Here is a 72,089-nt window from a genome sequence, read left to right as displayed (position 1 = left end):
AGTATTTTTCTGTCTGTTTTCTGACTTATCCGTGCAATATAAAAATACCCCGAAAATAAAAGTTCTCCAAATGCCCTGAAAATGAATATGAATTTTTTCTGGAATATTTGAGAATATCTGGCACTGAGAACACAGCAGGAGGGGCAAGCACCTAGCCACGAGGGTGGAGGGCGCGCCCTACCCTACAGGGCGCGCCCCCCTGCCTCGTGGGCCCATGGTGGCTCCCCTCCACTTATTCCTGCACCCAGACACTTCTTCTTCCTCCCAAAAAAATCACCATCCAGCTCAAGCACGAGTTCTAGCTCATTTTGATGCGATTTTCGATCTCCTTGCTCAAAGCACCTCTCACAAAACTGCTTGGGGAGATTGTTCCTTGGTATGTGACTCCTCCATTGGTCCAATTAGTTTTTGTTCTAGTGCTTTATTCATTGCAAATTTGTGCTGCCTAGGTGACCATGTTCTTGAGCTTTCATGTCAAATTTATATGGTTCCAAGTAGTTCTAATGCATGATATAGGCTCTAGGCACTTGTAGGAGTAGTTGCTATTAATTTTGTTGAGCTTGGTTCACTTTTATTTGAAGTTACTAAAAATTTCAGAAATTTTCAGAAAATAATGAAGTGATTTTTGAGGGGCTCATCGAGCCGAAGCTCGAAGGAAAAGCAAAATGAAGAAGCACAGAGGCCCAAATATAATTTGCCTCGCACTGCGGAGGTCCGGCCGTGTGAATGGCCTTCCAATGATTTCTTGAGAGAAGCCAGGATTTATGATGATTTTTATGAATTGGCTGAGAATGCAGGCCTCACCGACTTCCTCCGCGACCAACGCAATCAGTATCTCTTACTCACCAATACTTTTGTGCAAAACTTCTACTATTATCCTAAGGAATCACCTCCTTCGGTAGAGTTTCATTTATATGATGTTGTTAAGAAGATGCCACTAGATGAATTTTGCAAGGTTTGCAAAATACCTTTTGAGGGTAGTTTAGAGGAACCACATCGTAAAGATGTGGATGGGTTTATTGACACTATTACTGTGGGGGAATCTAGAGACATAGCGCAAGCTACCATAGGGAGCATTCATTTTCCTGCTATACATTATTTTGCTCTCTTCATAGGTAGGTGCATAAATGGTAAAGATGAAGCATGTCATATGTGTGTCCCTGACCTCAGTATTCTTAGGAGTGCTGTGTTAGGAGAAAAATCTTATAATTTGGGAGCCATTGTTGCACGTAGGTTGCATCATAATAGATTTAATGGAGATTTCTTTGGAGGAATTTATGCAACCCGCTTAGCTAATTTTCTTGGTGTGGACATACGTGAGGATGATATTGAGTTGCCACCTACTTATTTAGACTTTAATGCTATGGTTCACCACCAGTTTGTCTAGAGGAATGAATCACCTCTCCGGTATCGCTTAATCTTTGACAGACGTCGTGCTGTCCGAATTACTCTCCCTGCTCCTGCCTTCTTTGATTATCAGGCAAAAGGGAGACATTTCATTACCAGAGAGGAGGCAGATGAGTACGAGAGGAGGGCGGAGGCAGCTCGCCGCCACGCTGCAGCTCAGGAGGCAATAACTGCCGCAGCTCAGTACGACCCCGGCTACAACTATGGATATCCGCCAGGCCATCCGTGGCAATAAACCAACTTAGGCCAAAAGCCTAAGCTTGGGGGAGTACGTATTTCCCACCGACATTACATTTATGTTCACACACTCATTTCTAGACGTCGGTGCTCATACTTTTTCACTGTAATATCCATGCTAGTTTATTTTATTTTTCTTGCTTTCTTCTTGTGTGTTTGTTAAACCTTAAGAAAAACCAAAAAAATTAGTGTAGCTTTCAGTTAGTTTACTTTTCTTGCTGTAGTAGTAGTAATTAAAAGGAAAACCCAAAAAGATTTCCCGTTCTTCTTTTGCTTGTTGGGAGCTCTCCCGTGTAAATAGCTTTATTTCTTTTCTTTTCTTTGGGGGTCGATAGGAGAAGACCATAATTAAAATTGTTGAAGTGGCTCTTATATGCATTATTGTTGATTTAACCAAGAGCCCATATTGCCCTGTCTTCTCCTGTTTATTGAATGCTCGCAGATTCCAGCTTAGTCCAATGCACGTGCACTCTTATTATTTTTACATCATTCGGTCGTGCACGTGAAAGGCAATTATGACGATATAGGATGGACTGACTGAGATGAGAGAAGCTGGTATGAAATCGACCTCTCTTGTTTTTGTAAATATGATTAGTTCATCGTTCCTGATTCAGCCTATTATGAATAAACATGTTTGCAATGACAATTAGAGATCATAGTTGCTCGTGCCATGCTTGATTAGCTATGAGTTATAATGGTTTACCTTGCGTGCCAACATGCTATTAAAATGGTTGTGATGTGGTATAGTGGGGTGGTATCCTCCTTTGAATGATTTAAGTGACTCGACTTGGCACATGTTCACACATGTAGTTGAAACAAATCAACATAGCCTTCACAATATTTATGTTCATGGTGGATTATATCCTACTCATGCTTGTACTCAATGTTTATTAATTTTAATGCATGTTCATGACTGTTGTCGCTCTCTAGTTGGTCGCTTCCCAGTCTTTTGCTAGCCTTCACTTGTACTAAGCGGGAATACTGCTTGTGCATCCAATCCCTTAAACCCCAAAGTTATTCCATATGAGTCCACTATACCTTCCTATATGCGGTATCTACTTGCCGTTCCAAGTAAATTTGTATGTGCCAAACTCTAAACCTTCAAATGAAATTCTATTTTGTATGGTCGAATAGCTCATGTATCAACTAGGGCTGTCCGTATCTTCCATGCTAGGCGGGTTATTCTCAAGAGGAGTGGACTCCGCTCCTCACTCATGAGAAAATGGCTGGTCACCGGGATGCCCAGTCCCATGCTTTATGCAAACTAAATCAAAATAATTGCAAACAAAACTCCCCCTGGGACTGTTGCTAGTTGGAGGCAGTCGTTGTTTCGAGCAAGCCATGGATTGATGCTTGTTGGTGGAGGGGGAGTATAAACTTTACCATTCTGTTTGGGAACCGCCTATAATGTGTGTAGCATGGAAGATATCGCCATCTCTTGGTTGTTATGTTGACAATGAAAGTATGCCGCTCAAAATATTATTTATCTCTGCTTTAAAAACCGAGCTCTGGCACCTCTACAAATCCCTGCTTCCCTCTGCGAAGGGCCTATCTATTTACTTTTATGTTGAGTCATCACCCTCTTATTAAAAAGCACTAGATGGAGAGCGCAGCTGTCATTTGCATCCATTACTATTAATTTATATTGGGTATGACTATGACTGGATCGCTTTTACCATGAATTACAATGTCTAGTCAGTCCTTGATTTTTAAAGGTGCTCTACGTTTATGTTTTGCGGTCTCAGAAAGGGCTAGTGAGATACCATCTTGTTATATCATTCATGATTGTTTTGAGAAAGTGTTGTCATCCGAGATTTATTATTATGGCTCGCTAGTTGATTATGCCATTGATATGAGTAAACATGAGACCTAAGAGTTATTTTGAATGTGGTTAGTCATAATCTTTTTTGAAAACTTGAATGCTGGCTTTACATATTTACAACAACAAGAGCAAACAAAGTTTGTAAAAGTTTTTCTTTATCACTTTCAGTTTATCAACTGAATTGCTTGAGGACAAGCAAAGGTTTAAGCTTGGGGGAGTTGATACGTCTCCGTCGTATCTACTTTTCCCAACACTTTTGCCCTTGTTTTGGACTCTAACTTGCATGATTTGAATGGAACTAACCCGGACTGATGCTGTTTTCAGCAGACTTTCCATGGTGTTATTTATGTGCAGAAACAAAAGTTCTCGGAATGACCTGAAACTCCACGAAACATCTATTTGGAAAACAAGAAAAATACCAGAAGAAAAATCCACGTCAGGGGGCCCACACCCTGTCCACGAGGGTGGGGGGGCGCGCCCCTACCTCGTGGGCCCCCTGACGCTCCACCGACCTCAACTCCAACTCCATATATTCACTTTCGGGGAGAAAAAAACCAGAGAGAAGAATTCATCGCGTTTTACGATACGGAGCCGCTGCCAAGCCCTAAAACCCTCTCGGGAGGGCTGATCTGGAGCCCGTTCGGGGCTCCGGAGTGGGGAATCCGTCGCCATCGTCATCATCAACCATCCTCCATCACCAATTTCATGATGCTCACCGCCGTGCGTGAGTAATTCCATCGTAGGCTTGCTGGACGGTGATGGGTTGGATGAGATCTATCATGTAATCGAGATAGTTTTGTTAGGGTTTGATCCCTAGTATCCACTATGTTCTGAGATTGATGTTGCTATGACTTTGCTATGCTTAATGCTTGTCACTAGGGCCCGAGTGCCATGATTTCAGATCTGAACCTATTATGTTTTCATGAATATATGTGAGTTCTTGATCCTATCTTGCAAGTCTATAGTCACCTACTATGTGTTATGATCCGGCAACCCCGAAGTGACAATAGTCGGGACCACTCCCGGTGATGACCATAGTTTGAGGAGTTCATGTATTCACTATGTGCTAATGCTTTGTTCCAGTACTCTATTAAAAGGAGGCCTTAATATCCCTTAGTTTCCGCTAGGACCCCGCTGCCATGGGAGGGTAGGACAAATGATGTCATGCAAGTTCTTTTCCATAAGCACGTATGACTATATTCGGAATACGTGCCTACATTACATTGATGAATTGGAGCTAGTTCTGTGTCACCCTATGTTATGATTGTTACATGATGAACCGCATTCGGCATAATTCTCCATCACCGATCCAATGCCTACGAGCTTTTCACATATTGTTCTTCGCTTATTTACTTTTCCGTTGCTACTGTTACAATCACTACAAAATACCAAAAATATTACTTTTGTTACCATTACCACTACTATCATATTACTTTGCTACTAAATACTTTGCTGCAGATACTAAGTTATCCAGGTGTGGTTGAATTGACAACTCAACTGCTAATACTTGAGAATATTCTTTGGTTCCCCTTGTGTCGAATCAATAAATTTGGGTTGAATACTCTACCCTCGAAAACTGTTGCGATCCCCTATACTTGTGGGTTATCAGGTTCCATGGGGTCATCCCTGGGAAGAAAGCCGATTCACTCAGCCAGATCACTCTAGACGTGGTTTTTGGTGATTCGATGAACTACCGTAAGGAAAACTTGACATTTGAAGTTGTGGATTTTCACAGTGCCTATCATGCTATCTTGGGCAGACCCGCGTATGCCCGTTTCGTGGCTCGACCATGTTACGTGTACCTTAAATTGAAGATGACTGGCCCCAGGGGCGTTATCACAGTCACTGGTAATCGGCAGAGAGCAGAAGAGTGCCTCTAGAAGGGCTCAAAAATTGCCGATGAACAGATGGCAACGGTGGAAATGCAAGAATACGAGAAAAATGCAGATCCGAGTGATTTGTTGCGTTCTAAGAAGCCTGCTTTAGACTCTGCATTTCAGTCGTCCGGTGAAACGAAGCCAGTTCACATTCACCCGACGGACCCCAATGCTGCTCCGACTCATATTTCAACAACACTCGACGGCATATAGGAAGAAGCGCTCGTCCAGTTCCTCCGTGAGAACTGGGACATCTTCGCATGGAAACCTTCTGACATGCCAGGTGTACCCAGGGAATTGGCTGAGCACCGTTTGTGAGTCGACTCGAAAGCAAAACCTGTCAAAGAGCATCTCCGACGGTCCGCCGTGGAGAAAAGAAAGGAAATTGGCGAGGAGGTGGCTCGGCTTCTGGCAGCTGAGTTCATCCGAGAGATTTACCACTCCGAGTGGCTCGCCAACGTTGTCATGGTTCCGAAGAATGATGACTCACTCCGTATGTGTATTGACTTCAAGCATATCAGTCGGGCCTGCCCGAAAGATCACTTCTGTCTTCCCCGCATCGACCAGATTGTTGACTCAACTGTGGGATGTGAACGACTGTCCTTTCTGGATGCATATTCCGGGTACCATCAGATCCGACTGTATGGATCCGATGAAATAAAAACAGCTTTCAGCACCCCATTCGGGTGCTTTTGCTATGTTACTATGCCCTTTGGTCTCAAGAATGCTGGTGCCACATTCATGCGCATGATACAGAAGTGCCTACTCACTCAAATCAGTTGGAATGTGGAAGCATACATGGATGACATCGTGGTTAAGTCGCACAAAGGTTCCGACCTGCTGACTGACCTCGCTGAAACCTTTGCCAAATTGAGGAGATATGATATCAAACTTAATCCGTCAAAGTGTACATTCGGAGTTCCAGGTGGAAAGTTACTCGGTTTCTTCATTTCCGAACGTGGAATCGATGCAAACCTAGAGAAAGTTGGTGCAATCCTCCGAATGAAACGCCTGTGCGTGTACACGATGTCAGAAGCTTACTGGTTGTTTGGCCGCTTTGAGTCGATTCATCTCTCGCCTCGGTGAAAAGGCATTGCCTCTTTACCGACTGATGAAGAAATCTGACAAGTTCGAGTGGACTTCTGAAGCTGACGCAGCGTTTGCAGAGCTCAAAGCCCTGCTTTCCACCCAGCCGGTGCTCGCTGCCCCAATCAGCAAAGAGCCTTTACTGCTTTATATTGCAGCCACTAGACAAGTTGTCAGTACAGTACTCACGGTCGAGCGAGAAGAAGAAGGTAAAGCCTGCAAGGTTCAGCGCCCAGTGTACTATATTTCAGAAGTCTTGACTCCATCCAAGTAGAGATATCCACATTATCAGAAGCTTGTTTATGGAATTTACTTGACCACGAAGAAGGTTGCACATTACTTCTCAGATCATTCGATTACAATCGTCAGCGACGCTCCATTATCAGAAATTCTGAACAACAGAGATGCAACTGGTCGAGTGGCAAAATGGGCGATTGAACTCCTTCCGTTGGATATCAAGTTTGAGGCAAAGAAAGCAATCAAGTCCCAAGCAATAGCTGATTTCCTCGCCGAGTGGATTGAGCAGCAACAACCGACTCAGATTCACTCGGAACATTGGACTATGTTCTTTGATGGATCCAAGATGTTGAATGGCTCTGGTGCTGGGGTAGTCCTAGTATCCCCGTGAGGCGACAAACTAAGTTACGTTCTCCAGATTCACTTTGATTCCTCCAACAATGAAGCTGAATATGAGGCACTTCTATATGGGTTGCGTATGGCCATTTCACTCGTCGTCCGTCGCCTAATGGTTTACGGCGACTCGGATTTAGTGGTCAATCAAGTGATGAAGGAGTGGGACATCAGGAGCCCAACTATGATTGGTTATTGTAATGCAGTAAGAAAGTTGGAAAAGAAGTTTGAAGGGTTAGAGCTCCACCATATACCCCGACTAAAGAACCAAGCAGCTGACGACTTGGCAAAGATAGGTTCCAAGCGGGAGCCCATTCCCAGCAATGTGTTCTTGGAGCATCTTCACACACCATTAGTTCAAGAGGATCCTTTCATAGAAGAGCCCCCGCAACCGAAAAGTTCTACCGATCCGACTGAAGTCGTGATCCCAGCCGTGGTCGACCTGATCATGGAGGTTCTGGTCGTCATCCCCGACTGGACGGTGCCATATATTGCGTATCTGCTCAGGAAAGAACTTCCAGAAGATGAAGACGAGGCCCGTAAGATTGTTCGTCGATCCAAAGCCTTCATCGTGATAGGTGGACATCTTTACAGAGAGAGTGTTACTCGAGTCGCTCAGCGATGCATCACGCCAGAAGAAGGTCGAATGGTTCTCAATGACATCCACTCGGGGACCTGTGGTCACCATGCGTCCTCTCGGACCATTGTTGCCAAAGCATACTGAGCGGGATTCTATTGGCCGCGAGCGAATGAAATGGCAAAAGATATAGTCGACAAGTGCGAAGGCTGTCAGTTCTACTCCAACATGTCTCACAAGCCTGCATCAGCCTTAAGGACCATTCCACTCATCTGGCCGTTTGCTGTTTGGGGATTGGATATGGTAGGACCTCTGAGGACCGGCAGGAGCGGCTTCACCCATCTGCTTGTTGCAGTCGACAAGTTCACTAAATGGATTGAAGCCAAACCCATCAAAAACCTCGACGCGAGTACCGTCGTCAGCTTCATCAGGGAACTAACATTCAGATATGGGGTCCCGCACAACATCATCACGGACAACAGTTCAAACTTTGATTCAGATGAGTTCAGGACTTTTTATGCTTCCCAATGCACTCGGGTCGACTATGCTTCAGTCGTTCACCCGCAGTTGAATGGACAAGCAGAAAGAGCAAATGGTTTGATCCTCCAAGGGTTGAAACCCATGTTGATGCGTGACCTCAAGCATGTGGCAGGCGCCTGGGTAGATGAGTTACCATCAGTACTTTGGGGTTTGAGAACAACACCGAATCGGTCGACAGGTCGGACTCCCTTCTTCATGGTCTATGGGGCTGAAGCTGTGCTGCCGAGTGATTTACTTCACAATGCCCCTCGAGTAGAACTTTTTTCAGAAGCCGAAGCAGAGCAAGCCCATCAAGATGTTGTTGATCTTCTGGAAGAGGAAAGAGAGATGGCTCTGATCAGGTCGACCATTTATCAGCAAGACCTCCGTCGATTCCATGCCAGAAACGTGCGAGGTCGAGCATTTCAAGGAGACCTTGTGCTCCGAGTGGATCAGCAACGGCCTCACAAGCTTGCTCCCGCTTGGGAATGCCCCTTCATCATCACCAAGGTGCTCCACAATGGAGCGTATCACCTGTATGATGTGGAACACAAGAAAGACGAGCCATGCGCTTGGAATGCGGAGCTGCTCCACCATTTTCATACTTAAAACATTCAAACTATTGAGATGTAATAAGAAGTACCTTTCAGTTTGTTTATCAAAGAAGCAGGTTTACAGTCTCCTAATTGATTGTTGTTACATATGCATGTGTTCAAAAACCCCCAGTGGGTGGCTTAGCTGCAGTCCCGTACTCGCCTAAGTTTGAAAAAATCCTACCAAGTGAAGAGCAGCCCTCTCACTCGGGGGCTTAGCTGCAGTCCCGTACTCGCCTAAGCTTGAAAAATCCTACCGAGTGGAGAGCAACCCTCTCACTCGGGGGCTTAGCTGCAGTCCCGCACTCGCCTAAGTTTGAAAAATCCTACAGAGTGGAGAGCAGCCCTCTCACTCGGGGGCTTAGCTGCAGTCCCGTAATCGCCTAAGTTTGAAAAAATCCTACTAGTGAAGAGCAGCCCTCTCACTCGGGGGCTTAGTTGCAGTCTCATACTCGCCTAAGTTTTAAAAATCCAACCGAGTGAAGAACAACCCTCTCACTCGGAGACTTGGCCGTATGCTCCATCTCGATCCGCAAGGACAACGAGGTGCAGGTCGCCAGCGACCCTCTCCTCAGAGCTGCACCACAAATACAATGTACGCTCCATATCGATCCACAAGGACGATGAGGTGCAGGTCGTCTGCGACCCTCTCGTCGGAGCTGCGCCACAAATACAACGTATGCTCCATCTCGATCCGCAAGGATGACGAGGTGCAGGTCGTCTGCGACCCTCTCCTCGGAGATGTGCCACAAATACAATGTACGCTCCATCTCGATCCGCAAGGACGACGAGGTGCAGGTCGTCTGCGACCTTCTCCTCAGAGTTGCATCACAAGTACAAAAGTTTGTTCCGAGTGAGGAAACAAGTTCCACTCAGAGATAAAGACAAGCATATTCAAGGAAAAACCAAGTTTATATAAATCTCACGAGGTTCAGAACCACAGACAATAGTGCTCGGGCGTCAGGCCCGAAAGAGTTTAACGATTACAAAATCACTCGGCATTCCGAGGCAAATTTAAGCACGCATAAAGTTTGTTTACTCCGCAGGGGGAGGGCTGGCAGGCTCGACGAACTCATCCAGGTCGATTCCGTCTGCAATGCGAGTGGCTGCTTCGAGGAAGGTCTCCATGAAGGAATCGAAGTGAAGCTTCTCAGTTTTGGCAACTTTGAGCGCTGCTAGCTTCTCCTCCTTGGCCTCTTTGCAGTGGACACGGACCAGGGATAGAGCCACATCAGCACCACTTCGGGCAGATGACTTCTTCCATTCCTACACTCGACCGGTAATCTCATTGAGTCGAGTCATCAAAGACTCGAGATCATTTTGGAACGTCTCCCTTGGCTAGAGCGCTGTGTCAATCCGCGACACCGCCACCTTCAATTGTGCGAGATAGTCCATGGCACTGGCAAGGTGAGATTCCATTCGGAGCACGTTCATGGCAGCTTCGTCCTTCATAGGGGAGTTGATAGGGTCCAAGCTCGTTTCAATCCTCCCGGTCTCTTCCTCAAAGTTTTGACAGAATTCTGCACACACAGAGAAATGATGAATCGACAGTTATACAAAGAGTTGATAGTGGCAAATCAGTCGGACGAGAGGAAATACCTTCAAGCATAAGGAACAGTTTCTTGGCGACTCCTCCTAGATAAACTTCCAGCTCGTTCCACTTCCGAGTGAGATCTTCAACCTTGTTAGTCAAAGCCCCCTTGTACTTCTTCAGTCGAGTCATCTCTTTGTTGGCCTCGTCAAGAGCAGTCTTTAGCTTGGTATTTTCTTCTTCTAACTTTCCGACTGAAGCCAGCTTCTGGTCGGCGAGTGCTGTTTTCTCTTCTGCCGTTTTCTGCGCGGCCGCAAGATCAAGATCCTTCTTCTCCAAGGCCTGCCTCATTTTTTCTGAAAAGAATAACACTCGGGTCACAAAAAGGAGGAAAAATATGGCAAGAGTATCAGTAGACAAGAGTTTTCCCATACCAGCAGTTTCATCCTTAGCCTTCTGCAAGTTTTCCTTGGCCAACTCCAGATCAAGATTGAGCTGGATCTGTTCAGCAAACCAGGCTCCAAGTTCACAAGATTTCTGTGGTCAGGGGACAGTCAGTCGACAGAAACAAAGGTTGGTTGCTTTCGAGCAATAAAGTTCAAGTTCAAAGAGTTCTAAGACTACTGCCGAATCAAACATTCAACAGTAGTCTCGGGGACTGCACCCAGTGGGTGCACTTAGCGTGCCCCACTGGTTCGATTTTCCAATCAACTTGGTCCGTCCAGTAAAAAAAGAGAAAGAGAGAAGCAACAGTTATTCTCAGACCACAACCGACTGCCCGCAGTCGACTGCGGTCTCGGGGACTACACCCAGTGGGTGCACTCAGCGTGCCCCCACTGGTCAAGATTTCACTCGACCAGACTTGTCTAGACCGAGTGAAGAACTGAAAAGAGACATTTTTATCAAGACCCCCACCGAATTACACATTTGACGGCAGCCTCGGGGACTACACCCAGTGGGTGCACTCTGCGTGCCCCCACTAGTTCAAAGATACAATCGATGCAACCTAGTCGACTCAAAGGGGAAAAACTACTCAGCAAAAATTGAAACACCCAGTGGGTGCATAGATGCAAGGTGCAGACTGACAATAGATGCACGTTAAAAGTTTTCAGATAGCATATCCTAACAGAACAAGCGTCGAGCTAGAAGATCGGTCGGAAATCAGCTAACCTGGACATTGGTTTGGAGTGCTGAGCTGGCGTCATAGGCAGCCTGACTAGCCTCGCGCACCACTTTCATCTGCTCCATCATAGGCCTGCCTGGCGCATGGCTTCCTTGGCAGCGCTCACTTGGTCCTCTGGGACATGATGAGTGGCGAAGAGTGGAGAAGGTGGAACAACCGCAGCAGCTTGAGGATCCGAGGTGTGGAGTTGCACGGACGAAGCAGGGACTTGGACAGTCGACGACGAAGGACGCTCAGTCGACACATGATCAACAAAGGTAACAGAAGCTCGACTGAGGTCCCCGGTCTGCTGGATCACTGGTTCTGACACTGGTGTCGACTGAGGTGCCTTGTTGACTGACACCCCCCTGCCTGAGGTCCTACCCCTCCTCCCCGTAGGCCTCTGGGGCATATCTTCATCGTCGTCTGGAAGTTCAATAACATTCGGCGACGCTGCAAAAGACTCGACCGCAAAGGTTTAGTTGACCGATTAATCAATTAACAAAGTGAAGACAAGATGGCAGGAGTCTTACCTGCTTTGGAAGTGACCGCATCTTCAATCCCCTCATCACCTTCATCCTTGTAAATGGAAGTCCCAGAAGTAGCAGCACTGCAAGTTTCAGGATGCACTCGGTCAAGATGGAGAATGAGTCGACCGTAGTACCGAAGTTTCCAAATAGCACAAGAACAAAGAAACAAAGTAAAATACTTACGCAGAGGCAACGGGAACATCCACCTTGATTTTGGCAGGGCCTTTCGAGGCTTTGCAGGCGCAGTTGGGCTGCTTTGGAGCCTTCTCAGCATCGTCAGGAGTGGATGTCCGAGTGCGCTTCAAGGCTTGCGTACTTGATGCAACTGCTTTGCCCCGCCCACCTGCTGGGTCGTGTGTCTGCTTGGAACGCCTTTTGGAGTGGGGTAGCGACTCGACTTCTTCACTACTGCTTGAGCCGTCGCTCTCCCCGTCGTTCGAGTCTCTTGATTGCCACTGAGTGCTTTCATCCGCGCTCGCCTCGCCTTCCTGGGCCAGATCCCCGTTTGGCATTGAGTACATTTCTATATATATCTACAAGATAAAGAGTCAATCAAATTCGAAGATGATTGCGAGTCAGAATTGTAAGACACTCGGTAATAAATATCAGACCTTATCCGGTTCGTGTTCAGAGTCGAATGGCGCCACTCTTCTAGACCCCCTGGGGTTGTCCTTGTTTCCGGTGAGGCTCTGCAACCACTGCGCCACTATCTTCTTGTCAACCTCCTGAGGATGGATCCGAGCGGTGTCGTTCGCACCCGAGTACATCCACATCGGATGGTCGCGTGCCTGGAGAGGCTGGATGCGTCGACTGAGGAACACCTCCAACAAATCCATACCAGTCACGCCGTCACGGACCAACTGAACTACCCGGTTAACTAGCATCAACACCTCAGCCTTCTCTTCTGGGGTCTCGAGCAACGAAGGGGGTTGGTGGACTCGATCCATGGTGAAGGGAGGAAGACCGGTCGACTGACCGGGAGTCAGAATATCCTTACAGTAAAACCAACTCGACTGCCATCCCCTAACCAAGTCAGGAAGGGTCACTGCAGGGAAAGCACTCCTACCCCTCGTCTGGATCCCTAACCCCCCACACATCTGGATCACTTGGGTCTTATCATTAGTCGGACTGGCCTTCTTCATAGACTGAGAGCGGCATGTAAAAATGTGCTTGAAAAGACCCCAATGGGGTCGACAGCCCAAGAAGTTTTCGCACAAAGATACATACACGGCAAGATACGTGATTGTGTTGGGAGAAAAATGATGAAGTTGGGCTCCGAAAAAGTTCAAGAAACCTCGAAAAAAGGATGGGGAGGCAAAGAGAAGCCGCGGGTGACATGAGTGGCAAGGAGGACGCACTCACCCTCCTGCGGCTGCGGCTCGAGTTCATTCCCCGACAGCCTCCCAGATCCAGGGGAAATCAAGCCCCCCGCTTCCAGATCATCCAGATCTTCTTGCCGGATTGCAGACCGGATCCAGTCCCCCTGAATCCAGCCGGGCGGCAATCCGGACCTTGATGACGACCCCCGACTCGTCTTCTCGCCCTTCGACTTTGTCGTCGCCATCGCCTTCTTGGCGCGCTCCAGGGCCGCCGTCTTGTCCTTCCCCATCATCGAGGATTGCTCGCGGGCGGAGCGGCAGCGTCGAGAGCGGAGAGGGGAACGGTGGAGAAGCACAGGAAGAAGAAGGGGAATAAGGAACACTGTGCAATCGCATCGGCCTCAACGCCTTTTATGGGCTCGCTTCCGAGTGGCTGACGTGTGGGCCCTGGCGATCCTGTCAAATCCCGCAACAGTCATGCGCTCAGTACATGGCGAAAAAGGCGGTGCGAGGATCGAGGCATCCCTGCCTAATCCCCCTGTTTACTGCGGTGCCCTCCGTCACACGCGCTTGTCCAAATTTTGAATCCCGTGAGATCCGGGAACGGCAGCGCAACCAATCGCGCCAAAGATTTCATACCGCTCCAACACTCGAAGCACGTGTGCATAAGTTCACTCGACAAACTCTGAATGGATCAAGGCGACTGAAAATGGAGTCAAAAGTTTTAACATGGTTCACCGACCCTGGTAAAAATGCCCCTGAAGCATAAAAATTTGGGTCGGAATCAACTTCAACACCTTCTCCACTCGGACCCGGATCCATTCGGGGGCTAATGACGATGACATGTACCTAGGGTAGGGTAATGGGCCTGACCTAGACACCCTTCCCAAGGAAACTACCCTACAGTCAAAGACATTCTAAGTACAACATCATCTACTGACTGTAATCACCTCAGAGTGCAACCCACTCGACCAGAAGCATTCCACTCGGATAACCCAATTCCATTCGACCAGGATGTACTCACTCGACCACAACAGAAATCACTCGGAATTAAGAAGATCTAAAGTCACTCAGAATGGCAACCGGTCAAGCGTTCACTCTGTAGTCTTAATGATCATTTATATGCCTTTATTGCTAGCGTTACCAGTAATGTCCTACCTTTATGTACATTGAACCCCTTGTAACGTGGGCTGGCTGGGGTCCTAGCGCACTCTATATAAGCCACCCCCTCCTCTGGTACAAGGGTTCGCACCCCCTGTATCTTCACGCATAATCCAATCGACCAAGCCTTCGGGCACCGAGACGTAGGGCTGTTACTTCCTCTGAGAAGGGCCTGAACTCGTAAACCTTGCGTGCACAATCTCACCGTAGCTAGGATCTTGCCTCCTCCTATGTACCCCCCTATTCTACTGTCAGACTTAGAACCACGACAGCTACTACGGGCTTCTAGCAAGAACCGTTCTTACCTATGCATCAAAACCACAACGATCTTTTGTTAAGTGTGCTGTTTTAACCTTCAACAAGGACCGGCCGTAGTCAAACTCGATTCAACTAAAGTTGGAGAAACTGACACCCGCTAGCCACCTGTGTGCGAAGCACGTCGGTAGAACCAGTCTCATGAACGCGGTCATGTAATGTCGGTCGGGGCCGCTTCATCCAACAATACCGCCGAATCAGAGTAAGACGTTGGTGGTAAGAAGTATGACTATTATCGCCCACAACTCTTTGTGTTCTATTCATGGATATAACATCTACGCATAGACCTAGCTCGGATGCCACTGTTGGGGAACGTAGTATTTCAAAAAAATTCCTACGGTCACGCAAGATCTATCTAGGAGAAGCATAGCAACGAGCGGGGAGAGTGTGTCCACGTACCCTCGTAGACCGAAAGAGGAAGCATTTAGTAACGCGGTTGATGTAGTCAAATGTCTTCACGATCCAACTGATCCAAGTGCCGAACGTACGACACCTCCGTGTTCAGCACACGTTTAGCTCGATGACATCCCTCCAACTCTTGATCCAGTTGAGGACGAGGGAGAGTTCCATCAGCACGACGTCGTAGCGACGGTGATGATGAAGTTACCGGCGCAGGGCTTCGCCTAAGCACTACAACGATATGACCGAGGTGTGTAACCGTGGAGGGGGGCACCGCACATGGCTAAGATAAGGCTTGATGTGTCTTTGGGGTGCCCCCTCCCACGTATATAAAGGGGGGAGGAGAGGTGTCCGGCCCAAGGGGCGCGTGCCATAGGGGAGTCCAACTAGGATTCCCAATCCTAGTTGGAGTCCCCTTCCTTTCCAAGAGAGGGAGAGAGGGAAGGAGGAAGAGAGGGAGAAGGAAAGAGGGGGGGGGTGCTGCCCCCTCCCTAGTCCAATTCGGACTTGCCATGGGGGGGGGGGCGCTGCCTCCCCTTGTGGCCCTTCTCTCCTTTCCACTAAAGTCCATTAAGGCCCAATACTTCCCCGGGGGGTTCCGGTAACCTCCCGATACTCCGAAACTTATCCGATACTTCCCGAAACCATTCCGGTGTCCGAATATAACCTTCCAATATATGAATCTTTACCTCTCGACCATATCGAGACTCCTTGTTATGTCCGTGATCTCATCTGGGACTCCGAACAAAACTTTGGTCATCAAATCACATAACTCATAACACAAATCGTCATCGAACGTTAAGCGTGCGGACCCTACGGGTTCGAGAACTATGTAGACATGACCGAGACACATCTCCGGTCAACAACCAATAGCGGAACCTGGATGCTCATATGGTCTCCTACATATTCTACGCAGATCTTTATCGGTCAAACCGCATAACAACATACGTTGTTCCCTTTGTCATTGGGATGTTACTTGCCCGAGATTCGATCGTCGGTATCCTCATACCTAGTTCAATCTCGTTTCCGGCAAGTCTCTTTACTCGTTTCGTAATGCGTCATCCCGTAATTAACTCATTAGTCACATTGCTTGCAAGGCTTATAGTGATGTGCATCACCGAGAGGGCCCAAAGATACCTCTCCGATACTCGGAGTGACAAATCCTAATCTCGATCTATGCCAACTCAACAAACACCATCGGAGACACATGTAGAGGATCTTTATAATCACCCAGTTACGTTGTGACGTTTGATAGCACACTAAGTGTTCCTCCAGTATTCGGGAGTTGCATAATCTCATAGTCAGAGGAACATGTATAAGTCATGAAGAAAGCAATAGCAACAAACTAAACAATCATAATGCTAAGCTAACGGATGGGTCTTGTCCATCACATCATTCTCTAATGATGTGATCCTGTTCATCAAATGACAACACATGTCTATGGCTAGGAAACTTAACCATCTTTGACTAACGAGCTAGTCAAGTAGAGGCATACTAGGGACACTCTGTTTGTATATGTATTCACACATGCACTAAGTTTCCGGTTAATACAATTCTAGCATGAATAATAAACATTTATCATGATATAAGGAAATATAAATAACAACTTTATTATTGTCTCTAGGGCATATTTCCTTCACTCCCCAGAAGCAACAACATCTTCACCGGTGTTCTGCCATGGATCATCTCGCTAATCTCACACCTGCGCCCCCGCCGTGGTCGATGAAGCACTTGTCGCCTCATATGTGTGATGCCGCATCACGGCGCGGCAGTCTCCCCCTGACCGCCACATAGCCTCCGAACGGTCCTCCTACGCCTCGCTAACCTCATACAAGCCAGTACGCGACAGAGATGATGCACCTGATCTGCTGCCCACATCGCGACGATCGCCTCCTTGCACTGGTCTGTAGGAGCCTCGAATGCAGCTTTGTCTCACCCCTCATCAACCTCAAACCGACGTCGCGATCGCTCTTCATCGGGGAGCCACCGGGAGCCCTGCTCGTGTAGCCACGCCGCGGCGCACTGCGACGCTTATTTGTTGTCCAAGCGGGCCCGGTCAACTGCACCGCACCCCTGATGATGGGAAACGACGAAGATGGGAGGAGGTGATGTAGGGCCAAGCCCTTGTTTGTCAGGTCTTCACAAATTGGAGGTGGATTGGGGAAGAACACGAACACCATAAGGGGGAAACACTCTATTGGACAAGATCCACACACAAGATACCCAAATCACAAGACAAAGGATAGATCTCCAACATTCAACAATAACAAAGGTAAAGATACAAAGGTAGTTCATCCAAATACCTATGAGAGATGGGTCTTGAATTCTATGCAGGAATCTTCCCCACAAGTGGAGGTCTTGGTACTCGTTGGAGTCTTCCCCTCAAGAGGAGGTCTTCATCTCCATGAGAGGAGCCATCTCAAGGAGAGTAATCCCACAAGGGGAGGTACATGAGCTAAGCTCTATAGTTTTAGTAATGGGGGCGGATGTCTGGGCATGGGGGCGGATGTATAGATAAGCGGGTCTAGGCTCCTTTTGAGGTTGTCGAATTTTTGAACTGGGGGCGGATGCCCGGGCCCTCGAGGTGGTGCCGGATGTCCGTTCTGTGGCTCGGATGTAAGGCCGCTAATGCTCTCCAGCCGTCTCTTCTTCTGTCTTTGTTTGCATGCTTCCCTCGCGAATGGGGTGGGTGTACTCTTGTGCATGTACTCCTCCTTGACCTGCGTGATGCTTGGCTCAAACCTATACATACACAAGAGAGGGTCAAGTAGTATACCATCCTTGAAGGGCACAAGTAGACACACGAAAAGGAGAAGATTCACCATCTGTGATGTGTGTGTCCTTTGGTGATGGAGCCAAGTCCATGGTGATGACCGTAGGGTGATCCACACCAGGAGGGGAGCCCGACCGCTGTGTTACTCCCGTTGACAGCCATCGGCGGAGAGGGAGGAAGGTCGCTGTCGATTCAGCGGACCTAGAGAGTGGAAGTCGCTGGCGAGGAATGGGATGGATAAGGAGCGGACGGGTTGATATGCGTTGCACATATTTGCTGGCGGCCGCAACATCGCGAATGATTTTTTCCATCCTAGTCAGCAGTCCTCGTGTGCCAAAACCATGCAACTCATCTAACAGTGTCCACTATGTTCAATGAAAAAAACGTGTGAAGGAACATCAGCAAGATATCAATTTCTAATGTTTTTGGGTATCATAAAACATTCGGTCATAAAAGATGATGTAAAAACGACACCCTAAAAATGTAGACTTCTTCAACTATCAACTTTTTAAGTAATATTCAACACAAATAATATGAAACTAATCCAGGACAAAAAAACACAAATTATACTTAATTGTTATATTGTTCATCAATCCACAACATAATATTCAACACAAATTGTTCGTCAAACATAACACGAATTTCATTACACATGACATAAAACATTACTACTTTAAAGAATACTGGAGTAAGAGTAACAACCTTCAGGGGCATCCGTGGGGGCGTCACGCCGCTGCCTGCCTTGCACCCTCCCCGCCGCTAGTCCCAGTCTTTCCTCATCGAGCCGGTGGCCTTGGGGGTCCACGACCTATGGGTCAAAGGCTCGCCCGGGCCACCTTGTCTGCCGGTTGTTGCCCTTGCCCTGCGTGCGGGCTGAGAGTATACTGAACCAGAGGTGGCCCATCTCTGGGTTAGCCTCAGGGCCTAGGAGGCTAGGGCGCGGTCATGGCCCTTCGTCCTATGGGAAGCCCTACTCCCATAAAGTTCTACAACTTGGCATAAAAGTCAAGGTTCCTCACCCGATAGGGGCTCTAGGTCGAGTAAGAAATGTAACCCTAGCCCTCCCACCTTTGTTGGGCAGGGCTAGGGGGTAGTTCAAGACCATCTGACATCTAGTCATCGTCTTGGTAGCATAAATCCACGCATATTATGACACGCTCACACAAGGTGTTTCCCCATAATCAATCAAAGCAAGATCAGGAGTATGGTCTTACCTTCACGGCGAGAGCCCAAACCTGGGTAAATTCGCCATGTGTGGTCCTTTATGGAACTTCTGGTTACACACACCCCACCCTTCTAGGATAGCCGGTCCAGCTGGGGCTAGGCGACAATGGGCGGCGGCCATTTCCCCTTCATCGCAGAAGGGGCCTTGGGCTCCACCGCCAGCTTCTTGTTGGTGTTCACCGCCTTTCTTCCTTTGTGGAGTGATACATGCTATCTCTTGAGCTTGCATTTGTTTTTCCCTTGAAGAGGAAAGGGTGATGCAGCAAAGTAGAGTAAGTATTTCCCTCAGTTTTGAGAACCAAGGTATCAATCCAGTAGGAGACTACGCTCAAGTGGTATCAATCCAATAGGAGACTATGCTCAAGTCACCGAATACCTGCACAAACAAACACCAACCTTGCACCCAATGCGATAAGGGGTTGTCAATCCCTTCACGGTTATTTGCAACGTGAGATCTGATAGAGATGATAAATGGTAAAGTAATATTTTTGGTATATGGAACGGAAAGTAAAGATTGCAAAGTAAAAGAAATAGGAAACTGAAAATATAGATCGAAAACTTATATGATGTAAAATAGACCTGGGGCCATAGGTTTCACTAGAGGCTTCTCTTGAGATAGAAAATATTATGGTGGGTGAACAAATTACTGCCGAGCAATTGATAGAAAAGCGCAAAGTTATGACGATATCTAAGGCAATGATCATGAATATAGGCATCACGTCCGTGTCAAGTAGACCGAAACGATTCTGCATCTACTACTATTACTCCACACATCGACCGCTATCCAGCATGCATCTAGAGTATTAAGTTCATAAAGAACGGAGTAACGCATTAGGCAAGATGACATGATGTAGAGGAATTAACTCAAGCAATATGATGAAAACCCCATCTATTTATCCTCGATGGCAACAATACAATACGTGCCTTGCTGCCCCTGCTGTCACTGGGAAAGGACACCGCAAGATTGAACCCAAAGCTAAGTACTTCTCCCATTGCAAGAAAAACCAATCTAGTTGGCCAAACCAAACCAATAGTCCGAAGATACTTGCAAAGATATAAAATCATGCATATAAGAATTCAGAGAAGATTCAAATAATATTCATAGATAAACTTGATCATAAATCCACAATTCATCGGATCTCGGCAAACACACCGCAAAAGAGTATTACATCGAATAGATATCAAAGAACATCGAGGAGAACTTTGTATTGAGAATCAAAGAGAGAGAAGAAGCCATCTAGCTACTAGCTATGGACCCGTAGGTCTGTGGTAAACTACTCACGCTTCATCGGAGAGGCAATGGTGTTGATGTAGAAGCCCTCCGTGATCGAATCCCCCTCCGGCAGGACGCCGGAAAAGGCCCCAAGATGGGATCTCACAGGTACAGAAGGTTGCGGTGGTGGAAAAGTGGTTTCTTTGCTCCCTTGGATGTTTTTAGGGTCTAAGAGTATATATAGGAGGAAGATCTAGGTCAGGGGACTCTCAAAGGGCCCACAAGGTTGGGGGTGCGCCCCACCCCCTGGGCGCGCCCTCCACCATTGTGGCGGCCTCGAGGCTCCTCTGACTTGCACTCCAAGTCTCCTGGGTGTCTTCTGGTCCAAGAAAAATCATGTCAAAAGTTTTATTCCGTTTGGACTCCGTTTGGTATTCCTTTTCTGCGAAACTCTAAAACAAGGAAAAAAAGAAACTGGCACTAGGCTCTAGGTTAATAGGTTAGTCCCAAAAATCATATAAAATAGCATATTAATGCATATAAAAATCCAAATCAGATAATATAATAGCATGGAACAATCAAGAATAATAGATACGTTGGAGACGTATCAAGCATCCCCTAGCTTAATTCCTGCTTGTCCTCGAGTAGGTAAATGATAAAAACAGAATTTTTGATGTGGAATGCTACCTAACATATTTATGTATGTAATTCTTTTCACTGTGGCATGAAGGTTCAGATCCGTAAGATTGAAAACAAAAGTTTAATATTGACATAAAAACAATAATACTTCAAGCATACTAACAAAATAATTGTCTTCTCAAAATAACATGGCCAAAGAAAGCTCATCCCTACAAAATCATATAGTCTGGCTATGCTCCATCTTCACCACACAAAACATTTAAATCATGCACAACCCCGATGACAAGCCAAGTAATTGTTTCATACTTTTGACGTTCTCAAACCTTTTCAACTTTCATGCAATACATGAGCGTGAGCCATGGACATAGCACTATAGGTGGAATAGACGATGGTTGTGGAGAAGACAAAAAAGAGGGAGACAGTCTCACATCAACTTGGCGTATCAACGGGCTATGGAGATGCCCATTAATAGATATCAATGTGAGTGAGTAGGGATTGCCATGCAGCGGATGCACTAGAGCTATAAGTGTATGAAAGCTCAAAAAGAAAACTAAGTGGGTGTGCATCCAACTTGCTTGCTCATGAAGACCTAGGGCGTTTGAGGAAGCCCATCGTTGGAATATACAAGCCAATAATGAAAAATTCCCACTAGTATATGAAAGTGACAACATAAGAGACTCTCTATCATGAAGATCATGGTGCTACTTTGAAGCACAAGTGCGGCAAAAAGGATAGTAACATTGTCCCTTCTCTCTTTTTCTCTCATTTTTTTTCTTTTTTTCTCTTTGTGTTCTCTCTTTTTTTGGGCCTTATCTTTTTTTATTTGGCCTTTCTCTTTTTTTATTTCCTCACATGGGACAATGCTCTAATAATGAAAATCATCACATTTCTATTTACTTACAACTCATAAATTACAACTCGATACTAGAACAAAAATATGACTCTATGTGAATGCCTCCGGCGGTGTACCGGGATGTGCAATGAATCAAGAGTGACATGTATAAAAAATATGATGAACGGTGGCTTTGCCACAAATACGATGTCAACTACATGATCATGCAAAGCAATATGACAATGATGATGTATGTCATAATAAACGGAACGGTGGAAAGTTGCATGGCAATATATCTCGGAATGGCTATGGAAATGCCATGATAGGTAGGTATGGTGGCTGTTTTGAGGAAGGATACATGGTGGGTTTATGGTACCGGTGAAAGTTGCGCGGTACTAGAGAGGCTAGCAATGGCGGAGAGGTGAGAGTCCATATAATCCATGGACTCAACATTAGTCATAAAGAACTCATATACTTATTGCAAAAATCTATTAGTCATCAAAACAAAGTACCATGCGCATGCTCCTAGTGGGATAGATTGGTAGGAAAAGACCGTCGCTCGTCCCCGACCGCCACTCATAAGGAAGACAATCAAAAGACATCTCATGCTCCAACTTCGTTACATAACGGTTCACCATCCGTGCATGCTACGGGACTCACAAACTTTAACACAAGTATTTCTCAAATTCACAACTACTTCACTAGCATGACTCTAATATCACCATCTTCATATCTCAAAACAATCATAAGGAATCAAACTTCTCATAATATTCAATGCACTATATATGAAAGTTTTTATTATATCCCTTTTGGATGCCTATCATATTAGGACTATTTGATAACCAAAGCAAATTACCATGCTGTTCTAAGGACTCTAAAAATAATATAAGTGAAGTACGAGAGTTCATCAATTTCTATAAAATAAAATCACCGCCGTGCTCTAAAAAGATATAAGTGAAGCACTAGAGCAAATTTGCCTAGCTCAAAAAATATAGGTGAAGCACATAGAGCATTCTAATAAATCACGATTCATGCGTGTCTCTCTCAAAAGGTGTGTACATCAAGGATGATTCTAGCAAACTAAAAAGCAAAGACTCAAATCGACGCTCCAAGCAAAACACATATCATGTTGTGAATAAAAATATAACCTCAAGTAAAGTTACCGATAGACGAAGACGAAAGAGGGGATGCCTTCCCGGGGCATCCCCAAGCTTAGGCTTTTTGACATACTTGAATATTACCTTGGGGTGCCTCGGGCATCCCCAAGCTTAGGCTCTTGCCACTCCTTATTCCATAGTCCATCAAATCCTTACCCAAAACTTGAAAACTTCACAACACAAAACTCAACAGAAAATCTCGTAAGCTCCATTAGTATAAGAAAACAAATCACCACTTTTGGTACTGTTGTGAACACATTCTTTATTTATATTGGTGTAATATCTAATATATTCCAACTTCCATGGTTCATACCCCCCGATAGTAGCCATAGGTTCATCAAAATAAGCAAACAACACGCGAAAAACAGAATCTGTCGAAAACAGAACAACATGTAGAAATCTGGATAGTTCGCATACTTGTGTAACTCAAAAAATTCTGAAAAAATAGTACGTCCTAGATAATTTTGCTATTAATCTTATGTAAAAAGAATCAACTAAAAGTCACTCTCCAGCTAAAAATAAGAATTTTTTTCGTGAGCGCAAAAGTTTTTGTTTTTCAGCAAGATCAAATTATCTATCATCGTAGGCTATCCCATAGGTCTTATTTGGCACAAACACTAATTAAAACACAAAACCAAATCTAACCAGAGGCTAAATGATTTATTTAAAGCTAAAAAGGACCTAAAAGCAAGAACAAACAAAAAATTGGGTTGCCTCCCAACAAGCGCTATTGTTTAACGCCCTTAGCTAGGCATAGATAATTTTAATGGTGCTCACATGAAAGATAAGAATTGAAGCGCAAAGAGAGCATCATAAAACACATGACAAACACATCTAGTGTTGGAAATATGCCCTAGAGGCAATAATAAAATGGTTATTATTATATTTCCTTGTTCATGATAATTGTCTATTGTTCATGCTATAATTGTGTTATCCAGAAATCGTAATACATGTGTGAATACATAGACCACAACGTGTCCCTAGTAAGCCTCTAGTTGACTAGCTCGTTGATCAACAGATAGTCATGGTTTCCTGACTATGGACATTGGGTGTCATTGATAACGGGATCACATCATTAGGAGAATGATGTGATGGACAAGACCCAATCCTAAGCATAGCACAAAGATCGTGTAGTTCGTTTGCTAGAGCTTTTCCAATGTCAAGTATCATTTCCTTAGACCATGAGATCGTGTAACTCCCGGATGCCATAGGAGTGCTTTGGGTGTGCCAAATGTCACAACGTAACTGGGTGACTATGAAGGTACACTACAGGTATCTCTGAAAGTGTCTGTTGGGTTGACACGGATCGAGACTGGGATTTGTCACTCCGTATGACGGAGAGGTATCTCTGGGCCCACTCGGTAATGCATCATCATAATGAGCTCAAAGTGACCAAGTGGTTGGTCACGGGATCATGCATTACGGTACGAGTAAAGTGACTTGCCGGTAACGAGATTGAATGAGGTATTGGGATACCGATGATCGAATCTCGGGCAAGTAATGTACCGATTGACAAAGGGAATTGTATACGGGATTGATTGAATCCTCGACATCGTGGTTCATCTGATGAGATCATCGAGGAACATGTGGGAGCCAACATGGGTATCCAGATCCCGCTGTTGGTTATTGACCGGAGAGTCGTCTCTGTCATGTCTGCATGTCTCCCGAACCCGTAGGGTCTACACACTTAAGGTTCGATGATGCTAGGGTTGTAGAGATATTAGTATGCCGAAATCCGAAAGTTGTTCGGAGTCCCGGATGAGATCCCGGACGTCACGAGGAGTTCCGGAATGGTCCGGAGGTGAGGAATTATATATAGGAAGTCCAGTTTCGGCCACCGGGAAACTTTCGGGGGTTATCGGTATTGTACCGGGACCACCGGAAGGGTCCCGGGGGTCCACCGGGTGGGGCCACCTATCCCGGAGGGCCCCATGGGCTGAAGTGGGAGGGGAACCAGCCCCTGGTGGGCTGGTGCGCCCCCCATGGGCCTCCCCTGCGCCTAGGGTTGGAAACCCTTGGAAACCCTGGGGGTGGGGGGCGCCCCACCTGACTTGGGGGGCAAGTTCCCCCCTTGGCCGCCGCCCCCCCATGTAGATGGGATCCCCAGGGCCAGCGCCCCCCCAGGGGGCCTATATATAGTGGGGGGAAGGGAGGGCAGCAGTACCCTAGCCCCTAGCGCCTCCCTCTCCCTCCCGTGACACCTCTCCCTCCCGCTTGCGCTTGCCGAAGCCCTGCCGGGATCCCCGCTACTTCCACCACCACGCCGTCGTGCTGCTAGATCTCCATCAACCTCTCCTTCCCGCTTGCTGGATCAAGAAGGAGGAGACGTCGCTGCTCCGTACGTGTGTTGAACGCGGAGGTGCCGTCCGTTCGGCGCTCGGTCATCGGTGATTTGGATCACGACGAGTACGACTCCATCAACCCCGTTCACTTGAACGCTTCCGCTCGCGATCTACAAGGGTATGTAGATGCACTCCTTCCCTCCCGTTGCTAGTAAACTCCATAGATGGATCTTGGTGATGCGTAGAAAATTTTAAAATTCTGCAACGATCTCCAACAGTGGCATCATGAGCCAGGCCTATGCGTAGTTTCTATGCACGAGTAGAACACAAAGCAGTTGTGGGCGTAGATGTTGTCAATTTTTCTTGCCACTACTAGTCTTATCTTGTTTCAGCGGTATTGTGGGATGAAGCGGCCCGGACCGACCTTACACGTACGCTTACGTGAGACAGAATCCACCGACTGACATGCACTAGTTGCATAAGGTGGCTAGCGGGTGTCTGTCTCTCCCACTTTAGTCGAAACGGATTCGATGAAAAGGGTCCTTATGAAGGGTAAATAGAAATTGGCATATCACGTTGTGGTTTTACGTAGGTAAGAAACGTTCTTGCTAGAAACCTATAGAAGCCACGTAAAAACTTGCAACAACAATTAGAGGACGTCTAACTTGTTTTTGCAGCATGTGCCCTGTGATGTGCTATGGCCAGAAGATGTGATGAATGATATATGTGATGTATGAGATTGATCATGTTCTTGTAATAGGAATCTTGACTTGCATGTCGATGAGTATGACAACCGGCAGGAGCCATAGGAGTTGTCTTTATTTTTGTGTGACCTGCGTGTCATTGAATAACACCATGTAAATTACTTTACTTTATTGCTAAACACGTTAGCCATAGAAGTAGAAGTAATCGTTGGCGTGACAACTTCATGAAGACACGATGATGGAGATCATGATGATGGAGATCATGGTGTCATGCCGGTGACGAAGATGATCATGGCGCCCCGAAGATGGAGATCAAAGGAGCAAAATGATATTGGCCATATCATGTCACTTTTTGTTTGCATGTGATGTTTATCATGTTTTACATCTTATTTGCTTAGTACGACGGTAGTAAGTAAGATGATCCCTTATGATAATTTCAAGAAAGTGTTCCCCCTAACTATGCACCGTTGCGAAGGTTCGTTGTTTCGAAGCACCACGTGATGATCAGGTGTGATAGATTCTAACGTTCGCATACAACGGGTGTTGACGAGCCTAGCATGTACAGACATGGCCTCGGAACACATGCAATACACTTAGGTTGACTTGACGAGCCTAGCATGTACAGACATGGCCTCGGAACACGGAAGACCGAATGGTCGAGCATGAGTCGTATAGAAGATACGATCAATATGAAGATGTTCACCGATCTTGACTAGTCCGTCTCACGTGATGATCGGACACGGCCTAGTTGACTCGGATCATGTTTCACTTAGATGACTAGAGGGATGTCTATATGAGTGGGAGTTCATTGAATAAATTGATTAGATGAACTTAATTATCATGAACTTAGTCTAAAATCTTTACAATATGTCTTGTAGATCAAATGGCCCACGTTGCCCTCAACTTCAACGCGTTCCTAGAGAAAACCAAGCTGAAAGATGATGGCAGCAACTATACGGACTGGGTCCGGAACCTGAGGATCATCCTAATAGCTGCCAAGAAAGATTATGTCCTAGAAGCACCGCTAGGTGAAGCAACCCATCCCAGAGAACCAAGACGTTATGAACGCTTGGCAATCACGTGCTGATGATTATTCCCTCGTTCAGTGCGGCATGCTTTACAGCTTAGAACCGGGGCTCCAAAGGCCGTTTTGAGAAACACGGAGCATATGAGATGTTCGAAGAGCTGAAAATGGTTTTCCAAGCTCATGCCCGAGTCGAGAGATATGAAGTCTCCGACAAGTTCTTCAGTTGTAAAATGGAGGAAAATAGTTCTGTCAGTGAGCACATACTCAAAATGTCTGGGTTACACAACCGCTTGTCTCAGCTGGGAGTTAATCTCCCGGATGACGCGGTCATTGGCAGAATCCTTCAATCGCTTCCACCGAGCTACAAGAGCTTTGTGATGAACTTCAATATGCAGGGGATGGAAAAGACCATTCCTGAGGTATATTCAATGCTGAAATCAGCGGAGGTAGAGATCAAAAAGGAACATCAAGTGTTGATGGTGAATAAAACCACTAAGTTCAAGAAAGGCAAGGGTAAGAAGAACTTCAAGAAAGACGACAAGGGAGTTGCCGCGCCCGGTAAGCCAGTTGCCGGGAAGAAGCCAAGGAATGGACCCAAGCCTGAGACTGAGTGCTTTTATTGCAAGGGAAGTGGTCACTGGAAGCGGAACTGCCCCAAATACTTAGCGGACAAGAAGGCCGGCAACACCAAAGGTATATGTGATATACATGTAATTGATGTGTACCTTACCAGTACTCGTAGTAGCTCATGGGTATTTGATACCGGTGCGGTTGCTCATATTTGTAACTCAAAACAGGAGCTGCGGAATAAACGGAGACTGGCGAAGGACGAGGTGACGATGCGCGTCGAGAATGGTTCCAAGGTTGATGTGATCGCCGTCGGCACGCTACCTCTACATTTACCTACGGGATTAGTTTTAAACCTCAATAATTGTTATTTAGTGCCAGATTTGAGCATGAACATTGTATCTGGATCTCATTTAACGCGAGATGGCTACTCATTTAAATTCGAGAATAATCACTACAGGAATCAGCTATTTTGCTGTCTGCCACGGCGGACGGCAAAGGCATGAACGGCGGACGGCAAAAGGCTCCGGCAAAGTAGGCTACGGTAAACAGCTACTTTGCCGTCTGCTTCCTGGCGGCTGACGGCAAAGGCCCTTTGCCGTCAGCCGCGGACGGCAAAGAGAGCAGACGGCAAAAATTGTGCTCACAGTCCGTTAAGTGGCTAATGGCAGGCCTTTGCCGTCCGCCAGCGGACGGCAAATTTTCTAGTGCCTTTGCCGTCCGCCAGCGGACGGCAAACTTTCTAGTGTCTTTGCCGTCCGCCGTATGATGTCATCTACACGTCACCACATGGCAGGCCTTTGCCGTCCGCCGCATACGGCAAAGAGCCTGCATATTGGCTCTTTTTTCCGTTTTTTATTAAATCCAACAATTTTCATCACAAATATATATGACATATATAGATATATTTCACAAGGCCATTACAGAGCAAACATATAAGATATCCAACACATAACTTCATCATACATAGTTCCATGCATAGTTCCATCATACATAGCAAGTTCAACATAGAGGCATCCAACCATATATATTACAATAGTTTCATCCAACGATACATGCATAGTTCAACGATACAAAAGAAACAAAGAAAGGGATAAGGAGCACTCCATCTATGCAAGCTTTCGTCAAGTGAATGAAATCTGCAAAATGAAAAATAAGAAAGTTAGAAATAGGTGACTAGAACAAGAAGAAGACTAGAACAAGAAGAGTATGTCGCTAACTTACGTGAAATGGATCATATATGAGCTAACTAAGTTGAAATGGGTCGTTTATGAGCTAACTAAGGTCAAATGGATCGTTTTTGAGGTAACTAAGGTGAAATGGATCGTTTTTTAGCTCACTTAGGTCAAATGGATCATTTATGAGCTAACTTAGTTGAAATGGATCGTTTTTTAGCTAACTTTGTTGAAATGGATCATTTATGAGCTAATTTAGTTGAAATGGATCTTTTTGAGCTAACTTAGGTCAAATGGATCGTTTTTGAGGTAACTAAGGTGAAATGGATCGTTTTTAGCTCACTTAGGTCAAATGGATCATTTATGAGCTAATTTAGGTGAAATGGATCGTTTTTAGCTAACTTGGTGAAATGGATCGTTTATGAGCTAAATTAGTTGAAATGGATCGTTTATGAGATAACCTAGGTAAGATGGGTCATTTTGGAGTTAACCTAGGTGAAATGGGCCATTTTAAAGCTAACGTAGGTAAAATGGATCATTTAGGAGCTAATCTAGGTAAAATGGGTCATTTTGGAGGAAAAGAAGCTAACTCTAGGTCATTATGGTAAGCATATTGGAGGAAATAAAGCTAAGTCTAGGTCTTTATGCATTTGTTAAGCAAAACACTAGAGAAACTTACCATGATCAGGGAGGTGTAGGAGCGGGGTGGCTAGTGCCGCTACCTGGAGAAGGATCGTGCGATGCGTTTCTGGAGTTAAGCTGCACCAAAGATCATTTCCAATGTCTCGTTAGCATTATGACACTCAAATGTTAAGACTAGCAAGTAATGTCCATTCAAATTAAACTCACCGTGCTCCCAGGAGCAATCACTAGCATCGGCGGAGCGGGCTGACCGGACTTCTCGCACACAGACTGCACATTTGGTTTTCACAACAGAGTCATACTAGTTAGTAATGAGACTCAAATGTTAAGACTAGCAAGTAATCTGCAGAAGAAACTTACCACAAGGAGCTCGTACATGGCCCTTGCCTGCATGTCATTCCGTGCCCTCTCCTCCTCCATCATCTTTCTCGTCCTCTCCTCCATCTCCCGCTGCCTCTCCGCCGCCTCCGCCAGAAGTTTCTCCATTCTATCTCTCTCAGTCTGTATAGCAGCCTGCAACACCACTCACATGACCATTTGTAATCATTGATGGAAGCGCACACAATGTAATGGAGAAAGATAACTGAGTACGTATCACTAACCTTGATGGCGAGTTGCACTGGCCGTTCACGAGGCCTTATCTCAGGAGCGGAGCTCGACTGGCGCGCCTTGATCTCCGGGAGAGTGCTAGGACAACTGATAAGTCCATCTCCAATGGCTATGGAGCCATGGGACCTCCCGCCACCAGATATCATCACCAGCTCTGGATCAATGGGACCCTGGCTCGGGTTAAAGTCCTCCCCTTTCCTCGCCTTCCCCTCATCTCTATATCTCACGAGCTTGTTGTGGGAGGAGATGTTGGTGAAGTTGTTTGCATCATCGAGGTCAGACTGAGAGAAAGCCTTGACTTTCTTGAAAGAGGCAGTGTGGGCCATGGCATATAGGTCGTACACCTCTGGCACCTTATCCGCCTTATTGTGGCGTGCCTGAAAGAGAGAAACAATGAAAATTAGTAATTAAAGGGCTCAAGCTAGCATGATGAATGAATTGCATGAATCATGAAGCAAACCACATACCCAGTTGCGCCCGAACTGATATAAGTTGGAGCTGCCTTGATGGTGTGGCACACCTTCCATTTGGGCACGTTTGTCCTTGGCCTCGTTGTGGAGGGCTAGCCATTCTTTTGAGCACCACTCATCGACCAACACCTCCCAACAATCCATCCGATCCGCACACCATCTCGGAGGCGCCTAAGTTAGCAAATAGAAACTTGAGCACTACGGCTAAGAATTACTAAATGAAGGAACTTAAGTAGAAGGCCTTAAGAATTACCTTCATGTACTGCTCCTTACTCAGGAACTTATCGCGGCACGCCGGCTTGGTCTTCTTGATACCACGCAACGCGTAGTAGTCTCGAACAGCCTGCACCCGAGCCTCGTGCCGTAAGTTCTGGAGTAGGCGCTTGCAGACGTTCTCGATAACATGTGCCGCGTCCTCCTCGTATCCCTCCTCACACCTGTAGAATGTCTGCAATCAAATGAGACAATATTGATTAGTACAATTAATAACTAGCTAGTTGAAGATTTTTAAATGTGTAAAGGAGAAATTACCCAGAACTTTCTGATCACCATGTCTGCCCTCGTGTCGCACAGACACCGTCGATAATCTCATTCGGCGGGGCCGGGGCAGCCACGTAGTGCTCCCAGCTCAATCCAAGCTCTGGAAGCCTACCCTCACCAGGTAACGTGACAAACACCGGGAAGTTTTGCCGGCAAAGAACTCCAAGGACGGAGTTGGGCCGACGGACACTATGATGGTGGTCCCAACCCCTGCAGCATGACAAGGCCAATGCATTAGTTATTTGAAGAAACGTGAATGCAGAAGGTACAAAAATATTAAATGCACTTACGTACCTCTCCCCATCAGGGAAAATCAACCACCTCTGCTCGCGGGTCGCCGGCACGGACGGGAGCCGTGTAGCACCACGCTGGTAGACGGTGCCCCCCTCCTCCTCAAGATCAGTCGGCTCCCCGCCATCATCAGCATGGCCACTCGGCTCCTCGGGCTGATCCGGCCAGGTACCCCATCCGGACGTGTGCTCCTCCGGGGTCTCATGGGCCGAACTCTCGTGGACATACTCGGGCTGTCCATGGATAGCGTTGGACAATTCGAAAGAATCAAGGTTATAAATAAGCAAATGCATGCATATTTATAACTATGACGCTTTCGAACGGGAGACACATATTGGTTACGCATACTGATGATTCAAGACACATATATAGCTAGCTATCAAGTTTCATCGGAAATAATTAATGGGGGAGGAGGACATGTCATTTGTGCTCACCCACGAACGAAGGGGCAGAGCTCGTCAAACGCACGGCGAGGTCGTCGAACACCAAACCTCGCAGCGATGAAACAACTGCACATTTAAAACTACCCGATCAACACAATTATATATGATGTTTTTCATAACAAAATCGAAAAATATATGACCTAACTAATAATTCACAAATATATGACCCCGTCGGCTTCTGGAAGGCCAAAGAACACCTTTTCGGGTGGTGTCGGGGGTCGGGGTGTCGTGTCGGTCTCGGGGTGCCGTGTCGGGGTCGGGGTCTCGGGGTCGGGGTGTCGGGTCGGGGTCGGGGTGCCGTGTCGGTGTCGGGGTCGGGGTGTCGGGTCAGGCTCGGGGTCGGGGTGTCGGGGTCGGGGTCGGGGTCTCGGGGTCGGGGTGTCGGGTCGGGGTCGGGGTGCCGTGTCGGTGTCGGGGTCGGGGTGTCGGGTCAGGCCCGGGGTCGGGGTCTCGGGGTCGGGGTGTCGGGTCGGGGTGCCGGGTCGGGGTGTCGGGTCGGGGTGCCGTCTCGGGGTCGGGGTGCCGGGTCGGGATCGGGGTGCCGTGTCGGTGTCGGGGTGTCGTGTCGGTGTCGGGGTCGGGGTCTCGGGGTCGGGGTGTCGGGTCGGGGTGCCGGGTCGGGGTCGGGGTGCCGTGTCGGTGTCGGGGTCGGGGTGTCGGGTCAGGCTCGGGGTCGGGGTCGGGGTAGGGGTGCCGGGTCGGGGTCGGGGTGCCGTGTCGGTGTCGGGGTCGGGGTGTCGGGTCAGGCTCGGGGTCGGGGTGTCGGGGTCGGGGTTGGGGTCGGGATGTCGGGGTCGGGGTCTAGGGGTCGGGGTGTCGTGTCGGGGTGCCGGGTCGGGGTCGGGGTGCCGTGTCGGGTCGGGTTTTTTTCCCTCTTTTTTCCTTTTCTTCTTCTTCCTATTCTTCATTTTCTTCATTTTCTTCCCTTTTTCCTTCTTCTTCTTCTTCTTCTTCTTCTTCTTCTTCTTCTTCTTCTTCTTCTTCTTCTTCTTCTTCTTCTTCTTCTTCTTCTTCTTCTTCTTCTTCTTCCTCCTCCTCCTCCTTTCCTTTTTCCTCTTCTTCTTCTCCTCCTCTCCTCTTTCTTCTTCTTCTTCTTCTTCTTCTTCTTCTTCTTCCTCTTCTTCTTTTTTCTTCTCCTCCTCCTCTTCTTCTTCTTCTTCCTTTCCTTTTTCCTCTTCTTCTTCTTCTCCTCCTCTCCTCTTTTTTCTTCTTCTTCTTCTTCATCTTCTTCTTTTTTCTTCTCCTCCTCCTCCTCTTCTTCTTCTTCTTCTTCCTTTCCTTTTTCCTCTTCTTCTTCTCCTCCTCTCCTCTTTTTTATTCTTCTTCTTCCTCTTCTTCTTTTTTCTCCTCCTCCTCCTCCTCTTCTTCTTCTTCCTTTCCTTTTTCCTCTTCTTCTTCTCCTCCTCTCCTCTTTTTTCTTCTTATTCTTCCTCTTCTTCTTTTTTCTTCTCCTCCTCCTCTTCTTCTTCTTCCTTTCCTTTTTCCTCTTCTTCTCCTCCTCCTCTCCTCTTTTTTCTCTTCTTCTTCTTCTTTCCACAAACTAAACTAAACCTAAAACTAAACCTAAAACTAAAACTAAACTAAAACTAAACCTAAAACTACAACTAAAACTAAATCTAAACTAAAACTAAAACTAAAAAGGAAAAAAAGAGAAAAACAGAAAGAAAAAAAACAAAAAAATGAGGGGGGCTCACCTGGGGCGCGGGGCGGCGGGGGGCCGTGGCGCGAGGGGGCCGGGGCGGCGGGGGGCCGGGGCGGGGGGGCGACGGGGCGGTGGGGCGGCGGAGAGCCGGGGCGGCGGGGCGACGGGGCGGCGGGGGCGACGGGTGGTGGGGCGACGGCGGGCGACGGGCGGTGGGGCGCTGGGGGCGACGGGCGGTGGGGCGGCGGGGCCCCGGGGCGGCGGCGAGTGGTGGGGGCGGCGGGGCCCGGGGCGGGGTGGGAGGAGAGAACGGCGAGAGAACAGAGTAACGGGCGGGGGGGGGGGTACGGACCGTTAGGTAGTGCAATCTTTGCCGTCCGCCCTTTTGCCTCTTTGCCTTCTGTGGGCCATTAAGTTTTTTCCAAACGGGCGGGGGGTGGGGGCCACCTCTCTCTTTGCCATCTGCCAGCGGACGGCAAAGAGCCCGCAGATGGCAAAGAGCTTCTTTGCCGTCTGCCGTTTCTTTGCCGTCTGCTTTTGGGTAGCTGATGGCAAAGAGCTTCTTTGCCGTCAGCTAGCAGACGGCAAAGAGCTGACAGATGGCAAATTAGCTTATTCCAGTAGTGAATGGTTGTTCTATTTATATGAGAGATATGTTTTATGGTCATGCCCCGCTGGTCAATGGTTTATTCTTAATGAATCTCGAACGTGATGTTACACATATTCATAGTGTGAATACCAAAAGATGTAAAGTTGATAACGATAGTCCCACATACTTGTGGCACTGCCGCCTTGGTCACATTGGTGTCAAGCGCATGAAGAAGCTCCATGCAGATGGACTTTTAGAGTCTATTGATTACGAATCATTTGACACGTGCGAACCATGCCTCATGGGTAAGATGACCAAGACTCCGTTCTCCGGAACAATGGAGCGAGCAACCAACTTATTGGAAATCATACATACTGATGTGTGCGGTCCAATGAGTGTTGAGGCTCGCGGTGGCTATCGTTATGTTCTCACTCTCACTGATGACTTAAGTAGATATGGGTATGTCTACCTAATGAAACACAAGTCTGAAACCTTTGAAAGGTTCAAGGAATTTCAGAGTGAGGTTGAGAATCAACGTGACAGGAAAATAAAGTTCTCACGATCAGATCGTGGGGAGAATATTTAAGTCACGAATTTGGTACACACTTAAGGAAATGTGGAATCGTTTCACAACTCACGCCGCCTGGAACACCTCAGCGAAATGGTGTGTTCGAACGTCGTAATCGCACTCTATTGGATATGGTGCGATCTATGATGTCTCTTACCGATCTACCGCTCTCATTTTGGGGCTATGCTTTAGAGACTACCGCATTCACTTTAAATAGGGCTCCGTCAAAATCCGTTGAGACGACACCGTATGAATTATGGTTTGGGAAGAAACCTAAGCTGTCGTTTCTAAAAGTTTGGGGATGCGATGCTTATGTCAAGAAACTTCAACCTGAAAAGCTCGAACCCAAGTCGAAAAAATGCGTCTTCATAGGATACCCTAAGGAAACCATTGGGTATACCTTCTACCTCAGATCCGAAGGCAAAATCTTTGTTGCCAAGAACGGGTCCTTTCTGGAGAAAGAGTTTCTCTCGAAAGAAGTGAGTGGGAGGAAAGTGGAACTTGATGAGGTGATAGTCACCCCTTCCGAACCGGAAAGTAGCGCAGCGCGGGAAGATGTTCCTGTGGTGCCTACACCGACTGGGTAGGAAGTTAATGATGATGATCATGAAGCTTCGGATCAAGTTACTGCTGAACTTCGTAGGTCCACAAGGACACGTTCCGCGCCAGAGTGGTACGGCAACCCTGTCCTGGAAATCATGTTGTTAGACAACGGTGAACCTTCGAACTATGAAGAAGCGATGGCGGGCCCGGATTCCAACAAATGGCTTGAAGCCATGCAATCCGAGATAGGATCCATGTATGAAAACGAAGTATGGACTTTGACTGACTTGCCCGATGATCGGCGAGCCATAGAAAATAAATGGATCTTTAAGAAGAAGACAGACGCGGATGGTAACGTGACCATCTATAAGGCTCGACTTGTCGCTAAGGGTTATCGACAAGTTCAAGGGGTTGACTACGATGAGACTTTCTCACCCGTAGCGAAGCTGAAGTCCGTCCGAATCATGTTAGCAATTGCCGCATTCTATGATTATGAGATATGGCAAATGGACGTCAAAACGGCATTCCTTAACGGCTTTCTTAAGGAAGAATTGTATATGATGCAGCCGGAAGGTTTTGTCGATCCTAAGAATGCTAACAAGGTATGCAAGCTCCAGCGCTCCATCTATGGGCTGGTGCAAGCATCTCGGAGTTGGAACATTCGATTTGATGAGATGATCAAAGCGTTTGGGTTTACACAGACTTATGGAGAAGCCTGTGTTTACAAGAAAGTGAGTGGGAGCTCTGTAGCATTTCTCTTATTATATGTGGATGACATACTATTGATGGGAAATGATATAGAATTCTTGGAAAGTATAAAGGCCTACTTGAATAAGTGTTTTTCAATGAAGGACCTTGGAGAAGCTGCTTATATATTAGGCATCAAGATCTATAGAGATAGATCAAGACGCCTCATTGGTCTTTCACAGAGTACGTACCTTGACAAGATATTGAAGAAGTTCAATATGGATCAGTCCAAGAAGGGGTTCTTGCCTGTATTGCAAGGTGTGCAATTGAGCACGGCTCAATGCCCGACCACGGCAGAAGATAGAGAAAAGATGAGTGTCATCCCCTATGCCTCGGCCATAGGGTCTATTATGTATGCCATGCTGTGTACCAGACCTGATGTAAACCTTGCCGTAAGTTTGGTAGGAAGGTACCAAAGTAATCCCGGCATGGAACACTGGACAGCGGTCAAGAATATCCTGAAGTACCTGAAGAGGACTAAGGATATGTTTCTCATTTATGGAGGTGACGAAGAGCTCGTCGTAAAGGGTTATGTCGATGCTAGCTTCGACACAGATCTGGATGACTCGAAGTCATAAACCGGATACGTGTATATTTTGAATGGAGGGGCAGTAAGCTGGTGCAGTTGCAAGCAAGGCGTCGTGGCGGGATCTACATGTGAAGCGGAGTACATGGCGGCCTCAGAGGCAGCGCAAGAAGCAATCTGGATGAAGGAGTTCATTACCGACTTAGGGGTGATTCCCAATGCGTCGGGCCCGATGACTCTCTTCTGTGACAACACTGGAGCTATTGCCCTTGCGAAGGAGCCCAGGTTTCACAGGAAGACCAAGCATATCAAGCGTCGCTTCAACTCCATTCGTGAAAGTGTTCAAAATGGAGACATAGATATTTGTAAAGTACATACGGACCTGAATGTAGCAGATCCGTTGACTAAACCTCTCCCTAGAGCAAAACATGATCAACACCAGAACTCTATGGGTGTTCGATTCATCACAATGTAATTGGATTATTGACTCTAGTGCAAGTGGGAGACTGTTGGAAATATGCCCTAGAGGCAATAATAAAATGGTTATTATTATATTTCCTTGTTCATGATAATTGTCTATTGTTCATGCTATAATTGTGTTATCCGGAAATCGTAATACATGTGTGAATTGTCAGAGTAAATGGCCACGGGTAGCCTAACCGACTGCCCCTGGCTCTTCCAAAAAATTATCAGGCCTTTGGGCCTTCAAGCATTTCAAGCATTGGGCCGCCTTCCCCGGTCGGCTATTTCTGAAGCCGACTCCCAGAAGGCGACCCAGCCTCAGCAACCTCCCCCCAAGATAACCACGGGATGGCCGACTCCAGGAAGCCGGCCATAGAGGATGCCGACTCCTCAGAGCCGGCCATGAAGAACACCGACTCCCCGGAGTCGGCCGCGAAGAACGCCGACTCCAAGAAGCCGGCCAAGACCGCAACCACCAAAACTACACCCACATAATGGTGACAAGGCGGGGTGTGGCCACAGTGCGGCCCACGACCCCCGAAGCCCGAGGCAGGCATGGCCACAGGACGCCGTACGGGACGGCCATCTCCCGTCCGGCTCGGCACTGTAGCCATGCTGGCCTCAACGTCACCCACGACAGATGCCAGTACGGCCCACGGGCGGCGGGCCCCTACAGCCAGAGAGAGGCGCGAAGGCGGCCCGGCCTCCCCCAGACGGCCAAGGGCGTAGCCGGCCCCAAGAAGCCGGCTACTCCCTCCCTCGAAGCATGTGCCACATTAAGGAGATAAGACGAGGTAAGGCTACAGTGAGAGCCCTCGAGGCGGCACACTGTAGCCACGCTTACCTCAACGAAGACCTCGTCATCAGGGGCGAGGCTACAGTAAGCAGCCGCCGACAAGACCCTAGGCAGTGGGGCTGGCCTGTCGACCAAGAGGCCGGCAGCCGGCGGGACCCACCAGTCGGCAGGCCCCAACGGCCGGCGGAGAAGCCGGCGAGCGTAGACACTGACGGCTGGGACCAGTGCCCAGCCGGATTACAATTGTACCCCCGGGGGGTAGGCCTATATAAACCCCCCGGGGCACCCATGCAAAGGGTTGGCTTCTTAGCATTACACACACCATAGAGAGAGAGAAGCAAGAGCTAGCCTTGTTCTTCTTCTCCCTTGAACCCAACAGCTCTAGGAGCGATTGTAGCTACTCTTCCTGATGTAGTGATCATGCGGAGACCCCGCAGAGCAGGACTAGGGGTGTTATCTCCTCGGAGAGCCCCGAACCTGGGTAAGATTCGCCGGCGTGCATGTCTTCGCCTCATCCCGTTTCCAGGCACCGGCGACGTCTTACGGGCACCCACTATGATAAGCCACCCGTTGGCATATGTCGCACCAACCACCCGACATTTGGCGCCCACAGTGGGGCCAGGTGCACCGTCGTCCGTAGACCTGTTCTGGACGGGAACCCTCTTCCTCCCCCGCGAGCGCAGGCAGCCTGCTGCGCCCGATGGCGTTTGCCTCGACGCGCTGCGAGGCGTCGTGCCTCGCCGATCTTCTCGGCGAGACTCGCATCTCCGACGAGCCTGCGTGCGACGCAGGCACGGACTACCCCGAGAGCCGCCTCGTCAGCCTCCTCGACCAGCTTCACGTCTCTAGCGAGCCTGCTGCAGATGTGGAGTCGGTCGGCTCCACCGACCCGATGCTCATCGACTCCGATACGGCATCGCTTGACGCCTACCCCTCCGACGTGGTGGTCTTCGACGATCCTCTCCCTCGAGCTGACAGCGGCAGCAGCGCTGTCACCGAAGTGTTGGTCATCAGCCACGTCGACAACTCGGGCGAGAACGCCCACGACGCCCTGCAAGCGGCGATGCACGACCTCTCCGTCCCCATCCCGGCCGACGCCGAGACCCTGGAGGCACGTCGCCTCGCCCTCATCGCGGAGGGCCAGAAGATCGCCTCCATGAGACGCCTCACTAAGGCCCACCAGCGCGAAGTCGACCGCGCCGCCTTCGGTACGCCGCCGCCTAGCGGCCCGAGCCGAGCCGGCTTCATCCAGAAGCGCGGCGCGGCTATCGCCAGCATGCTGGGGGCAGATCGCCCCGTCTACGCCACCCCGCTCGAGAATCTGCGAGCCGCTCAGGCGGCCGCAGAAGAGCTCAATGGGCTGGGAGCCGATGAGCTCCCCTACATGACAAGACGGATCCAGCAGCTGATCGACGCGGCTGCAGAACGGCACAAAGCCGGCGCCCGTGCTGATAGTCATCCCCCGCGCCGGGAGCACGCCGCGACGTCCCGCTCACCGACTGCGAGCGGCGCCCGCCAGAAGAAAGACAAGGAGCCGGCTGCCAGCCGCAGCCGGACTCACATCACCATCGAGCGCGACGCGGAAGGCCGCCCTCGAGTGGTGGAACGCCAAGGAAATCTGCCTCCTCCCCCGCCTCGAAGAGAAAGACGTCTCACCCCGCCGCCCGTCACGCACCCGACTCTTGGCGACCGACTCGGCCGCCGAGAAGGAGTCGGCGAGAACGACGCCCGCCACCGGATCGACCGCCTTGCTCGATCCTTGGCGTTAGAAGAAGAAGACGATGTCGGCCCGCCATGCTTTGGCCCCCGCATCCGCGACGAGCCCTTCCCCAAAGGGTTCTCGCTCCCCAGAGACACGCCCAAGTACAACGGCTCAGTGAAGCCGGAAGATTGGCTCATCGACTACTCCACTGCTGTCAGCATAGCCAACGGCAATCGGCGCGTCGCCGTGAAGTACGTCCCCCTCATGCTGCAAGGCACGACGCGCACATGGCTCAACAGCCTCAAGCCCTACAGCATCAACAGCTGGCTGGACTTCACGGAAGTCTTCGTCCGCAACTTCACCAGCACGTACAAGCGGCCTCCCAAGCCTCGCCAGCTCTCCCTGTGCGTCCAAGGCCCAACGAGTCGACCCGCGACTACCTCACGCGGTGGGCCGAGCTCCGCAACTCCTGCGAGGGGGTGCACGAGGTTCAGGCCATCGAGTACTTCACCGCCGGGTGCCGAGAGGGCACCCTCCTCAAGCACCGACTCCTCTGCGACGAGCCGGCTACCCTCGACGAATTGCTGGTCATCGCGGACAAGTACGCCACGGCCGACTCCTCGATGAAGACCGAGCTTCAAGTAGACGCCTCTGGGAAGGTGATTGCTCCGGCTCCCAAGACGCCGGCTGGCGACCCCAATCGGCGCCCCTACCAGAACGATCACAAGCGCAAGGCCCCCATGCCGACTTCCACCAGTCGGCAGGTGGCCACGGTTGAAGATGAGCAGCCCAAAGAACGGACCGCTCCCAAGAAGAAGGGTGGCAGGCCGGCTTGGCAGCCGGCCTTCTCTTACGAGCAGACTCTCGACGCCCCCTGCAAGTTCCACAGCGGCGCGAAGCCGTCCAACGACACGACCCAAAAATGCCATTGGCTCACCCGAATCTCCAAGGGCGAAGGGTTGTTGCCGCCTCCGCCTCCCGGCCCTCCGCCTCCAGCCCCTCAGCAGCCGGCGGCTCGGCCGGCAGTCGGAGCCATTCAAGATGAGTTCCCTGAAGAGCACGCCGCCTACGTCGTCTTCACCAGTCAAGCCGACGACAAGCGTAGTCGGCGCCGTCAGCATCAAGAGGTCAATGCAGTCGCCTCTAGCGCCCCCGAGTTCATGCACTGGTCAGAGAAGCCAATCAGCTGGAGCCAGGCCGACCACCCAGAGGTGATGCCATCCCCTGGCTCCTATGCACTGGTCTTGGATGTCACCCTCGCGACGGAGAGGCGAGCTGCCCGATTCTCCCGCGTCCTGATAGATGGCGGAAGCAGTATCAATATACTGTACCGCGATACCATGGAGAAGCTGAACATCAAGGCAAAGCAGCTTATGCCAAGCCGAACCGTGTTCCATGGTATCGTCCCCGGCTTGTCTTGCTCCCCAATCGGCAAGATTAAAATGGACGTTCTCTTCGGAGACAAAGATCATTTTCGCCGAGAAGCGATCTGGTTCGAAGTAGTGGATCTGGAGAGCCCCTACCATGCTTTGCTTGGCCGACCTGCTCTGGCCAAGTTCATGGCTGTGCCCCACTACGCCTACCTGAAGATGAAGATGCCGAGCTCGAAGGGGATCATCACGGTAGCCGGCGATTACAAGAAGTCCATCGAGTGTGCCATGGCCAGTAGCCGGCTGGCCGAGTCCCTCGTGGTGGCAGAAGAGAAGAAGATGCTGGAGCGGGTTGTGGCCATGGCCGGCAAGCAGTCGGCCCTGTCCCCCAACCCCAAAGATTGTGATGCGCAGGGCTCCTTCCAGCCTGCCAAAGAGACGAAGAAGATACCTCTGGACCCGGAGAACCCGGAGAGGTTCGCTGTCATTGGGGCGAACTTGGACAGTAAATAGGAAGGCGAGCTCGTTGACTTCCTCCGTGAGAATCGAGACATTTTTGCATGGTCCCCAAAGGACATGCCGGGTGTCCCGAAGGATTTCGCCGAGCACAAATTACATGTCCGAGCTGATGCGAAGCCGGTCAAGCAGCCCCTCCGCTGACTGTCAGAAGAGAAGCGAAGAATCGTAGGAGAAGAGATAGCCCGGCTCCTTGCCGCTGGCTTCATCATGGAAGTGTTTTTCCAGAGTGGCTTGCCAACCCAGTTTTGGTACTGAAGAAGAATAACAAGTGGCATATGTGTATAGACTGAACAAGGCCTGCCCCAAGGATCCGTTTGCTTTGCCACGGATTGACCAAGTGATAGACTCCACAGCCGGATGCGAGCTGTTGAGTTTTTTGGATGCCTACTCAGGGTACCATCAGATCAAGTTGGACCCAGCTGACCGCCTGAAGACTGCCTTCATCACACCCTTTGGAGCTTTCTGCTACCTGACTATGACATTCGGCTTGAGGAATGCCGGTGCCACTTTTCAGCGTTGCATGCAGAAATGCCTCTTGAAACAACTCGGCAGAAATTCCCACGTCTATGTAGACGACATTGTGGTGAAGACAGAGAAGCGCGGCACCCTGCTGGAAGATCTCAAAGAAACATTCGCCAACTTGCGCCGATTCCAAATAAAGCTCAACCCCGAGAAGTGCGTGTTCGGAGTACCAGCCGGCCAGCTGCTAGGCTTCCTGGTCTCCGAACGCGGCATCGAGTGCAACCCCTGTGAAGATCAAGGCCATCGAGAGGATGGAGATTCCCACCAAACTGCGAGATGTGCAGAAGTTCACCGGGTGTTTGGCCTCCCTGAATCGCTTTATCAGCCGACTAGGAGAGAAGGCTCTCCCCCTGTACCGACTCATGAAGAAGTCCACTCACTTCGAGTGGAACGACCAAGCCGACCAAGCCTTCCATGAGTTGAAGAAAATGCTGACCACTCCGCCTGTCCTGGCAGCGCCGACTGAAAAGGAGCACATGCTCCTCTACATTGCTGCGACCAGCCGAGTAGTCAGTACAGTCGTTGTGGTCCAGCGCCCGGAAGAAGGCCGAGCCCAGCTAGTCTAGAGGCCGGTGTACTATCTAAGCGAAGTGCTATCCAGCTCAAAGCAGAACTACCTGCACTACCAGAAGATGTGCTATGGGGTGTACTTCGCCGCCAAGAAACTGAAGCCCTACTTCCAAGAGCATCCCATCACGGTCGTGTGCACCGCCCCGCTCGCCGAGATCATAGGCAGCCGGGATGCATCCGGCCGGGTGGCTAAATGGGCCATTGCACTGGCGCCCTACACGATCTTCTACCAACCCCGCACCGCCATCAAGTCCCAAGCATTGGCCGACTTCCTCGTCGACTGGGCCGAGACCCAGTACCTACCGCCGGCTCCCGACTCTACCCATTGGCGGATGCACTTTGACGGGTCCAAGATGCGCACCGGCTTGGGAGCCGGCATCGTCCTCACCTCTCCCAAAGGCGACAAGCTCAAGTACACGCTGCAGATCCACTTCGCCGCCTCCAACAACGTGGCCGAGTACGAGGCGCTCGTACATGGGCTCCGGCTAGCCAAAGAGCTCGGCATACGCCGGATCCTGTGTTACGGCGACTCAGACTTGGTGGTCCAGCAGTCGTCTGGCGACTGGGACGCCAAGGACGCGAACATGGCGAGCTATCGATTCCTCGTCCAGCAGATCAGCGGGTACTTCGAAGGGTGCGAGTTCCTTCACGTGCCAAGGGCCGACAACGACCAAGCAGATGCCCTATCACGGATCGGCTCCACCCGACAAGCCATACCGACTGGCGTCTCCCTCCAGCGCCTCCTCAAGCCGTCCATCAAGCCGTCTCCAGAGTCGGACTCTATCTTCGTACCGCCTGCGCCAGATGCAGCCGGATCCGACTGGAGGAACCCCGCAGGCGGCACAGGGACTTCGACAACTGGCCCGGGAACTGCCGTAGTCGCACCCGGCCCGGGGACTGCAGCAGTCGGCCCGGGGACTGCAACGACACAAGAAGCGGTGGTCGACTCCAACTCCTCGCCACCTAACCCACCCACCCGAGTCATGGTGGCTACGCTAACAGAAGAAGAAGTCACAGCTCCATCATGGGCCCAGCCCATCCTCAAGTTCCTAGTCAGCAGAGAGCTGCCGGCTGATGAGATCTTAGCAAGACTAGTGCAACGACGAGCCGGAGCATATGCAATAATCAACAGAGAGCTTGTGAAGCGCAGCGTCACTGGAGTCTTCCAGCGTTGTGTCGAGCCAGAAAAAGGAGTGGCAATCCTCAAGGATATCCACCAAGGCGAATGCGGCCACCACGCAGCCTCAAGATCACTCGTAGCCAAGGCTTTCCGCCATGGTTTCTTTTGGCCGACTGCCTTGGAAGATGCCAAAGAGATAGTCAAGAGCCGCACAGGATGCCAAGTCTTGAGTTCCAAGCAACACCTGCCGGCTTCTGCACTCAAGACCATTCCCCTCACCTGGCCCTTTGCCGTCTGGGGACTGGACATGGTGGGCCCTTTCAAGACAGCCCGCGGCGGCTTGACACATCTACTTGTCGCCGTGGACAAGTTCACCAAGTGGATCGAAGCGAAGCCGATCAAGAAGCTGAACGGGCCGACTGCCGTAACATTCATCACCGACATCACTACTCGGTACGGCGTGCCGCACAGCATCATCACCGACGACGGCACAAACTTTGCCAAAGGAGCACTGGCACGTTTCTGCGCGACGCAGGGCATCCGACTGGACTTAGCGTCCGTTGCCCACCCGCAGTCAAACGGCCAGGTCGAGCGAGCAAATGGACTCATCCTCTCCGGCATCAAGCCCCGACTGGTTGTACCACTGGAGCGATCGGCCGGCTGCTGGCTCGATGAGCTGCCGGCTGTCCTCTGGAGTCTGTGCACTACACCCAACAAGTCAACCGGCTTCACTCCATTCTTCCTTGTATATGGTGCCGAGGCTGTCATCCCAACCGACATCGAGTTCGACTCGCCTCGGGTCACCATGTACACGGAGGCGGAGGCCAAGGAAGCAAGAGAAGACGGCGTCGACCTACTAGAAGAAGGCCGGCTGTTAGCACTCAGCCGGTCCGCCATCTACCAGCAAGGGCTGCGCCGCTACCACAACCGCAAGGTCAAGCCAAGATCCTTCCAAGAGGGCGACCTTGTGCTCCGGCTGATCCAGCGAACAGCCGGCCAGCACAAGCTCTCGGCCCCTTGGGAAGGCCCCTTCGTCATCAGCAAGGCACTAGGCAACGACTCCTACTACTTGATCGACGCGCAAAAACCAAGAGCACGCAAGAGAGATGACTCCGGCAAGGAGTCGGAGCGACCATGGAACGCGAACCTCCTGAGAAGATTTTACAGTTGAAAGCAGTATGTATCATGCTACCCTTTTGTATTAAGTACGAACCAACAGGCTCCCCGAACAGTACTCGGGGACTGCCTTTATTTATCTATGAATGACGAGTGTCATATCCATGAATGTATTATTACATTTGATTTCTTGTCTGGCACCGGGTTCGACTAGTCGGCCCGGGGACTGGCCGCCTTGAGCTATATTAAAAGTTCTACCTGAAGTCAGACAAGTAGTGTGCCGGCTCCCGAGTCTTCTCTTGTTGAAAGTCGCAGCTCGAAGAACCGACTGTCCGACTAGCAAGAGACAAGGCAGAAAGGATGCCCACACGAAAAACGGCTAAGGACCAACGAACTTATATAGCAAAAAGACGGCCTCCAACCACGCTTGCCGGCTGTCAGAACAGCCGGCTGGCCGGTTTCCTAAACACTTAGCTCTAATCCAACAAAGCTAGAGTACTTGCCCTCCCAATTGGCCAAGCACTCTCCAGCACAGATTGCAGAGCAACTGTTTGACTGGGGAGGCGGCAACCAAGGGAGGGCGGCAAAGGAAACAGCAGAAGGATGAAAAGCAAAGTACGAGGAAAAGCCAAATGCATGCATAAGTTATATATACATATAAAGCCCCCAACAGGCCGGCAATAGACATAAGTTCGAATACACCCCCAGTGGGTGGAATTGTGCAGACTTAACAGAATATTGTTCCAAAAGTGACAAGACAGGAAAACAAAAGATAGCAGACTAGACTAAGGCGCGGTGCGGGAGCCAGGCTGGTCGGTGGAGATGGCGTCGCCGGCTGAAGGAGTGGCCGGCTGGCGGGTCTCGGCTTGGTCGCCACCGGTGGCAGGCGACGCACCCGCACGTGACGTGGTGCTGGAGGCGCGGTCAGGCTGAGGCTGGTCGGCCGCTCCATCATCCGGCTCGGCGTCTTCACCCTCCTCCTCCTCCTCGCCCTCGTCGCTGTAGTCGATCTCCTCCGCCGAGTCTTCACCGTCTGCCGGGTTCAGCCCGAACCACTCCTCCGGCTGGGCGACACCGTTGTCATCTACCTCAGGGGCGAAGACGCTGGTGTTGGTGTAGTCGGCGATCGCCGAAGCCCGCCGAATGATAGCCGGGCGCGCCGGCTCCAGCTCCGTGTCGGCTTGCTGCCGCCAGGTGGCCAGCTGGTCCAGGCTCAGGCTGGGATACCAGGCCTTGACGAACTCCAGCGCCCGCCTGGCGCCGGACCGAGCCGCCGAGGCCTTCCAGGCTTCGAAGCGGCCGACTGCCACCTCCAGCCAGTCGGCAGTCCGACTGGGGGTGCGAGGAACCACTTGGCCGGGCTAGAGGGCAGCCAATACTTGCGCCCCGGCGCGCTGAAGCCGGCGAAGCAGTCGGTGAGCTGGCTGGAGACGGGCCTAGATCGCCAAGAGCTGCTCCTCCAGCGAACGGCCAGTGGTTGGTGCAATCTCGAAGCCAGCCTGCCTTTGCGCTTGGCGGCGGGCCTCGATGATCTGGTTGGCGGCGCTAGAGTAGCCAGGGAAGTACTCTGTGCAAGAAAGAAAGAGAAAGAAGACAAAACACCAAGTCAGAAAACGAGCCAAAAGCGGCAGGCGGCAAGAAAGGACGAAGAAGTAGGCGGCTTACCGTCAACCAGATCTTCAATCTGACCATAGCCAGTGATCAGAGTCTGCCTTGCTTCAGCCCAGCCAGCCGCTTCCGTCTTGTACTCGGCCTGGAGGGCGGCTTCGCGGTCCTGCACCGCCTTCAGAGCCGCCTTGTGGCCCTCCTCCTGGTCAGCCAACTTCTTGGCCAGGCGGTCGCGTTCCTGCACCAAGGCGGCAAGCTCGGCCTCCTTGGCACGAAGGGCAGTCTGAGACTCTCCCAGCTGTGCCCTCAGACCGGCGTTGGCCGCTGCAAGGACGGCAGAAAAAGAAGAAACAATAAGAGAAAGTCGTCAAGGAAGATCCGACCCGACTGCTCAGCAGTCGGCCTGAATCTCGGGGACTACACCTAGTGGGTGCGCTGACGCGCCCCCACGTGAGATAAAGAACAAAGCACTCACCCCGGCTCTCAGTTAGGTCAGCGGTCTTCTGGGTCAGCTCTCGAGCCTGGGAGTTGAAGGCAGCCGCGCGAAGATTGTGGTAGTCCTGCCAGACAGGCAGAAGATCGAAGTAAGAACAAGAATAGCAAAGCCAAATCCACCAAGAAGTTCCAAGCCGCCTGCTCAGCAGCCGACTCGGAACTCGGGAACTACACCCAGTGGGGGCGCTGACGCGCCCCCACGGAAGAAATCAAGATCAAGAAGAAGCAAGATAAGAACACTAACCCGGATGGCCGCCCGCGTCGCAAGGAACTCGTCGGTATACTGCCTCAGCGCCGTAGCCTGGGCCTGGCGCCGGGTCCGGACGTCCTGCGCGGCGACGTTCATCACGGCCGTCCCTCCGCCCGGCGTCCACCCCGAGGTAGCGCTGGCCACCTCCACATCCTGGGCCGACGAGCTGGAGCCCGCGGCCGGCTGCGGCTCCGACGCGGCCTTCTGTGGCTCTGACGCAGCCTTCCCCGCGCGCCGGCTCGGCGGCATCCGGACCGCCAGCTCAGTCCTCGCGGCCGGCTCGCCCCCTGCTGACTGCGCAGGCGGCAGATCAGGCCGGCCGCCTTGAGCCGCCCCAGTCGGCGGGGTCGGCACCGGCGCCCTCTCCAGGATGACGACGTCGTCATCCCTCTCCAGCCCTGGCTGGTCGCCGCCGGCTGCTTCTGGCGGGGGCTCCGAGGCCCCAGGCGCTGCGACGCGCAGTGGGGTGACCAACAAGGCCCCCTCCACAGTCGCCGCAGCTGCAGCCTCCGCTTGGGCCTTGGCTGCGGCGTCGGCGCGCGCCTTCGCCGCCTCCTCCTCCTGCGCCGCCTGGGCGGCCGCCGCCTTCCGCGCCTCTGCCTCCCGCGCCTCCCGCGCCTCCCGGGCGTTCCGTTCCGTCGCCGCCTGAAGGTCGGCACGGGGGTCCACGCGGCGTGTGGTGCTCCCAGATCCCCTCGGCGAGTCCACGACGGAGGCGGCGGCCGCCCGCTCGAGCGACAATGGGGCTCTGGTTGTTTGGAGAAAAAGACAAGGATTCAGGAACCACCAGAGGAAAGAAAGAAAAAAGAGTACATGAAGGAGTTTGAACTTACGCCGACACCATATGTGGTTGCTTCACCGTCTTGCGGAAGCGAGCCTCCTTCGCGGCCGCCTCCTCCCGCCTGGTCGCCGCCGCCCCGCCCCTGGGCTTCTTCGTCCGACTGCCGAACAAACCCTGGGCGGCGCGACGCTTTTGCCCGCCGCCCCGAGCAGGCGGTGCAGCGGAGGAACCCGCGCCGCGGCCAGATGCCGGCCGACGGCGCGGGACGACTTCGGCCTCGTCGTCGTCCGGCCAGTCGTCGAAGGTGACTCCATGCCCGGAGCCGCCTGCTTCGCCGCCGGCTTGGCCACCGCCCGGCTCGGTGTTGTCGTCCATAGCGGCCGCCCCCAAGTCGGGGTCCTCCAGATCGTGCTCCGTCCGGTCGGGGGCGAATCGGCGCTCCGCGTCCGACCCGCTTGCGGGCCGAAGAAGAGGGCTCTGTCGAAAACAAGCCGACTAGTCAGAGTCGGCCAAAGGAACTCGGCGACAAAACTAAGAAAAGAGAAAGAGACAAGGAGAACATACCGTGGGCGGCGGATTGGCCCGGCTATATGGCTCCTTGCCGAACTGCCACTCTTCGGAGAGTTTGCAGTTAGCGAGGTAGTTCACCATATAGGCCACCTCGTCGTGCGGCATGTCCTTGGTACACATCCGGCTCGGATCGAGCTGGCCGCTCATCTGACAGATCAGATGAGGGCGGCTCTGGAGCGGGAGTACCCGGCGCGTGACGAAGGCGGCCAGCAGGTCGGGCCCCGACAAGCCCTCCGACTGGGTCATCGCTCGCACTCGGGCGACGGCTGCGGTTCCAGCCGGCGTCAGCGTCACGGCCCGGTAGGACCACTGGGGCCGCCTGCCCGCCGGTGGGCCGGCTATGTAAGCCGGCAGGTTGACGTAGTCGCCCTGCGGGGCGACGTTCCTGACATAGAAGTATGACTTTTTCCATAGCTTCACCGACTGGATCAGCGTGATGATGGGGAAGGGGTTGTCGGCAGCCACCCTCCGCATCGCGATGAAGGCGCCAGTCTGAGCCGGCACGCCCTGCGAGCACGTGCCCAGCTTGGACTAGAAGAACTCCCCCCAGAGCTCGAGGGTGGGGAGGACGCCGAGGTAGCCTTCGCACAAGGTGACGAAGGCAGACAACAGCACCACCGCGTTCGGGGTGAGGTGGTGCGGCTGGAGCTGGTAGAACTCGAGCCAAGAGCGGAAGAAGGCGCTCACGGGCAGGCCGATGCCGCGCAAGAAATGCGAGCGGAAGACCACCCGCTCGCCCTCCCGCGGCTCCAGCGTAAGCTCCTTCACCGGCGCGAGACGGACCTCCACCTTGTCCGCGCCGGGCAGCCGCCGCGTCTTGCGGAGGAATTCGACGTGATCCTCGTGGACGTTGGAGCCGTCCCAATCCCCGCCGTACTGCTCCGTGGCGGGAGGCATGGTGAAAACGAGCGCGGCGGTGGAGGAACGAGTGGTGGAAGAACGCGGCGGCGAGGCGCTGTTGCAAGAAAGGGCAGGAGGAAGAAGATGGTGGAAAGAGGGGAGCGTGCGAGAGCCTGCCGCTCTCCCCCTCCCCCTACTTATAGCTTCGCAAGGTGAAGCCGGGGAGGCCGGACGTGGGGTGAGACGTGGGATTAACTGCACCCACTCCCCCCACGCCTCGCGATTATTACGCCCTAAAGGCGTGCCGAAACTGCCGCAGGGAGATGTGCGGGCGGTTTCGGGCTTCAGAGGATCCACGCCTGGGCCAGGGCATGGACGTGGCGGGCCCCCGCCCTGCGGCGACGTCCCGTCGCGCGCGTGGGCTGGCAGGCTTTTTGGCCGAGAGAGGCCACGTGGTTCGCAGACGGCAAGTGGCCGGCCCGCGGCCCGGTGCACGCGCTGGCGAGCTCCCGCCCTCCGACTCCAGAATTTTTCGCCAAGACGGCGCGCCTAACCAAGGCCGGCTCCCAGCTGCCGGCTTGTCAAGATAGGAAGCTGACCGAGCTTCTCGACTCCTACCCAACCTCGAAGCCCAATCAGCTTCGGGGACTACTGTCGGAGTAAATGGCCACGGGTAGCCTAACCAACTGCCCCTGGCTCTTCCAAAAAATTATCAGGCCTTTGGGCCTTCAAGCATTTCAAGCATTGGGCCGCCTTCCCCGGTCGGCTATTTCTGAAGCCGACTCGCAGAAGGCGACCCAGCCTCAGCAACCTCCCCCCAAGATAACCACGGGATGGCCGACTCCAGGAAGCCGGCCATAGAGGATGCCGACTCCCCAGAGCCGGCCATGAAGAACGCCGACTCCCCAGAGTCGGCCGCGAAGAACGCCGACTCCAAGAAGCCGGCCAAGACCGCAACCACCAAAACTACACCCACATAACGGTGACAAGACGGGGTGTGGCCACAGTGCGGCCCACCACCCCCGAAGCCCGAGGCAGGCATGGCCACAGGACGCCGTACGGGATGGCCATCTCCCGTCCGGCTCGGCACTGTAGCCATGCTGGCCTCAACATCACCCACGACAGACGCCAGTACGGCCCACGGGCGGCGGGCCCCTACAGCCAAAGAGAGGCGCAAAGGCGGCCCGGCCTCCCCCAGACAGCCAAGGGCGTAGCCGGCCCCCAGAAGCCGGCTACTCCCTCCCTCGAAGCATGTGCCACATTAAGGAGACAAGACGAGGTAAGGCTACAATGAGAGCCCTCGAGGCGGCACACTGTAGCCACGCTTACCTCGACGAAGCCCTCGTCATCAGGGGCGAGGCTACAGTAAGCAGCCGCCGACATGACCCTAGGCAGTGGGGCCGGCCTGTCGACCAAGAGGCCGGCAGCCGGCGGGACCCACCAGTCGGCGGGCCCCAACGGCCGGCGGAGAAGCCGGCGAGCGTAGACACTGACGGCTGGGACCAGTGCCCAGCCGGATTACAATTGTACCCCCGGGGGGTAGGCCTATATAAACCCCCCGGGGCACCCATGCAAAGGGTTGGCTTCTTAGCATTACACACACACCATAGAGAGAGAGAAGCAAGAGCTAGCCTTGTTCTTCTTCTCCCTTGAACCCAACAGCTCTAGGAGCGATTGTAGCTACTCTTCGTGATCTAGTGATCATGCGGAGAACCCGCAGAGCAGGACTAGGGGTGTTATCTCCTCGGAGAGCCCCGAACCTGGGTAAGATTCGCCGGCGTGCATGTCTTCGCCTCATCCCGTTTCCAGGCACCGGCGACGTCTTATTGGCACCCACTATGATAAGCCACCCGTTGGCATATGTCGCACCAACCACCCGACATGAATACATAGACCACAACGTGTCCCTAGTAAGCCTCTAGTTGACTAGCTCGTTGATCAACAGATAGTCATGGTTTCCTGACTATGGACATTGGATGTCATTGATAACGGGATCACATCATTAGGAGAATGATGTGATGGACAAGACCCAATCCTAAGCATAGCACAAAGATCGTGTAGTTCGTTTGCTAGAGCTTTTCCAATGTCAAGTATCATTTCCTTAGACCATGAGATCGTGTAACTCCCGAATGCCGTAGGAGTGCTTTGGGTGTGCCAAACATCACAACGTAACTGGGTGACTATAAAGGTACACTACAGGTATCTCTGAAAGTGTCTGTTGGGTTGACACGGATCGAGACTGGGATTTGTCACTCCGTATGACGGAGAGGTATCTTTGGGCCCACTCGGTAATGCATCATCATAATGAGCTCAAAGTGACCAAGTGGTTGGTCACGGGATCATGCATTATGGTACGAGTAAAGTGACTTGCCGGTAACGAGATTGAACGAGGTATTGGGATACCGATGATCGAATCTCGGGCAAGTAACGTACCGATTGACAAAGGGAATTGTATACGGGATTGATTGAATCCTCGACATCGTGGTTCATCCGATGAGATCATCGAGGAACATGTGGGAGCCAACATGGGTATCCAGATCCCGCTGTTGGTTATTGACCGGAGAGTCGTCTCTGTCATGTCTGCATGTCTCCCGAACCCGTAGGGTCTACACACTTAAGGTTCGGTGACGCTAGGGTTGTGGAGATATTAGTATGCCGAAATCCGAAAGTTGTTCGGAGTCCTGGATGAGATCCCGGACGTCACGAGGAGTTCCGGAATGGTCCGGAGGTGAAGAATTATATATAGGAAGTCCAGTTTCGGCCACCGGGAAAGTTTCGGGGGTTATCGGTATTGTACCGAGACCACCGGAAGGGTCCCAGGGGTCCACCGGGTGGGGCCACCTATCCCGGAGGGCCCCATGGGCTGAAGTGGGAGAGGAACCAGCCCCTGGTGGGCTGGTGCGCCCCCCATGGGCCTCCCCCTGCGCCTAGGGTTGGAAACCCTGGGGGTGGGGGGCGCCCCACCTGACTTGGGGGGCAAGTTCCCCCCTTGGCCGCCGCCCCCCATGTAGATGGGATCCCCAGGGCCGGCGCCGTCCAGGGGGCCTATATATAGTGGGGGGAAGGGAGGGCAGCAGTACCCTAGCCCCTGGCGCCTCCCTCTCCCTCCCGTGACACCTCTCCCTCCCGCTTGCGCTTGGCGAAGCCCTGCCGGGATCCCCGCTACTTCCACCACCACGCCGTCGTGCTGCTGGATCTCCATCAACCTCTCCTTCCCCCTTGCTGGATCAAGAAGGAGGAGACGTCGCTGCTCCGTACGTTTGTTGAACGCGGAGGTGCCGTCCGTTCGGCGCTCGGTCATCGGTGATTTGGATCACGACGAGTACGACTCCATCAACCCCGTTCACTTGAACGCTTCCGCTCGCGATCTACAAGGGTATGTAGATGCACTCCTTCCCTCTCGTTGCTAGTAAACTCCATAGATGGATCTTGGTGATGCGTAGAAAAATTTAAAATTCTGCAACGATCTCCAACATCTAGGTAACATACTTCCTATGCATAGGCATCTTATAGGCAAACAAATTATCAAGGAAAGCAAAAACTAACATATGCAAGAAATAAAAAGAGACGATAGCAATCTCAACATGAAGATAGGTAATTTAGTAACATGAAAATTTCTACAACCACATTTTCCTCTCTCATAATAATTACATGTAGGATCATAAGCAAATTCAAAAAAATAGCTATCAAATAACATATTCTCAACACGATCCACATGTATGCAAAGTTGACTCTCTTCCAAAATAGTGGGATTAACATTACCTAAAGTCATGACCTCTCCAAACCCACTTTTATCAAAAATTTCATAAGATTGAACATTCTCCAAATATGTGGATCTAAAGTTAACACTCTTCCAAACCCACTTTCAATATTATTCCAAACACTATTATCAATCTCATATTCATCGTGGGGCTTAAATAAATTTTCAAGATCATAAGAAGAATCACCCCAATCATGATCATTGCAACAAATAGTGGACATAGCAAAACTAGCATCCCCAAGCTTGGGGTTTTGCATATCATTAGCACAATTGGTAAAATTTATAATAACATCATTGAAATCATGCTTTTGATTTAAAGAACTATCAAGTATGGGCGCAATAGCAATAATCTCATGTTTAACATAAGGAACTATGGCAAATTCATCTCCATAAATATTTTCATCATGGCCATAAGAATAGCAAGCATCATGTTCATCAAGGGATATTTCAATAAAATCATCGGAATCATAATTATCTATAGATTCATGCATATCATTATTTTCTTCCAAAGCAATGGTCATTCTCTCAATAAATTCCTTAACATATAGGCATTATGAGCATAGTTTTCATAGAAATATTTAAGTATGTCGGAATTTTCAGATTTGTAGAGAGCAATATCATACTTTTCAATCAAAGAAGAAACTTCATAAGCACCCTTAAAAATGACAAATTCTTCAATTTGTTCGATATCATAGTAAATATAAACACCCTTTTCATAAGAAGATAAGATTTCATTATCAATAAACTCACATAGGTAGGGAAGGTGTTTTTAGGGTTCTTAGAGCAACAAGTAAAATCATAAATTTCACAAAGATTCCAAGCACAACACAAGAAAGAGTTCATTTGATACCATAAGAGTCTCCCTTTTTCAAACAAATGGTGACGCACAAAATGAGCATGCTCATCTAAAGATTTTCCCTCAACTAAACTAGTTGGGGTTTCAGCATGAGCACATATAGATCGAAGATGATCCAAGTAGAAAACTTTAAGTGGATCCATATCAATGGATTTTTAGCAAGCAAAGATGCAAGCAAATAGAATGCACATGGAAACACAAACAAAAATACATACAGAAAGAAGGCGAAGAAAAGGCGAAACTTTTCGAAAATCGTTTTAGAAGTGGGGGAGAGGAAAACGAGAGCCGAATGGCAAATAATGTAATGCGAGGAGTTTATGATGGGTACTTGGTATGTCTTGAATTGATGTAGATCTCCCCGGCAACGGCGCCAAAAATTGGCAAGTTGACGGGAGATCAAATCTTGACTTGACTTGGCGTAAACCTCCCCGGCAACGGCGCCAGAAATTCTTCCTGCTACCTCTTGAGCTTGCATTGGTTTTTCCCTTGAAGAGGAAAGGGTGATGCAACAAAGTAGAGTAAGTATTTCCCTCAGTTTTTGAGAACCAAGGTATCAATCCAGTAGGAGACTACCTCAAGTCACCGAATACCTGCACAAACAAACACCAACCTTGCACCCAACGCGATAAGGGGTTGTCAATCCCTTCACGGTTATTTGCAACGTGAGATCTGATAGAGATGATAAACGGTACAGTAATATTTTTGGCATTTTTGGTATATGGAACGGAAAGTAAAGATTGCAAAGTAAAAGAAATAGGAAACTGAAAATATAGATCGAAAACTTATATGATGTAAAATAGACCCGGGGGCCATATGTTTCACTAGAGGCTTTTCTCGAGATAGAAAATATTACGGTGGGTGAAAAAATTACTGCCGAGCAATTGATAGAAAAGCGCAAAGTTATGACGATATCTAAGGCAATGATCATGAATATAGGCATCACGTCCGTGTCAAGTAGACCAAAACGATTCTGCATCTACTACTATTACTCTACACATCGACCATTATCTAGCATGCATCTAGAGTATTAAGTTCATAAAGAACGGAGTAACGCATTAGGCATGATGACATGATGTGGAGAAATTAACTCAAGCAATATGATGAAACCCCATATTTTTAACCTCGGTGGCAATAATACAATACGTGCCTTGATGCCCCTACTGTCACTGGGAAAGGACACCGCAAGATTGAACCCAAAGCTAAGTACTTTTCCCATTGCAAGAAAAACCAATCTAGTTGGCCAAACCAAATCGATAGTTCGAAGAGACTTGCAAAGATAGCAAATCATGCATATAAGAATTCAGAGAAGATTCAAATAATATTCTTAGATAAACTTGATCATAAATCCACAATTCATCGGATCTCGGCAAACACACCAAAAAAGAGTATTACATCGAATAGATCTCCAAGAACATCGAGGAGAACTTTGTATTGAGAATCAAAGAGAGAGAAGAAGCCATCTAGATACTAGCTATGGACCTGTAGGTCTGTGGTAAACTACTCACGCTTCACTGGAGAAGCAATGGTGTTGATGTAGAAGCCCCCCGTGATCGAATCCCCCTCCGGCAGGACTCCAGAAAAGGCCCCAAGATGGAATCTCACGGGTACAGAAGGTTGCGGTGGTGGAAAAGTGGTTTCATTGCTCCCCTGGATGTTTTTAGGGTATAAGAGTATATATAGGAGGAAGATCTAGGTCAGGGGACTCTCGAGGGGCCCACAAGGTTGGGGGCGCTGTTGGGGAACGCATTAATTTCAAAAAAAATCCTACGATCACGCAAGATCTATTTAGGTGATGCATAGCAACGACCAGGGAGAGTGTGTCCACGTACCCTCGTAGACCAAAAGCGGAAGCATTTAATAACACGGTTGATGTAGTTGAACGTCTTTGCGATCCAACCGATCCAAGTACCAAACGCACGACACCTCCGCGATTTGCACACGTTCAGCTCGGTGACGTCCCTCGAACCCTTGATCCAGTTGAGGCCGAGGGAGAGTTTCGTCAGCACGACGGCGTGGTGACGGTGATGATGAAGTTACCAGCGCAGGGCTTTGCCTAAGCACTACGAGGATATGACCGAGGTGTGTAACTGTGGAGGTGGGCACCGCACACGGCTAAGACAAATCTTGTGTGTCTATGGGGTGCCCCCTCCCCCGTATATAAAGGAGTGGAGGAGGGGGCCGGCCGGCTTCATGGTGTGCCCCCAAGGGGGGGAATCCTACTCCTACTAGGAGTAGGTTCCCCCTTTCCTAGTCCTAATAGGAGGGGGAAGGAAGGGGAAGAGGAGAAGAAGGAAAGGGGGGGCAGCCCCCCTCCCAATTCGGATTGGGCTTGTGGGGGGCACCTCTTGGCCGCCTCCTCTCTCTTGCACTAAAGCCCATGTAGGCCCATTAAGCCCTCGGGGGGTTCCGGTAACCCCCAGGTACTCCGGAAAATGCCCGAACTCATCCGAAACCTTTTCGGTGTCCAAACATAGTCTTCCAATATACCAAGCTTCATGTCTCGACCATTTCGAGACTCCTCATCATGTCTGTGGTCACATTCGGGACTCCAAACAACCTTCGGTGCATCAGAACACATAAACTCATAATACCGATCGTCATCAAACGTTAAGCGTGCGGACCCTACGGGTTCGAGAAGTATGTAGACATGACCAAGACACATCTTCAGTCAATAACCAATAGCAGAACCTGGATGCTCATATTGGCTCCTACATATTCTACGAAGATCTTCATCGGTCAAACCGCATAACAACATACGTTGTTCCCTTTGTCATCAGTACGTTACTTGCCCGAGATTCGATCGTCGGTATCATCATACCTAGTTCAATCTCGTTACCGGCAAGTCTCTTTACTCGTTCCGTAATGCATCATCCTGCAACTAATTCATTAGTCACATTGCTTGCAAGGCTTATAGTGATGAGCATTACCGAGAGGGCCCAGAGATACCTCTCCGATACACGGAGTGACAAATCCTAATCTTGATCTATGCCAAGTCAACAAACACCATCGGAGACACCTGTAGAGCATCTTTATAATCACCGAGTTACGTTGTGACGTTTGATAGCACACAAGGTGTTCCTCCGGTATTCGGGAGTTGCATAATCTCATAGTCAGAGGAACACGTATAAGTCATGATGAAAGCAATAGCAATAAAACTAAACAATCATTATGCTAAGCTAATGGATGGGTCTTGTCCATCACATCATTCTCCTAATGATGTGATCCCATTCATCAAATGACAACACATGTCTATGGTCAGGAAACTTAACCATCTTTGATTAACGAGCTAGTCTAGTAGAGGCATACTAGGGACACTTTGTTTTCTCTATGTATTCACACATGTATCAAGTTTCCGGTTAATAAAATTCTAGCATGAATAATAAACATTTATCATGATATAATAAATATAAATAACAACTTTATTATTGCCTCTAGGGCATATTTCCTTCAGTCTCCCACTTGCAGTAGAGTCAATAATCTAGTTCACATCGCCATGTGATTTAATACCAATAGTTCACATCACCATGTGATTGGTTCACATCGCCATGTGACTAATACCCAAAGGGTTTTACTAGAGTCAATAATCTAGTTCACATCGCTATGTGATTAACACCCAAAGAGTACTAAGGTGTGATCATGTTTTGCTTGTGAGAGAAGCTTAGTCCATGGGTCTGTCACATTCAGAGCCATATGTATTTTGAAATTTTTCTATGACTACAATGCTCTGCATGGTGCTACTCTAGCTAATTGCTCCCACTTTCAATATGTATCCAGATTGAGACGCAGAGTCATCTGGATCGGTGTAAAAGCTTGCATCGACGTAACTCTTTACGACGAACTCTTTGTCACCTCCATAACCGAGAAATATTTCCTTATTCTTCTAAGGATAATTTTGACCTACTGTCTAGTGATCCACTCCTGGATCAATATTGTACCCCCTTGCCAAACTCATGGCAAGGTACACAATAGGTTTGGTACACAACATAGCATACTTTATAGAACCTATTGCTGAGGAATAGGGAATGATTTTCATTCTCTTTCTATTTTCTACAGTGGTCGTGTTTTGAGTCTTACTCAACTTTACACCTTGCAATACAGGCAAGAAATCCTTCTTTGACTGTTCCATTTTGAACTACTTCAAAAACTTGTCAAGGTATGTAATCATTGAAAAAACTTATCGAGCGTCTTGATCTATCTCTATAGATCTTGATGCTCAATATGTAAGCAGCTTCATCGAGGTTTTTATTTGGAAAAACACCTTTCAGATACTCCTCTATGCTTTCCAGAAAATTCTACATTATTTCCGATCAACAATATGTCATTCACATATACTTATCAGAAAGGCTATAGTGCTCCCACTCACTTTCATGTAAATACACGCTTCATCGCAAGTCTATATAAAAACTATATGCTTTGATCAACTCATCAAAGCGTATATTCCAACTCCGAGATGCTCGCACCAGTCCATAGATGGATCGCTGGAGCTTTGCACACTTTGTGAGCACCTTTAGGATCAACAAGACCTTCTGGTTGCATCATATACAACTCTTCTTTAAGAAATCCATTAAGGAATGCAGGTTTGACATCCATTTGCCAAATTTCATAAAATGCGGCAATTGCTAATATGATTTGGACAAACTTTTAAGCATCGATACAAGTGAGAAAATCTCATTGTAGTCAACACCTTGAACTTGCCGAAAACATTTTTGCAACAATTCGAGCTTTATAGATAGTAACACTACTACCAGTGTCCGTCTTCCTCTTGAAGATCCATTTTATTCTCTATGGCTTGCTGATCATCGGGCAAGTCAACCAAAGTCCACACTTTGTTCTCATACATGGATCCTATCTCAGATTTCATGGCCTCAAGCCATTTCGCGGAATCTGGGCTCATCATCGCTTCCTCATAGTTCGTAGGTTCATCATGGTCTAGTAACATGACTTCCAGAATAGGATTACCGTACCACTCTGGTGCGGATCATACTCTGGTTGACCTACGAGGTTTAGTAGTAACTTGATCTGAAGTTTCATGATCATCATCATTAGCTTCCTCACTAATTGGTGTAGGAGCAGACTAAGGCATAGCCTAGTGGTGGGGAGGGGTTGATGCCTTCCCACCCACCCAGGTTCAAGGCATGGTACTTGCAATTTGGGTTTGTTGCACCAATTATACTGTAGGGGGTTCCCTTACAGTCTTTCTATCAAAAAAAACTAATTGGTGTAGGAATCACTAGAACTGATTTATGTGATGAACTACTTTCCAATTCGGGAGCAGGTACAATTACCTCATCAAGTTCTACTTTCCTCCCACTCACTTCTTTCGAGAGGAACTCCTTCTCTAGAAAGTATCCACTCTTAGCAACAAATATCTTGCCTCCGGATCTGTGATAGAAGGTGTACCCAACAGTTTCTTTTGGGTATCCTACGAAGATGCACTTCTCCAATTTGGGTTCGAACTTATCAGGCTGAAGCTATTTCACATAAGCATCGCAACCCCAAACTTTAAGAAATGACAGCTTAGGTTTCTTTGCCAAACAACAGTTCATACGGTGTCGTCTCAGCGGATTTAGATGGTGCCCTATTTAATGTGAATGCAGCTAGCTCTAATGCATAACCCCGAAAGGATAGTGGTAAATTGGTAAGAGACATCATAGATCACACCATATCTAATAAAGTACGGTTACGACGTTCGGACACACCATTACGTTGTGGTGTTCCAGGTAGCGTGAGTTGTGAAACTATTCCAAATTGTTTTAAATGAAGGGCAAACTCATAACTCAAATATTCGCCTCTACGATCAGATCGTAGAATCTTTATTTTCTTGTTACGATGATTCTCTACTTCACTCTAAAATTCTTTGAAATTTTCAAATGTTTCAGACTTATGTTTCATCAAGAAGATATACCCATATCTGCTCAAATCATATGTGAAGGTCAGAAAATAACGATACCCGTTGCGAGCCTCAACACTCATCGGATCGCATACATCAGTATGTATTATTCCCAATAAGTCAGTTGCTCGCTCCATTGTTTCGGAGAACGGAGTCTTAGTCATCTTGCCCATGAGGCATGGTTCGCAAGCATCAAGTGATTCCAAAAGCCCATCAGCATGGAGTTTCTTCATGCGCTTTACACCAATATGACCTAAACGGGAGTGCCACAAATATGTTGCACTATCATTATCAACTTTGCATCTTTTGGCATCAATATTATGAATATGTGTATCACTACGATCGAGATTCAATAAACCATTCATCTTGGGTGTATGACCACAGAAGGTTTTATTCATGTAAATAGAATAACTATTATTCTTTGACTTAAATGAATGACCGTATTGCAATAAACATGATCCAATCATATTATGCTCAACACAAACACCAAATAACATTTATTTTAGGTTCAACACTGATCCCGAAGGTAAAGGGAGTGCGCGATGGTGATCTTATCAACCTTGGAATCACTTCCAACACACATCGTCACCTTGCCCTTAACTAGTCTTTGTTCATTTTGTAACTCCCGTGTCGAGTTACTAATCATAGCAACTGAACCAGTATCAAATACCCAGGGGCTACTATGAACACTAGTAAAGTACACATCAATAACATGTATATCATATATACTTTTGTTCACTTTGCCATCCTTCTTATCCGCCATGTATTTCGGGCAGTTCTGCTTCCATTGACCATTTCCTTTGCAGTAGAAGCACTCAGTTTCAGGTTTGGGTCTAGCTTTGGGCTTCTTCATGGGAGTGGCAGCTTGCTTGCCATTCTTATTGAAGTTTCCTTTCTATCCCTTGCCCTTTTACTTGAAACTAGTGGTCTTGTCAACCATCAACACTTGATGCTTTTCTTGATTTCTACCTTCGCCGATTTCAATATCGCGAAGAGCTCGGGGAATCATTTTCGTCATCCCTTGCATATTATAGTTCATCACGAAGTTCCAGTAACTTGGTGATAGTGACTAGAGAACTCTGTCAATCCCTATCTTATCTGGAAGATTAACTCCCACTTGATTCAAGCGATTGTAGTACTCAGACATTCTGAGCACATGCTCACTGGTTGAGCTATTCTCCTCCATCTTGTAGGCAAAGTACTTGTCAGAGGTCTCATACCTGTCGACTCGGGCATGAGTCTGAAATACCAATTTCAGCTCTTGGAACATCTCATATGCTTCGTGACATGTCAAAACATTTTTGAAGTCCCTGTTCTAAGCCGTAAAGCATGGTGCACTAAACTATCAAGTAGTTACCATACTGAGCTTTGTCAAACGTTCATAACGTCTGCATCTGCTCCTGCAATAGTTCTGTCACCTAGCAGTGCATCAAGGACATAATTCTTTTGTGCAACATCGAGGATAATCCTCAGATCACGGACCTAGTCCGCATCATTGCTACTATCATCTTTCAACATAGTTTTTCTCTAGGAACATATCAAAAATAAACGGGGAGCTACATCGCGAGCTATTGATCTACAACATAGTTATGCAAATACTACCAGGACTAAGTTCATGATAAATTAAAGTTCAATTAATCATATTACTTAAGAACTCCCACTTAGATAGACATCCCTCCAACCATCTAAGTGATCACGTGATCCAAATCAACTAAACCATGTCTGATCATCACGTGAGATGGAGTAGTTTTCAATGGTGAACATCACTATGTTGATCATATCTACTATATGATTCACGCTCGACCTTTCGGTCTCAATGTTCTGAGGCCATATCTGCATATGCTAGGCTCATCAAGTTTAACCCGAGTATTCTGCGTGTGCAAAACTGGCTTGCACCCGTTGTATGTGAACGTAGAGCTTATCACACCCGATCATCACGTGGTGTCTTGGCGCGATGAACTGTCGCAACGGTGCATACTCAGGGAGAACACTTATACCTTGAAATTTAGTGAGAGATCATCTTATAATGCTACCGCCGAACTAAGCAAAATAAGATGCATGAAGGATAAACATCACATGCAATCAATATAAGTGTTATGATATGGCCATCATCATCTTGTGCCTTTGATCTCCATCTCCAAAGCACTGTCATGATCACCATCGTCACCGGCTTGACACCTTGATCTCCATCATAACATCGTTGTCGTCTCGCCAACTATTGCTATCACGACTATCGCTACCGCTTAGTGATAAAGTAAAGCAATTACATGGTGATTGCATTTCATACAATAAAGCGACAACCATAGGGCTCCTGTCAGTTGCCGATAACTGTTACAAAACATGATCATCTCATACAACAATTTATATATCATCATGTCTTGACCATATCACATCACAGCAAGCCCTGCAAAAACAAGTTAGACGTCCTCTACTTTGTTGTTGCAAGTTTTATGTGGCTGCTATGGGCTTCTAGCAAGAACCGTTCTTACCTACGCATCAAAACCACAACGATTTTTCGTCAAGTAGTGTGCTGTTTTAACCTTCAACAAGGACCGGTCGTAGTCAAACTCGATTCAACTAAAGTTCGAGAAACAGACACCCACTAGCCACCTGTGTGCGAAGCACGTCGGTAGAACCAGTCTCATGACCGCGGTCATGTAATGTTGGTCTAGGCCGCTTCATCCAACAATACCGCCGAACCAAAGTATGACATGCTAGTAAGCAGTATGACTATTATCGCCCACAACTCTTTGTGTTCTACTCATGCATATAACATCTACGCATAGACCTGGCTCGGATGCCACTGTTGGGGAACGCAGTAATTTCAAAAAAAATCCTACGATCACGCAAAATCTATCTAGGTGATGCATAGCAAAGAGCGGGGAGAGTGTGTCCACGTACCCTCGTAGACCGAAAGCGGAAGCGTTTAATAATGCGGTTGATGTAGTCGAACGTCTTCGCGATCCAACCGATCCAAGTACCGAATGCACGGCACCTCCGCGATCTGCACACGTTCAGCTCGGTGATGTCCCTCGAACTCTTGATATAGTTGAGGCCAAGGGAGACTTTCGTCAGCACGACGGCGTGGTGACGGTGATGATGAAGTTACCGGCGCAGGGCTTCACCTAAGCACTACGACGATATGACCGAGGTGTGTAACTGTGGAGGGGGGCACCGCACACGGCTAAGCCAAATCTTGTGTGTCTATGGGGTGCCCCTCCCCCGTATATAAAGGAGTGGATGAGGGGGCCGGCCGGCCTCATGGTGCGCCCCCAAGGGGGGAATCCTACTCCTACTAGGAGTAGGTTCCCCCCTTTCCTAGTCCTAATAGGAGGGGGAAGGAAGGGGAAGAGGAGAAGAAGGAAAGGGGCGCCGGCCCCCCTCCCAATTCGGATTGGGCTTGTGGGGGGGGGGCACCTCTTGGCCGCCTCCTCTCTCTTGCACGAAAGCCCATGTAGGCCCATTAAGCCCTCGGGGGGGTTCCGGTAACCCCCAGGTACTCCGGAAAATGCCCGAACTCATCCGAAACCTTTCCGGTGTCCAAACATAGCCTTACAATATATCAATCTTCATGTCTCAACCATTTCGAGACTCCTCGTCATGTCCGTGATCACATCCGGGACTCTGAACAACCTTCGGTGCATCAGAACACATAAACTCATAATATCGATCGTCATCGAACGTTAAGCGTGCGGACCCTACGGGTTCGAGAACTATGTAGACATAACCGAGACACATCTCAGGTCAATAACCAATAGCGGAACCTGGATTCTGATATTGGCTCCTACATATTCTACGAAGATCTTTATCCGTCAAACCGCATAACAACATACGTTGTTCCCTTTGTCATCGGTATGTTACTTGCCCAAGATTCGATCGTCGGTATCATCATACCTAGTTCAATCTCGTTACCGGCAAGTCTCTTTACTCGTTCCGTAATGCATCATCCCGCAACAAATTCATTAGTCACATTGCTTGCAAGGCTTATAGTGATGAGCATTACCGAGAGGGCCTAGAGATACCTCTCCGATACACAAAGTGACAAATCCTAATCTTGATCTATGCCAATTCAACAAACACCATCGGACACACCTATAGAGCATCTTTATAATCACCCAGTTATGTTGTGACGTTTGATAGCACACAAGGTGTTCCTCCGTATACGGGAGTTGCATAATCTCATAGTCAGAGGAAGACATATAAGTCATGATGAAAGCAATAGCAATAAAAATAAATGATCATTATGCTAAGCTAATGGACGGGTCTTGTCCATCACATCATTCTCCTAATGATGTGATCCCGTTCATCAAATGACAACACATGTCTATATGGTCAGGAAACTTAACCATCTTTGATTAACGAGCTAGTCTAGTAGAGGCATACTAGTGACACTTTGTTTTGTCCATGTATTCACACATGTATCAAGTTACTGGTTAATACAATTCTAGCATGAATAATAAACATTTATCATGATATAAGAAATATAAATAACAACTTCATTATTGCCTCTAGGGCATATTTCCTTCAGGCGCGCCCACCCCCTGGGCGCGCCCTCCACCCTTGTGGCCGCCTCGAGGCTCCTCTAGCTTCCACTCTAAGTCTCCTAGGTGTCTTCTGGTCCAAGAAAAATCATGGCGGAAGTTTTATTCCGTTTGGACTCCGTTTGGTATTCCTTTTCTGCGAGACTCTAAAAAAAGAAAAAGAAAAACAGAAACTGGCACCGGGGTCTAGGTTAATAGGTTAGTCCCAAAAATCATATAAAATAGCATATTAATGCATATAAAACAACCAAATCAGATATTATAATAGCATGGAACAATCAAAAATTATAGATACGTTGGAGATGTATTAATACACACTAGTGTAGAAAACGGTAGTGTCGTGATGACTCACAAGTATAGGGGATCAATCGTAGTCCTTTCGATAAGTAAGAGGGTCGAACCCAACGAGGAGCAGATGGAAATGACAAGTGGTTTTCAGCAAGGTATTTTCTGCAAGCACTGAAATATTCGGTAACAGGTAGTTTGATAGCAAGATAATTTGTAGTGAGAAAGTAACGGTACGGTAAATAAAGTGCAGCAAGGTAGCCCAATCCTTTTTGTGGAAAAGGACAGGCCCAAACGGTTTCTTATAATAAGCAAAGCGTTCTTGAGGGTACACATGAATTTCATCATGTTGGCTTGATTCGTGTCTGCTACTTTGATAATTTGATATGTGGGTGGATCGGTGCTTAGGTGCTGTTCTTACTTGAACAAACATCCTACTTATGATTAACCCCCTCGCAAGCATCTGCAACTACGCGAAAAGTATTTAGATAAAATCTAACCATAGCATTAAACTTTTGGATCCAAATCGGTCCCTTACGAAGTAGCGCATAAACTAGGGTTTAAGCTTCTGTCACTATAGCAACCCATCATCTAATAACTACTCCACAATGCATTCCCTTAGGCCCTAATGTCGGGGGAAACGACACCTACGGGATCACGTAGAATCCCTTTTGCTACGGTTGGCGGGCGCGGGGCTGTGGAAAGAGCGGGATTAGAAGATCAACGCAAGGGTGATTATCCAGGTTCGGGCCGCAAGTGATGCGTAATACCCTACTCCTGCTGGTTTATGTTTATCTGGTGTTCTTGGACTAGCTACAAAGCGTGCAGGGTCCAAAAAGTCTGAATCCTCTCTCAGTACGCCGCAGGCCTCCTTTTATAGTTGAAGGGGTTGCCACAATGGCACACAGGAGGTGGAAAGCTATACAGTGGTCGAGTCTATCTCCTGGCACCGTAGGACAAACACATTTAATGCACTGCCAACGTGCCCTTCTTGCTTTATCGGGGACGGCAAGGAAGTCCGTCCCAGCTGTCGCCGCCTCGCCTGGCTTCGGCGCGCGTCCGAGTTGACGAGGCGTGTAGTGCCATGCAGCCTGGCTGGCTGCTGAGTTGGTGCAGTGACAGAGTCTTCACGAAGATCTGCATGACACCATGCAGGTGCTTGCTGAGTTGGCCTGGAGGTCGCACGCCGCCACGCAGGTGCTCGCCTAGTTGGTGGGCTGGCAGCTGTGTGGGAACGGCGGTAGAGTCTTGGTGGGTGGGGGCCTGGCTGTGGCCCCGCGGATGTCTTCGGCAAGAGTCTTGCCGGGGCTCCGGCAAGGGTTTTGCCATGGCGTCGCGGGGGTCCCCGGCAAGGGTCTTGCCGGGGGATCTCGTGGGTATCCTCGGCAAGGATCTTGCCGAGGATCTTCGTCTTCTGATTCTCATCTAGTCTTGTATGTTCTTGGTCTTCACAAAGATCTGCATGCCACCATGGAGGCGCCACCCGAGCCTTGGTTCTAATGTGGGTGATGGCGTCGGAACTCTTCGGCTCAAGGGTGGCGGCTCTGCTGGCGTTGGGCAAGTTGCCCCGGCAAGGTTCTTTCCCGGGGCTGTGGAGGCCGCCCCGGCAAGGGCCTTGCCGGGGGAGTTCACCTCTCCCTTCTGCTCTTCGTGTTTCTGGCTTGGCGTTGCTCTGGTCGTCTTGTGCCTTCGCTTCCTTCCTCTGCCTCGCCAAGTGTGGCCGCAGGCGCGGCTCTAACTGCCTGTGCACAAGTAAAGGGGTACAGAATAGGACCCCTACTTTTGTACACCGACAGGAGCTCCCGGGCCTGGGCCACACATAAGTACGACGTGTTGTTGGGCTAGGCCCAAAACGGTGCGCGGGCATGCGGGGCCGAGTTTTACTGCAGTAACTCCCTTGCCGGTTGCGCTTCCCCACGACCCGTGTTGAATGCGTGACGTGGGGGTCGTGCGTGGAATGACCGCAGCATGCTCGCGTCATCCCGTGGTGAAAGGCGGCTTGCGTGTCCCTTTAAAACTGCAAGGCCGCTACCCATTTACTCTCTCCGCCTTGGAACCATCATTCCACGTTTACCACTACGTCTGCCCCTTGCGCCACGTATGCCGCAAGCACGACATGGGGTAGGTGACAGATGCATGGAATATGGGAAGGCGCGCGGGGGCCGATACTCACGTGCCTTTGATTGGGCGGGGAGGGCGGTCGATGGCCTTGCTCGTTGCCACTTAATGAGCCGGACCTAAGCGGGCTCTTCAGAGGCATAGAGCTAGTCTTTTGGCCTTCCCCGCTCAGCTATAAAAAGGGAACTCAGGGGTAGGAGGAAGAGCATCTCCCCGTGCCTCCCCTCTGTCTCCATTCTTCATCCACTATTCATGGCGAGAGGGCGTGGTCGCGGCCGTTCTTCCGTGGAGGCGACCAGGTCTTCCTCCCGCCAGAGAGCTGCGGCGGTCAAGGAAGAGTCAGATGCCCAAGGTGAAGGCCATGCTCAAGGCGGGGGTGCCGGACGGGGCCGCGGTCGGCGAGGTGGATGAGGCAGAGGTGGGCGCGGAAGGGGGACGCCTGCGTCGCCTCCATCTCCGTCGCCATCTCCTCCACCATCTCCTCCTGCTTCGTCGAGTGGTCACATTGGGGACACGGCGCTCGAGTTTATTCTGCAGCTGCGTGGGCCACTGCGTAGCCGCCTTTGCCTTCCTGGGGCGTGCGCGAGGGTGCTGGAGATCGACCGGCCACCGCAGCTGAGGCTTCATATGAAGGGGTGTTGCCACGGCGACATGTGGGTGAACACAAGGTTTCCCGCCCCTCATGTAATGCTCCTTCGTCGGGGCTGGAAAACCTTGGCACATGCCCATTGCTTGATGGATGGGCACGTCCCCTGCTTCAAGCTAGCGGAGAGCGACCTGCTCTCCATCAAGGTCTTCGGGCGCTCGGGACACAGGCTAGGGTGCTGTGCGGAGAGCTCGACCGACGACGAAAGCTCCTCCTCGAGCGACAACGACATGGAGGACAGCGACAATGACGAGGAGGACAGCGACATCGACGACGAGGGTAGCGGGCAGGAGGATGACGGGTCCGACTAGGTGTCGAACACACCATCCCTGGGCGACGCCGACAACACCACCATTTGCATCGCCGGCTCCTTGACCTTCTCGGGGCCGCTTCTTCTGGTGGCTGGCGTTGGAGGGCTGGAGAAGGCGAAGATGGCGGGTGGCGGGCCGTCAACTCAGAGTATGATGGCACCGATGCCTTCGTCGCGTATTGCCGGCCTGCTGCCTCATCTTTCGGCCCCTTCCCCGGCACCGTCATCACCAGCCTTCTCTTGGTGTCTTCTGCTGCTCGTACCTCGCCTAGGCGCCCCTTTTGCCCTCCCGCTTATCCTGATTTGTTTCCTGAGGAGAGGGACAAGAAAGGGATTACGGGCATCTTATCCTTTTTTAGTTTTTAAGCCTGTGGGCATTTGTCAGATTTAAACCTTGTAATCCCCTTGCTCATGTTTTCATTCCGTATGAACTGTACTTGTTTGGAACGTATTAAAGAAAAAGGGTGCTTGACGGGTTCTTTGTGCGTGAGCGAGGCCCATGCCAAGGAATGAATCCTTGTTATTCCTAAGATAAACATTGTCGCCCGGCAACAGGCCTCGCCGTCCCCTTACTTCATAGCATGACCGTACTCACGCTCTCGGCAGAGGCAGGGGCGAAGTAGGATTAGGCCCTTCGTTTACTTCCTCGTCACCGCATCTACAACCAAGTTCCGGCCCAGAGAATAGTTCTTGGGCATAGGAAAGGGGGAGCACGATGGCCCAGGAATAAACGAGGCTTCATACGTCCCAGTTCCATACGGAAATGCATAACAGGGGATAAAAGACTTATCTGAATCTGCAGCCCCCGGCAACCTTGGCTTGCCGTGGTTGGATACTTGAATCTGCAGCCCACGGCAATGGCTTGCCGGGGTCGAGGATGTCAATCTGTTTCCCTGCCCTTAAATGGCTTGGCAGAAACGCCTGTGCAGCCTGCGAACCATAGAAAGGACTGGAATGGACGGAAAGACACACACCCGACCTCCATGCTAGGGGCTAGTTGCCGCTGAGCACTATCAACCCTACCAAAGAGAGAGACTTAACCTAGCATGCATGCTAAAACTTAGGGCGCCAGCGCTTCATTTATTTATGCTGAGGATCTTTGCCCGCCTCTGCACAAAGGGTTACATGCCTTGTCGGCAAGGCTTGTACAAAAGGTGGTTTGCCGAGAGGCCCGGTAACCGTGCCTCATGGGTAAAACTTACGAAGATGTTAGATGTTCTAGGAGTTGCTCACTGGGATACCATCTTCGGTCTCCAGGCGGACTGCACAAGGCCTGGTGACTCGTATTACCCGATAAGGGCCTTCCCACTTTGGCGTCAACTTGTTGGAATTCTTGGCCGACTGAACACGCTGAAGAACAAGGTCGCCTTCCTCAAGACTTCGGGCATGAACCTTGCGGCTATGGTAGCGGCGCAAGGCTTGCTGTAGCATGCAGCCCGCACAGCCGCCCGAAGACGATCTTCCTCAAGGAGCGTCGCGTCATCTTGCTGGAACTGCTCTTGCTCAAGCTCCTCACAAGCGAGCACTCGAGGTGACCCGTATGTGAGTTCCGTGGGGAGAACTGCTTCTGCCCCGTGTACCAGGGCAAAGGGTGTTTGGCCAGTGGCTCGATTTGGTGTCGTCCTAATTGACCAAAGAACCGTTGGCAACTCATCAATCCAGTGCCTTCCGCATTTGTGCAGCTTGTCAAAAGTTCTGGTCTTGAGGCCCCGCAGCACTTCCGCATTCGCCCTCTCAGCTTGGCCGTTACTTCTAGGATGGGCAACAGAAGCGAAACAGACCTTGCTGCCGAGGTCTTGAGTGTACTGCATAAAAGCACGGCTTGTGAACTGCGTGCCGTTGTCGGTGATGACTCTGTTCGGCACACCAAAACAGCAAACTAGCTCCTTGAAGAACTTGACGGCTGACTGTGCTGTCACCTTCCTCACTGCTTCCACTTCGGGCCACTTTGTGAACTTGTTGATTGCGACGTACAAGTACTCAAAGCCCCCGACAGCACGGGGGAAGGGGCCCAGTATGTCAAGCCCCCAGACTGAGAATGGCCAGGAGAGAGGGATTGTTTGAAGGGCTTGAGCTGGTTGATGATGCTTCTTCGAATGGAACTGACATGCTTCACACTTGGTTACTAGCGCAGCTGCATCCTGAAGGGCTGTGGGCCAGAAGAAACCTTGCCGGAATGCCTTGTCGGCATGGGCTCTTGACCCTATGTGGGAGCCACACATACCTCCATGTATCTCTGCCAACAGCTCCAGTCCGTCCTCTTGAGGGATGCACTTCAGCCTGACATCGTTTGGTCTCCTCCTGTACAGGGTATCATCCACAAACTGGTACATGTTGGACCGATGGGCTACTCTTTCTGCTTCTTCCTGCTCCTAAGGGAGTTCCCCTGTTTGGAGGAAACAGACGTGTGCTGTGCCCACGTCGGGGCCTGGGGCTCGACGGCGAGGACTAAAGGCTCATCTTCGGCCATAGGGGCGGCCGCCTCTACGGTCAGGGCCTGGGGCCCTACCGGAGGTGGTTGCCCCTCGGCAAGCTTGGGGTACCCGGCAACCTCCTTGCCGGCGGCTCCTAGGAGCTCGGCGGGAAGGTACTTGCCGGGGCTTGTCTTCCTTCGCTTGTTCTGCCCTGCTGATGGCTCTACGGATGGCTGAATTAAGTGAAGTACAAAGGTACCTGGTTCCACATGCAACTTGAGGGCAGCGCGTTTCGACAGGTCATCGGCAATGTTGTTCTCCGCTCGGGGAACATGTTCTGCCTGCAAGCCGGCGAAACGTTCTTCCAACTTCCTCACTTCATTCACGTAGGCCTCCGTCAACGGGCTCTGGTAATCTTTGTTAACTTGCTTGACGACGAGCTGCGAATCACCTCTGATGACGAGCTTCTTGATTCCGAGGTCTGTCGTGATCCTGAGACCGGCAAGCAACCCCTCGTACTCCGCCGTATTGTTCGTTGATTTTTCTAGGGGAAAGTGCATCTGGATTACGTACTTGAGGTGCTCTCCGGTGGGTGCGACGAGTAGTATGCCGGCACCAGCACCTTGGAGTGAGAAAGCTCCGTCAAAGTACATAATCCACTCACTGCTCGTCTCCTTGCCGGGAAGGGTGGTCTCTTGAATCTCCTCGTCAGGCGTTGCGATCCATTCTGCTATGAACTCTGCCAGGGCTCGGCTCTTGATTGTTGAAGTACTTTCAAACTTGAGGCCAAAGCTTGACAGCTCCAACGCCCACTCCATAATCCTCCCAGTTGCATCTGGGTTGTGCAAGATTCGTTGCAACGGGAGGCGAGTGACGACGGTGATCTCATGTGCTTGGAAATAGTGGCGCAGCTTTCTCGAGGCCATGAGGAGGCCGAAAAGTAGCTTCTGCATACCAGAATATCTTGACCTAGCCCCCTGCAAGAGGTAACTGACAAAATAAACTGGGTGTTGTACCATCTTCTTCTTCTGTCCCACTTTGCTCATCTGCTCAGACTCCGCCTTGCCGGGATCGGGCCCTGCCGGGGGTTCCGTCTTGCCGGGGTCAGACTCTGTCGGGGAGGGCCCCGGCCCGACACCCGATGGCTCTGCTGCTATCGCTGCTTCTTCCCCAAGTTCCCTCTGCACCACCAGCGCGGCACTGACCACTTGATTCGTTGCTGCCAAGTATAGTAGCAACGTCTCTTGTGGTTTGGGCGCGACTAGTATTGGCATGGAGGAGAGATACCTCTTCAAATCTTGCAGTGCAGCCTCTGCCTCCAGAGTCCACTTTACTGGACCCGCCTTTTTCAAAACTTTGAAAAAGGGGAGGGCGTGCTTAGCAGATTTGGAGATGAACCTACTCAGGGCGGCAACGCAGCCGGCGAGCCTACTGACATCTTTGACCCGCTTCGGTGCTTCAATCTGCTCGATCGCCTTGATCTTGTCGGGATTTGCTCCAATTCCGCGCTGAGACACAAAGAACCCGAGAAGTTTGCCGGATGGGACACCGAACACACACTTCTCTGGGTTGAGCTTGAGGTCGATCTTGCGCAGGTTTGCAAATGTTTCCTCTAGATCTTGCACGAGCGTGGCCCTGTCCTTGGTTTTGACCACTATATGATCCATATAGGCTTCCATATTTCTATGCAGCTGGGGCTCAAAACCCATTTGGACCACTCGGGAAAACGTCGAGCCAGCGCTCTTCAACCCAAAAGGCATCCGTACAAAACAGTACGTACCACATGGGGTGATGAACGCGATCTTCTCTTCGTCTTCCTTCATCATGAAGATCTGGTGGTATCCTAAATAGGCGTCAAGGAATGACAGCAGGTCACACCCGGCAGTGGCGTCTACAATCTGGTCGAAGCGTGGCAGGGGAAAGGATCCTTTGGACAAGCTTTATTGATATCTGTGTAGTCAATACATAGTCTCCACTTCCCATTTGCCTTACGCACCACCACCGATTTGTCGGCGTTCTGGGAACGGGGGTCCCCAGACTTGCCTGCCTGCGGCCCACGGCGTGGCTGTGCTAGCAGGCCCGTATGACCCATCTTCATCAACAAGACATTCAAGACCCTCGCGAGGGGCCAAGCCTCGCGAGGCGGACGACACAAGACCTCCTCAGGAGCGGCCTCACCA

The sequence above is a fragment of the Triticum aestivum genome, chromosome 2D (assembly GCF_018294505.1).
Source record: "Triticum aestivum cultivar Chinese Spring chromosome 2D, IWGSC CS RefSeq v2.1, whole genome shotgun sequence".
NCBI classification, from domain to species: domain Eukaryota; kingdom Viridiplantae; phylum Streptophyta; class Magnoliopsida; order Poales; family Poaceae; genus Triticum; species Triticum aestivum.
This window is presented reverse-complemented; position numbering follows the sequence as displayed.